Genomic DNA, 69349 nt, shown 5'->3' on the forward strand with positions numbered 1-69349 from the left:
AACAAAATATCATTGCATTTTTGTTTTTGTTTTTTTTTCTTTGCATCAAATAAACGTAGCGAACAAAAGTGAGAACAGGTAACACCTTTTTTCTCCAGTGCATCTTTCGTAAAACTAGCTATATATTTTAGCCTCTCTTTTTTTGGCTAGCTCTCGATGGCCAAATGTTATGCGCCAAATATTAACACCTAATTTGGCAAACAAACAGAAACAAACAACAAAAATTTACTGAATGAAATGGCAATAAATGAATAATGAATGTCATTTTCTTTGAAAATATTGATGATTTTGACGATTTTGTTGATGCAATCCAATTAGGAAATTTTCTTTTTTTTTCATTGAATTTTTTGTCTTTCGTTTCGATTAAATTTCGGCTATTATCTGTTGGAATAGCCATGCCTGCATAAATATTGTAATGACGAAAAATCAAATTTCAACAATGTAATAAAATTTAAATTATTGAATGGCAAAAACAAAACAAAATGAGAGAAACGATTGGAACCCAAATGATTGAGAATAATGAATGGAAACGAAACAAAATAATAATGGCACAATAAACATTCACAAAGAAGAAATCCCATTGAATTTTTTTTCTCAACTTTTTTTATATCATTCATTCATTTATCTAGAGAATTTTTCACAATAAGTGCTTAATTCAATGATTTTTTTGTTTTTGCTGTTTGTTGCAAATTAATCGAAATGTTTATACGAAAAACAAATACCGAAAAATTCAGGAGAAATGAATGAATGAATAAAGTTTATATATTTAAATGTTATTATTTAAATATTATCAATCGACGATGGTGTAATAGTGTGGGTGCTGGTAAATTTTAGGTGTGGCTATCACTACCGCCACAGCCATTATCATCATCATTATCAATAAAAACAAAAAACAAAAATTTCGAAATGGATGAATGAACGAATAAACATCGATATAAATCATCGAATGAAAAAAACGAAACGAAACAAATAAAAACGCGCACCCAGAGATAAAGAAAGAAACCCTCGAATGGTGCTAAAAAGGCGAAACTTCCGCACTCTGAATGAATGAATAAATGATTATGATGATTAAATGAATGAAATGAAATTTTTATTGTTTGAAAAAACAACAAAAATTTTAGAGAATTTTTAGCAGAAATCATCAAAAATTAAAAGGTAAAAGGTTCCGCGAACAATTCATTAAAATTCTCAACTCACTAAATTTAGATTCTTTGTTTTTTTCAAATTAAAAGAGAAAAATATTGATGAATTTATCTATTTATGAAATGTTTGTTTTTATTTCATCAATTTTATATTTAAATCTTTTGTTTTCGGTTTTTCTTTATTAAAAACAAAAACAAAACAAAAAATCTTCTATGGAGGCCATGGATTCACCATGTAATATAATCGCAATTGTGCGTGTCTTGTCTTTTAATGTTGAATTGTTGATTGAATCAATGAATGTGAATATGAATTTATATTAGTGTGAATGTAGTGTATAGCAACAACAACTACAACGGAACCATTTGAAACAAACAAATGATATAAATAGGCAAATAGATAGGGATAGAGATTGTTAGTTACTTAAATTTAAGTTTGCAAGAAAAAAAATAAAGAAAAAACAAAGAAATGATGCCCGAAGACGACAACGATGATTATGATGGAAATAAAAGACGACGACGACGACGAAGACTACGATGGCGACGACGATGAGAATGCTGATTTTTTTGTTGATGATGATGATGATGAGTTACCGACAAAGTTTCCATTACTATTAAAGAATATTTATTTAGACTATGATGATGATGATTATATGATGATCAAAATGAACCAAATTATGATTTTGATTACAATGATCATCATCATCATTGACATTAGAGACTATTGGGCGCCATTTTCTTCTCTTTCTTCTTCTAGTTTGTCGGTTGTTCGACATTTATACAATCAAAAGAAAGAAACCAACCATCAACCAACCAACCATTCAATCAAATGTGATATAACTTTCATAATTGTCAAATGAACAACAAACAAGTCATAATTCGATTGACACACACACACACACACTTTAATAATAATGATGATGATCCATATTATTCAATTATAATGATAATCATTACAATTGTCCATTTACAATCATCCAAAAGAGAGAAAACCTGTCTTTTCAAAAAAAAATTTAAATTTCTTTTCTAATCTAATGGAATGATGAATGATTTAAGATTATTATCATAATAATAATAATAATAATCATCATCATCAACATTATAATAAGATAAAAAACAAAATGAAATAACAAATTGTGAATCAATTATGTAATGAGCAAATGATAATGACATGATGATGAATTTTTTTCATTTGACAATCTGATTTATGTGTGTGTGTACCTGGAAACATATTTTTTCATTTGTAAAAAAAAATGAAAATTGAAATAGATTTGATGATAATATAATTAATAATGAGTGAGAAATTTCTCTCCCATAAATATATAATGATGATGACAAATTCTTTATCTTATGTAATGGGTGTAGGTGGTTGGTTGGTTAGTTGATATTCATTATGAATTAATATTGTTTTTAGCCATATAGTTTTGTGTATGATTAAGCTGATGGCTGATAAAACCAAAAAAAATGTAATCATTTTTTCTTTCTATCTTTTTTTTCCTGTCCATCATGACCATGTAATGATTATGGCCATCAACATCGTCGTCATTATCATCATTATCATTATCATCATTGTTTTGCATGAAAAGATTTTTCTTTAATTCTTCAGTTTTTTTTCGTTGCAACAACAACTGTCATTAATATACAATTATATGACTAATTGAATTCAACTATGATTATGATATGTACATTTTGTTGGCCAAAAAATCTTGATGTGTTTGTTGAAAGTTATCATATCGTATACGTTTTTTTCTTTTATTGCTCACTAAAATAACCTTTAACAAAACAAAAATCTCAAAAATATTTGTTTTTTTTGTTGTTTTATTCGTACAATAATAATGAACAAGGATAGAGAGAGAGAAAAAGAATTAATAAATATTTATAGCGGAAGAACATGTGTCGTAAATGCCATAATGTTGTAAAACAAATTTGTTTCGTTTTTTTTTGAATAATGATTGACACTAATCAAACTACAAAGAAAATTGGGCAAGTAAGAAAAAATTGTTATTAAAAAAAAGGAGATTCGGACAATTGAAGAAAATGGGGAAAAAAATTTAATACCAAAAATGTCAGACAAAAAAATCTATTGCCAAAACAACTCCGTTAACTATTTTATTTATTTATTATAAAACATTCATATAGAAATGAACAATGAAATAAAATAAAGAATAGGAAATAAAGATGAAAAATTTGTAATGAATATCATCAAGTAGCTTGTTAGTAATGTGTAGATAACTCATCAAGTTATCATCAGGAAAGAAGAAATTTTTCGTTTTCTTTTCAAGATGATTTTCTCATTATAAATTCGAATGGAATAATGTTTTCAACAACAACAACAACAATTTGATGATGATAATTCGTGTGTCCATATGAATATATTAACTATCAATATGTATATCATCAAGACCATTTACTATTACAGAAGTCTAGAGATTTGAAAAATAAACCGACAACAACAAAAATTAATGACATGAATGAATGAATTTTAAGATGATTATGGTGATGATGGCCATTGTTATTGTTTGGTCATCATCATCATCATAATAAGAAAAAAATACAAAGATTTTCAATGAAATAAATATGAACAAATGACCATTTCAAAAACTAAATTTGATTGCTTGTTATTATTTATTCATTGTTGTCTTCTTTTTACGGAAAACAAGAAGAAAAAAAGGTGTTAATCGTTTTTTTTTCATTAGGCTACCTGGAAACATGGTGCCCACCACCACCTTTGACACCAAAAATAAATGATGATGATGATAATGGAGGTGAAACGAATGAATTTTGACTACTTTTATTGTGTTTATAATGTATGGTATGTATGTACTCATTAAAATCCGATCAAATTAATTTCATTCACCCAAAACGAGTAGGATAACAACAACAACAACAAACCTATATTATTATTATTATTATTAGAAAATACTAAATGAATTACTTCTGTGAACTATTTTGAAGAAAAGAATGAAGAGAAAATATTTTTTTCCATCACTCAATGGTTTTAAAAAAGGCTATTTAGTCTTGTTAATGCTGATTTTTTTCATTGAATTTATTTTTTTTTTCGTAAATTACGCCTGATTAACTTTTCGAAATTCCTTCGAAAAATAAATAAATTTAAATGAGAAAAAAATTGATAAATTGATTGATTGATTGATTATTGATTTTTGGATAATAAACAAAGAATTAAATTCCGATCAAAAGTGATAATTTTAACCATCACTAACGATTATTTTTGAAAATCTTAAGGATAAAATGATGAAAAAACGAAATGATGAATATAAATTGTAATAAATCGAATCAAATTATGGACAGGAGAACAAAATGGAAAAATTTAAAATTATTATTTTTAAAAAATCAAATTATTTGATGTAAAATAATAGCTAAGAACAAGTTTTCTTTGAGAATCAAATTGAACACAGAAAAAAAGAGAAAAATTTAAAACAACATATGGATGATATGTATAATATAATATTTCCTAACCACCATAATTATTTATGATGGACAATAATGATGATGATGATAGTGAGAATGAATATATCTGATATATATTTTGTTTCTGGATAATTTTTTCTTCTGTTTTTTTTTCGTCAAAATTTTGTCACGCAATATTTTTAAAATGTTATTTTCCAATTTTCTAAATTTTATTCGATCATTAACCCAAAAGAAAAGACAATGAATAACGAAGAAGCGAAAACAAAAACAAAAAATCGATCAAATGATGATACCGACTTTTACCTATTTATGTTTGTTTTGTTTGTTCTATTACGTTTGTGTGTGTGTGTGATGATACGTGTAAGATCAAATATCCGATCAACGAAATGGACGTGATTTGTCGTTAAACAAAACAAAACAAAGAAATTCAATGTGTGTGTGTATCGATTATTTTATGTTGTTGTTATTGTTATCTATCAAATATGTATTATAATAATTTATCTTTATTTGACACACACACACACACATACATGATCATCATCTTAATAATATGATCGATACATCATCATTATCTTTTGATATGATACATATAATTCGTGTAAAATACTTTTTTTCCCTGATATAACTAAGTTATAGTTTCAAATTTACTTTTTATTATCAGATATCGGTGGAAATTTATTTTCTATTTTGTTATTAGAAACTCGAAACAATAACAATCAAGGCCGCCGCCGTCGTCGATGATGATGATGAAGATGAAAATCACTTTTCAATTTCAATTTCATTTTTTCAATTTACATTAAAGAATTTAAAAACGAGAATCATTCGTGTTAAGTGAGAAATGAATTGTGTATGAGGGAAGAAAGTTTTTCAATACAAAAGTTAATGATTATTATTATTGATCAATAATCACACACAAACATTGACAAAGTAATTAACACTTGTGTATGTTCGCTTTCCAAAAAGTTTCAAGACACTTTGTGTTATTCTCTTTTATTTGATAATGTGTCAAACAAAAAAAAACGAGAAATGATCGATTAATTTCAATTTTCTTTCATGTTACAATTAATGAAGAAAAAACTAAGTAGCGAACACACAAGTGTTAAGGAAGATCCAAATGATTTTGATGAATGTTTAGATTTTCTTTTTTAAATTTTTAATGAAAATGAATTGTTAATTGTTTCACACATACAAACATAGGCTGACAACACTTAAAAAAATGAAAACAAAAAGATCAATTTCTAAAATGAAAATGCAATACATTGTAGAAAAGAATAACGTTGAAAGAATTGATTTCATTTGAAAATATCACGATTCTAAATTTGAAAATTTTGTGTTTCTTCATTCAACACTAATTAGATAGGGGATGAAAATGAAATCAATAGAAAATCATCATCATTATGATGATAATGATAATGATAACTATGGTATTTTGGAGGTAAATTTCTCTTGTTGATCACGCAAATAGCTGAATGATAAATTTTCCAAGTAAATTATTACAATGGTTTTTTTCTGGGACAGATTTTTTTAAAACCAACTGAGTGATTTGTTGTTGAGATTATTACCTATCAAGATTATTAAAGAGATAATAATTGACAAAAAAACATTTAACATTATTGACCATTTTTGTTCAAAAAAAGAAAGAAAAGGTAGATTGTAAAAAAAAACATATTTTTCATATTTTAGATAATAAATCGATCCATTTATCATAAAAAAATATATATTGACCTCGAACCTGACAACAACATAAATAAAAACCAAAATAAACAAACAACGATGAAATCATCATCATCATCATTTGGGGTCTAGACATAGATCATAGACATAGATGATATATGTAGGAGAAATTGTTTTTTGGATATATCATCAATAACAACAACAACAGTTAAAAAACCGGTGTAACCAACAAAATAAAATATTTTCATTTTTTTGCTGCGAAAATTCCATTCAACATCATAATCATCATCATTTCAGCTATGCTGACCATGAATCCAAAAAAAAATTATTATTCAATTAAAATATATCAATCGAAAATCAAATATTGAAAAAAATCAATTTTTTCTTTATTTCATCATCGATCAATGAATGATCAATGAATTGCCAACAACAAAAAAAATTGATTAGTAAATTATTTGCTTCAATAATTAATTGTTGTTCGTGTCGGTCTTTGTGTGTGTGATTGTCGTTCGAGAATGATTAATAATGATAATAATAATAGACAACAGTGTTATAATCAGTCAGTCAGTCAATCAATCAATCAATCGATCAATTTTTTTTATATTTCATTTTTTTCCAGTCAAATGTTTGTGTGTTTTCACATTTAAAAACATTGATTTCTTTGTTTTTCTTTTCTTTCTTATTCTTCAAAGCCAAATTCAATTCAATTCAATTCAATTTGATTTGTTTTGATTTAATTTAATTTTGATTCCAAACATTCATAAACATAATCATCATCATCATCATCATCAATAAACACAAAGATCTAATTAGATTGTTTATAATAATATTGATGTGTTTTTTTATGATGATGATTATGATTACAATTATGATTATGATGATCAATAATCGATAATTTTGATTCGGTTCTGATGTTGATGAATACATATTGTATTTATGTATGTAGTTAAAAAAAATCCGTGGTTAAATGAGCATAACCAAGAAACAAAGCAAAATAAAACAAAACAAAAAATCGATTGTATATTTAGTATCTTTAGTCGTCGTCTTCATCATCATCATCAATCGATGTCGAACGATCAATCGACATCGATTGATCGTCATCGTCGTCGTCGTTGTCGTCTTGTTGTGGTCCTTTTGTTTTTGGACACCGACACAAAACACCGAAAAGAAACGATTACTAGCCCTGAAGCAAGGTCAAGTCAATCAAATGTCAACATACAGAAAGAAATTATCTATTTTTCGAATGAAAAAAAAATAGTAATCAAGTTAGTCGTAATTTGGAAAAAAAGGTTAAAAAACCTGATTGTGTGAAGGTAAATCTTTTCGAATGAATCAATTAAGAATATACATAGTGATGATCAATAATGTTTCCGGGAATATTCTGTAGAATCGATAGAAATTTTGTTGCGTCGTCGTTGTTTTGTAAAACAAAATTCTTTCATTTTGGCCAAACGATTTCAAATTCTTTTTGTTTTGTGGTAAAAAAATCAATCAGTCAGAATGTAAAGATTCTTATTATCATTTATTTCTAGTGAATTCAATGGAAAAAAATAATGTGAGAATAGTGGGAGTGTAATACAAAAACAAAAACAAAAATTACCAAATCGAGACTAATGGATATTTGGATATCATCATTTGCCCAAATCTCTTACAATAAAAATGTTATTTTCTCTCACTCACTCACTCACTCTCTCATGAATAACAACGGAAATAAATGTGTTTAAGGGGAATGCTTTAAGATTTTTTGCTCACAACATTTTCATAAGAAACTCAAACAGGGCAATCAATGATGATGATGATGATATTTTACCGATGAAAATGACTTATGCTCTAAATAGCCATTTTGTCACCTTTAGAATATTGTTATAATGGTGTATGGAAAATGTGCAAGAAAAAAAATTATTTCATCGGCAGCATTGACCAAACACTATTCTCAATCATCATCATCTTGATGGTTTTTAATGATGTTCGATGGCCCTCTTTCTTTCTTGCCAATGGTAAAGGTAATCATCGTTATAGTCAATGAAAATTTTTTTCCACCAAAAAAATAAATCCAAGTTTGTTTCCAGTATACAATAAACGTTTGTATTTTTAACTTTCGCAATTGCAGGCGCGAGCGGTTATTATCATTATTATTTTTTGTTGTTGTTGTTGTTCACATGAAGTTGATCATCATTATCATCAAGACTGAATATAAAAATATTATTCAGATATCATCATCACTCAACCAATAATAATAATCATTCATTAATGGATTTTTTTGTGTGTTGAGCCAATAATAGGAACAGCTTAAAGGTTTTTTTGTTGTTGTGTTTTCCTCTTAAAATCTTTGCGAGGGATGAAAAAAAGTCAGGTAGCTTCACTGATGATGATGATGATTATCTCACTATTCAATCGAATAAGAGTTATAATATATGGAAAGATAGAGTGTCACATTTCTTGCCTATATTGTAAGATTTGACAAATATCATTCATGCAATCGATTCTAGAGATAATCAATAACAGCCAAAAAAACAATGATGATGATGATTTCAAATTTGTATTTTTTTCGTTTTTTATCAATCGATAGATCGATTCTTTACAACAACAAAATTCATATCATCAACTTCATATTAATTTTTCATCATCTTATTTTTTTCCACTATTTTCATCAATTTTTTTTTTGTTTGAGCAATGTGAATCATATAAAATTATTGTTTATTGTCGGTGAAACGAATAAAAATCAAAACCCATCTCTCTCACTCTCTATCCTCACCGAAAAAAACATAATGTGAATACAATGCCAATGATGATGACAAAAAAAATAAAAATAAAAATTTTGGTGGGAAAATTCTATATAGATAATGGTGATCTTCATCATCATCATAATCAACAATGATAAGGATGATGATGATGATGATTTTTGATTGATAGCTATCCAACAACAACAACAACAATCCAATGTATAATATAAATATGACCAGAAAAAAAATTGGTTGAATCAATAGCAAAATGAATGAATATAAATAATATAAAGCGAAACGCCAAAAATTGATAGTTTTTGTTGAACAATTACCTAACAGTTGCGAATTGTTGTTGTTGTTGTTGATCATTTTTGATTCAATCAGATTTTTTTTTCACATCAAATTTCAATCATTATTTATCCACACACACACACACACACATACAATCAAATCCACAAAAACACACACACAAATAGTTGTTGAAATAATAATAATATTTTTTTTGAAGAATAAAGAAAAAAAAAGAAATGAAATATATTGTTTGTCTCCCACAAATAACCAATAGTAATAATAATAATGGTTCTGTTTCTGTTTTCTTTAAATAAAAAAGTTTTCTTGATGAATTCACAGGTGTGATGATGATTCGTTTGTTTCTTGATTTATTCTTTTTTCCACCCTGTTTATTTATTTATTTGTATGGATTTTAATCAACGGCAACAACAAATTTCTGAACAAATTTTCTTTCGAAACACAATTCGATTGGTCATCAATTTGTTGTTATTCTCACCGTTATTATCATCATCATCATAATTTTGATAGTTTTAAAATTTTGTGTGATGTATGATGATTTGATGCCATTGTTGTATTTATTCTCATCAATCGATTGTAAAAGAGTTCAATTTTATTGGATTTTGTGTTTGTTTGGCAAGATTTTCAGCTATTAATTATCGTGTTTCTAGACGAAAACAAACTTTCAATAAAGATTAAATTATTGGATGCCAATGAAAATTTATTATTATGACAAAATTAATATGTTTTTTATTGAAAAAAAATGTTTGACATTATAATTACAATAAAATATGTTCAATTGATTGATTGATTGATTATTTGAATATGAAATTTGGGTGAACATGTATTTTAAATTTCAAGATTTTTTGGAATTTTTATCATTCTATACGAAATTTAGAAATCCATACGAAATTTTCGCAAACTTCATCATCGTCGTTAATCATTCATTAGGTTGTTGTCATCATTCGTTGTTTAATTGGCGTAAATTGATTCTAATTAGTTTTTTTGGTTGTTTAAGTAATATATTTACATAATGGATAACAACAACAAAAAAAATTATCATTTTCACACGAATGTTAAACAACATTTTAGGAAAAAAAATTCAATTTTTTTCTTATCTACAATATTCGTTTTTCATGTCATTCGTTTATTCGTTGTTCAACTATGATGATGATTATGATCAGTTTTAAAAATAAATGCGGGGTGATGGTGGTGGTTTATCGCGCAAATGAGCTTCCCCCAAAAAAAACATTTGCAAATTAATTGCCTCGTTTTTACCGTATCTTTCTATTTATAATTGAAAAAATATATCTATATGTTGTTTTACCTATGCATAAAAATGTATGACCTTTTTCAATGTATTTCAATTTTCCCTTGTCCACTTTTCTATCTTAATTTATTGGATGAGTTTGACCTATGACCGGTAGTTGTTGGTGGTTGTTGTTGTACCATTCTATCCAATCAACATATCTACTTTACTACTCAATAAAGAAAAATACACACACACACACGCATTTACTGAAAACAAAATAAAAACAAACGAATATTTACTTTTCCTATTTCCTATCTAATTTATCTTTCTATCAATCTATCCATCAAACAAACAAACAAAAAAATGTTTTAATAAAACAGGTAAAAACCGTCTCTCATTTCATAAATTTATTATATCTTTATGTGAAAAAGGAGAAAGAAAAAAAGCAAGAGATAGAGAATTTTAGCATAATTTTTTCATCATCATTTTTGATACTCATCATCATAATCATAATCATGATTGGAGGGGGGTGAAAGGTCAAAGTTTATGAAACAAACGTCAAATTTTTTCTTCTCCTACTGATAGAATAACAGAAACAGAAGCAAAATTAAATATTGTTGATGATATAATTAGTGAACACTAAACAAGATATACAAACAAACAAACAAACAGACAACATGGCAATAATTTTCAATAGTCACATGGATAACTAGATATTCTACAATTTTTTTTTGTTTTGATGATTTTGACAACTGTTTTTTGTTTCTCGTGGTTATCAATTAAATGATTATCGTATACGGAATATGATTGGTTTAAATTTTGTTTTTATATTGTTTTTGACCAAGATGATAATGATGATAACTAACGAAATTAAGGTAAAATAAAAATAATTTGATCATCATCATCATCCGTTTTTCATTTTCTCGATAAAAACAAACTTTATGACTTGACTACCTGATATGGTTCATCATAATCATGTCATAATAATAATAATAAAATGGTCGATGATTTTCAAATGATGATATTCCAAATGATAATCATCATCATCATATGCATATTAGGTTATGAGAAACGGAACATTTGATTGTTCATAATCATTATATTTAGTTTTTTTACAACTTGAATTTTTTTCCCGTCTTCTTCCTACCAGAATAAAAATTTACAAAAAACAACGGCAACAACAACAAACCAACCAATTGAATAATAACAGATGTGACCTACGTATTTTGTTCACCTGAATATCAATTATTTATTGACATATTTAGTTGATGATGATTATGATATGGAAAATCAGAAATTCTACCCAGAAAAAGAAAAAGAAATGAACACATTAAGATCAAACGAATGTCTTCTTCTTCTTCTTGTTCTGGTGCAATGATCAAAAATGACACACCACAAATACATTGAGTGACTTTTTTCCAAAACAAAAATTTTAATCATTATCACATACATCGACCCGACTATTATAATGAAACCAAGACTAACTGAAACACACACACACACGTTTTGCAGCTGTTGTAAAGTCATTAGACAATAAAACAAATTTACAAGTTTCTGGTCAAATGTGTCGTGATAATCACACAGGAAAATATGACCTGAAAAAAAACTAGATTAAAATTCATACATAAGTGTGCGTGTGTGTCTGAATACGGATTTTTTGAATGAAAAATCAAAATCCAATCTGAGAATCACATCAAAGGTGACAAAAGAAAAAATGGATGGACAACATCTCTGATTTATACATGCATGTATATTCATTGTCACGAAATGAAATCATCATTATGGAAAAAAAATTCTCATATAATTATAATTATTATTAAAAGATGTTTGATATAATGAACAGTATTATTATTGAAAATGACATACAAAATAATAAGAAACGAGACTAAAGTGTTAAATTAAATCACATCATTCAAAGAAAACATAAATCGAAAGAAAAGAAAAAACGTTAGATGTGTGAAAACAAAAATTCTGTTCAAGATTCAATGAACAAAACAAAAATTCACACAATTGTCATTTTGAAATGAAATAATAATGATGTGATTTCTTTTTTGTTTTCTTGTCGGAATAATTTTTATTAATCTAAAAATAATGATTCTTTATCAAACTAATTTTCTGTTCTGTTTTGGACTTTACTTGACGAATAATTTTTTTTCAATGATCACAAAAAAAAATTTTATAAAATGCTGTACCAATATTACACAACTATATCTTCATCATTCATGTTTAACTTTGAAAAGTAATTCTTATGTTGTTTTTTTTCGTAACTAAGAAAAAAATGAAAAATTCATATATAATTAAATTGGAAAAGATTTCAATCAATGGTATTATCTTAAAATGAATGAAATACGTTAAGCATCATCATCGTCATCATCATGCGAATAAATTACCTAATAATAATCATAACCATAAACTTAACCTCTAATTAGATTTTGCATGGCAAAAATCATCATTTTTACTGTGAATATTTTGATATAACATTGATCAGACAATGAAGGGAAAAAATTGCCAATCGCAATTTGTGTATATAAAGATGCTAATAATAATAATTTCTACATTTGTATTTTCCATTTTTTTCGAATATAATCTATACAAGAATTTTCCCATTTTCGAATGTAATTGCATAAGATGTGAACTAAAAGCAGCAAGAAAGATATTATATTACGCATCACTCACATCACCATCACACACACACACATAAAGATGCCAACCAGTTAGGCGTCTCATACATCTCGAAAACATTTATATTCGATGTTTATATATTCCTACTATAACCATATTTAGTTAGGATATATAGGATGCAAAAAAAGAAAATAAAATGTACTGATTGAACATAAACGTTCAAAGTTTTTGTGTTTGTGTATTTCGAGTTGCGCCAAATGAATTTCAACTATTCACTTTAATAAAACGTTTTGTTAAACTAAATTCATAAGAGTTTTTGTTGTCTCTACCTATATTGCTTAATAATAGTATGTTTAAGGATTGTAACCGGATTTAGAATTGATTAAAATTTTTGTTTTGTTTTCGGTTGGTTGGCTAGTTTCTTTTTTTGGCAATTTTTCTTGCTTGAGATTTTGAGAAATGAAAACGGAAATGAGAAAAAGAAGGAAAGAAACATTATGACAAAAAAAAATTTAAATTGATGAAAAAATGTATTTATCATTTTATTTGATTATCACCAAAACAATAAAGAAAAAAAAGCGAAGCATATTTTAAAATTAAGCATTTTCCTTCCACTGTTTTTGTTTACGGATAAAAAGAAAATTGAAAATGTCTCGAATTGAAAGAATTGAAGAGAAAGCGAGCGACAGCGAATGAGAAAACAAAAATAAAAAACGAAATTCATAAATTGTATTTTCACACTTGAAATGATCTTGATCTTTGATCTGATTGATATTTTATATTTAACGTAATTATTATACCATTGATCGAATTTTAATTCAATTTTATTTTATTTTCAAAATTTGATTTAGATACTTATTTTCATCATCATTCATTCTTTCATTCAAGACAAATTACATACACAAACACACATTGTATTATATAATGACAAAAGTTTAATTGTTCAATTTAAAGAATGAAAATTACAAAAGTAAAAATAAAAATTTATTGATTTTCAAAATGTTTGAACATCGATTGATTATTATTCATTCATCATTGTCGATAATTTTTTTATTATTATAAAGTTATAATCAAATTTCAAATGAATCATAATTTGTTATTACAGCCATTATTATCACCATCATCATCATCATCATCATCATGGCAATCTAACTTCGTACGTTTTTCTACACATGAATGATTTTGATTATTACCATTCGTTTTTTCCATACCGATATTGTCATCATCATCGTTTTTGAATTCTTTTTGATTGTCACAACCATCATCATCATCATCATCAATATCTAATGATCGTTTATTTTCACCTAAATTAATATAAATCTCATTCAAATATAAATTTTTTTTCTTATTTAAATTGAATTTTTTTTTATAAATGTTACCTTTGACTATTGTTGTTTCAGCCGAAATCGGTTCATATCCACAAAGTCTAAGTAAATGTGAACGATCATTTTTGGCAACATATGCACGAAGTAAACTTTTACCACGCCAAACACACATAGGCAATATAAATTTCGGTGATTTTTCACTATTCCAATCTTGACGTATTCTTACATACATAATAAAACAACCTGAAGGTATTTCGGATAACATTGTCTGTGTTGGTTGATCTAATTGTTCGACTTTTATATCTTGACGTTTCAATAATTCTATGAAAAAATCTAACTCAACTTCAACAATGGTAAAAGATTTTTCATCATTATTTGGCAAAAAGCTTTCAAGATTAGCTATAAAATAAGGAAATATTGATGGTATTCCTTCCTGTGTAATACGGTATGGACAAACATGATTCACGTCGGTACGATTAAACACACGTACACCGCCACTGATGATCTGATGAAAAAAAACCATAAATTCAATAAATTAGTTTTACACATTTTATCGATGATCAAAAGATCACAAACAAAAATATCCTTACTTTCATGTCTTTATTCATACGAATAAAATCGGCAGCCTTTTCAGTCATATAATAAATGTTACGTCGTTTACCTTGTACACATCGGTGCGCCAATTGATTGGCCGTGAATTCCACAGGAAATTTAAAATACGATCTAAATGAATATTAATGAATGAAAAAAAACGGATACATTGAAACTAAAACAAATAATACACACTTTAATGCTATCCAATCTTCATCGTTTTCGTCAAGAAAATAAAATGGTTCTTCACGAAAACCTGTATATTTATTCTTTTTGTCCAGATTATTTTTCTTATTATTATTATTATTGTTATCATCATCAGTAGTATTTGTTTGTTGTTCATCATTTTTATTTTCACTGCTGCCTTCAGATTCTTTTTCCCAACATAATATATCCGTTTTCTTTCGGATTAATGCAATAAAAAATCCTCCAGTATTCTGATAATGTGGCATAATACGCATACAATATTTCAAATTTAATTCCGGCTGCATTTGATGGTGGAAAATGTGTTTTACGAATTTGTGGTAAATATTTTTCCGGAACTTCTTTAGGACTGGCAACAATATGATTGTCCTTATCCATCACAATCCAATTATCGATACCAGGATAACATTTTAGTTCGGGTAGAAAAGATGATGCATCGACTAACTCTAAATCTCCTTCGGCCATGTTCAATAATGCAGCGACAATAGCTTCATTTTCTACTGGATTTAGACTACATGTCGAATAAGCCATGATACCATCTTTTGCCAAAAGCTCTAAACCACGTTTAGCAATTTTTATCTGAATATTGTGCAAATTGTTAGCATTTCCTGCGCTCCATTTAGTCCAAACATCATAATTTTTTCGGAATGTTCCATCTCCTGAACAAAGTACATCAGCTAAAACTCGATCAAATTTAAGGACAGTTTTTCCCTTTACCTGTAAAAAAAGAAATAATGAATTAGCATGTTAAACGTAAATTAAATGATTACCAACCGGATCATTTTTATAAAAATTAGGCAAATTAGCTGCATCATGATTCGTGATGACCACACAAGAACTGGATAAACGTTTTGACTGATGAGCCAACATATAACAACGTCGATTATCCACATCATTAGCGACAACTAATCCATCCAAATATTTGACATCATTCTGTTTACAATCACCTGAAATGAAAGTAGATCCAGATTCTTGATGTAACATTTCAATTATTTGGGCCGTTTTTGAACCAGGAGCAGCACACATATCCAAAACAGCTTGACCAGGCTTGATATCTAACAATAGTGGTGGAATCATCGATACAGCTTCTTGTCGACTAATATCTCCCTGAAATAAGATTGTTTTTTCACATGAATTGAAAACAATAAAAATTAAACATACGGTTTCAGTTTCACAAATTAAAAATTTATGAAGCAAATTAATTGTACGAGATTTTCGTATCTCTGTTTTGGTAAGATTTATGGTCCATGCAAGTTTATTCGGATACCATGGAATAGGAGAAATGTCCAATTTTTTACCATCAATCAGTTCAGTATTTCCAGATTGAAAATCTTTAATATAATCACTTTGAATTATATCACGCATTCGTTGGGCTTGTCCCTGACAAAATGATGATATTCGAAATGTTGTTGGTAATGGCTCGGCTAGAACTTTCAGAAATTCAGCAAATTCTTCATCAGATTCAATGATTTTTTGGTTTCGATAATAATCTTCAAAATTTTCATTCTTTTTAATAATTTCAGAATAATTTTTACGTGGATTAGTATCACGATCATCGGTACGATTTACACGTTCCAATTTTTTTTGCTATATTAAAACATCATTCAAATAAAAACAAATAAACGAATTTTCCCTTTTAGAAACAAACCTTTTTAGTTTTAAATTTTCTACGTTTATGTTTTTTGTCATTATTTGCACTTGTATCCATTTTTTTACGAAAATAATTTTAAAAAAATCAAAACGTGGAATGAATATTTTTTTTTGATTCTGAATCCAACACGTGAGTTTTGTACTATTCAAATATATCAGGATTCTCTTTTTTTTGGTATCCATGGTGATCATCGTTTTTAGTTGTTTCAAAGAATTAACCGTAAATTTTTCAAACAAAAAAATCATAATGACATTTGAAACATGGAATTTCTGTACCGGTCAACGATTGCTGTTTATGAAATTGGATCATGGATTTTATTCTGTCGAAAAAATCAAATCAAAAAGAAACATCCAATATGCCGTTGTTTACTCGTCGCGAAGAAGAACTTCAAAAATTGTTGGCCGAAGAACGGAAAAGAAGTGAACAACGTAGAAATAATTATAATAGTTTAAAAGGTGAACATCTTAAACTACAAGATCAATATCTAAATCTTCAGGCCGAAATGAAACAAATATTAGAAGAAACGGTCTATTTTAAGGAAAAGAAAAAAGAAGAACTTGAAGAACTGTTGAAAATAAATGAAACGAAATCTAAACAAATTGAAAAACTAGAAAAAAATATTCGTGAAAATGATCCAGAGATATTAAGGTTTGTTATTACAATTATTAATTAATACTAATTATATTATTTTTTCAGGATAAAACTAATTGATGAATTAGATGAACCATTGAAAAAAGCTGAAAAAGAAAAAGATAAACTAAATAAAGATAGAGAACGTTTATGCAATGAATTGAAACTATATAAACAACAAATTGAACATATGGAAAAAGAACATTTAGATGCTATCGAAAAAATTAAATTATCATATGAAGTCGAATTGAATTTGATCAAACGAGAAAAGGAAGAGATTCGAATTCGTTTGGTTGAAGCAAGTCAAGTGCCCGATGTTAAAAAGTTGATTGATTTAAGTGAAGAAAATTCTCGATTAAATCGTCGATTACAATCAGCACAAGATATAATTGAACAAGTAGAACAAAAATATAAACAGATACAGCAACAAATACAAGATTTAGTTTTGGAAAATGAACAAAAAGAAAAAATTCATGAATCGAAAATCGTTCATTTACAGGAACAAATTAACGAATATAAACAAGAAATTAAAAATCTCAAGATTGAGTTGAATGTTCGAAATTCTGAGATTGAAGAACATCTAAAAGAGATTGGCCATCTGAAACGGATGTTGGAAAAATATAAATTTGATATTGAGCAACAACGTATATTGTTTGATGGAGAAAAAGAAACGATCGTTTCAAAAATGAACAATGAAATAAAATTATTAAATCAGACTAAAGATTCATTCAAAGAAGAGATCAAAAGTATATTGATAAAAATTTTAATTTATTGAATGTTTAATAACTTTTTTTTGTTATTGTTTCAGAACAGAAAGAGCTTTTAGCCCGCAAAGATGAGTCAATAGCAGAATTAGAAAAAATCATCGAGTCTAAAGATAAGGAATGTGTTGAGAAAATAAATTCATCCATCAATGAAGAGCTAGAAAAGTTAACACGATTAGAACATGAAAAGTAATTATTTAATTTAAAAAAAAACAAACGAAACTCATTTTTTAAAAATTGTTTCAATAGGAAATCATTGGAATTGTCATTGGAAGATTGTCTCAATGAAAAAAGAACGTTTTCATTAGAAATGGAAAAACAACGACGACATATTGAACAATTGAATGAAATAAAAAATGGTCAAGAAAGAGAAACAATGTTGTTACGAGCCAAATTAGAAACACAAGCATCCGCTATTGAAGAATTGGAAAAAATTCGCAAACAACATATTGCATTACATGAAGAAGTTAATCGACTTAAATTAGAATCCTATGACAATGTTGTCAACAACAAAGAATTAACACGAATGAATCAAAATATGAAAGAGGAAATTGTTCGTCTGAAAGAACAATTGGAAGAAGAACGTCGTCATCTAGAAGAGGTAAATATTTCGAATGAGAAACAGATATCGAAAATTTCCAATCGTTTTGATGAAGAGCGAAACGAATTACGTGAAAGAATTAATCGATTGGAAAAGGAAAATTATAGATTAAGAACAACAATCCCTGCTACAAAACCACAGGATGTTTATAGGATAAAAGCAAGTGATTATTCACGTTTAAAAGCTCGACAATATGCCAAAATTGCCGATCGTCTTAATTCATTATTAGAGCATCTTCAGGTCAACAATGATCCAAAGGAAAACAATGTCGACATAAAATCGTCTTGTCAAAACAACCATACATCAAGTCACGATCCTAAGAAAAATGATCCCGAGCAAGTTGCAGGTTCTTCATCAAATTCTACGAAGCCAAAATCATGAAACACTGCCATAATTTTGCGCCTTATAATTTCAATTTTGTTACGTACTCTAATGATGGGATGACTATCCATTTAATATTAACGCGTGTTTTTCAATTTTTGTTTTCATCAAGAATTTTTCTATTTATTCTTTGCTGAAATTGAATAAAATTATTTTTAACAAAAATGTCCGATTCTTTTATGCTGGGAAATCTTAATTTTGGCGATTCTAAGTCTAAGAATCCTGTTCCGCCAAAACCGCCTAATAAACAAGCTAATAAATTTTCAGATAAATCAAGTAAGATTTTCTACTTTTGATTAAAAGTTTTTTTTAATCATAATTCTTTTCAAAGATTTTACTTCATTTAAACAATCTCATACACAAGATCATGCAAAAAATCAACAAGCCAAAAATACGTTTCCCACATTCAAAAGTTCAAAATTATTCGATGATTCAACGATGAACATACCGGAATTGTCCATGTGAGTAGTCATTCCTTTTGTTATTAAAATTATTCAATATCATTCGTAATAATCTAGGATTTCTAAAACAGCCAAACATGAAGAAGTATTTTCCGATAAAAATTTTGGTGATTTCAATATCGACAAAATGCTCATTGCATGTCTACAGCAAAGATTCGATCTAACCAGAGCGACAAAAGTTCAATCATTATCAATACCACCATTGTTGAATGGTGATGATGCACTTATCAAATCTGTTACAGGATCTGGTAAGACGCTTGCATATGCAATACCATTAGTTCATTCGTTACAATTGATTCAACCAAAAATAACAAGATCGGATGGTCTTTTCGCCTTGATCATATTACCTACAAGAGAATTGGCCATACAGACCTATGACTGTATAGATCGTTTATTGAATCCATTTAGGCGGATGGTTGTTGGCATTCTGATTGGTGGCGAGAAAAAGAAATCGGAAAAAGCACGAATTCGTAAAGGTCTCAATATTCTAGTGACCACTCCTGGTCGCTTATTAGATCATATAAATCGTACGAAAAATTTGAATATTGAAAAATTAAAATGGCTCGTCATTGATGAAGCTGACCGACTTTATGAACAAGGATTTTCAGCCATTATCACACAAATTATTGAATGTATTCATAGTTCTTGCAAAAATAAAATCCAAACCGTACTATTATCAGCAACATTATCTGAAGGAGTGAAAGAATTGGCTGGTCTTAGTCTGAAAAATTCACAACTAATCGATGTTGGTGATGACGAGCATCATTTGAAAGAAATAACCTTACCAAGTTCACTAACGAATAGTTTTATGGTTGTTCCATCGAAATTACGTTTAGTCACATTATCCTGTATTATAATGGATTTGTTAAGAAAAAACGGTGAAAATTCTAAGATAATTGTTTTTACTTCATGTCAAGATGTTGTCGATTTTTATTCAACATTATTAACGGAAATATTCAATCAATATTTGGAGTCAAATGTTCGAATATTTAAACTTCATGGTAATATGGATCAGAATAGTCGCACCGAAGTGTTCAAACAATTTCATTCGACAATTGGTGGAATATTATTCTGTACCGACGTTGCATCCCGAGGGCTTGATCTGCCAAATGTTGATCTAATTATTCAAATGAGTTCGCCTGCAATTGTTGAAGATTTTGTTCATCGAGTCGGCCGAACAGCTCGTTTAGGCAAGCCAGGACAATCGATTCTAATATTACTACCAAGCGAAATAAAATTCATTGAATATCTTCGTGAACAACTTTCGATCAATTTTGAATCACTAAAAATGGAAACCTATTTCACTTCAATCAATAGTCTAAAATTACCGGACCCGGAAAATTTTCATACCGAACAAGAACGTTTAGCAAATCTTCAGGTAAATTATTATATTATCTCTCTGTCACTAGAGGTCAGGCTTTTATTATTTAAAAATATTTTTTTCCCTAAAATAGCATTTATTCGAAAAATTGGTTTGGAAAGAAACCGAAATAAATCAATTGGCATGTAAAGCTTATCTTTCGTTTATACGTGCTTATGCATCTTATCCACGACAACTATCATCATACTTACCATTTCGACAAATACATTTTGGCCATTTAGCCAAAAGTTTTGCCCTTCTTGAACCACCCAAAGAATTGGCATCCAAATTAAGAATGAATAGAAAAGTGAAAAAAACTGTCGATATTGGTGCAATGAAACGAAAATCTGTACCGATGGAGGAAAGAGTATCTGAATTCAGTGGATTCGGCACGGAAATCAAAAAGATTCGTAGGAAAAAATCGAACGTAACTTGAGATTTGTTTTTTTTTTCGTTTGTTTAAAAATTTATTTTATTTAAATTTTTTATTTGTCATTTTTTATAATAATAATATAATACTGATGATTGAGCTATATGATGGCCTGAGATTTTTTTTTTTCTTTTGATTGATATAAAAAAATAAAATGTTGATTTTTTTAGTTTTTTTTTGTTATAATTTATTCATTCATGTATAATATTTCCAAATTGTCATTGATTGTTTATTTAGAACACCAGTGATACAATCTTCTTTACCACCGAATACATACATACAGAAAATTGGATGTTGTCGATCTAAATCGATGATTGTTCTTTTTCTTCTCTTAATGATCGTTCTCGTTCTCGATATGTCAAAAATGTTTCATCATTCAGATTTTGAACATTATCATGATCTAAAATTTTTAGATTATTATTATTATCATTATCAGGATCGTGTAAAAATGATAAATCCAAATTCAAAGCTGATGGTGAACCGGGAATATTAACTTCTTCGATCACTTCCTTAATATTTGGTTCCCAATTCGATAAACGATTCATATGATTTGATCTTGATTTCCCGTTTTCTTGTATTTTCATCATAATTCGATTATCGTCTTTATTTGATTTTTCTATCTGTTTTAATTCAATAGATTCATTTTTGAATTGATCCTCATGAAACGAATCATTAAGTTTGGAGACTAATTTTTGTGCAGTTAAATTATCAAAATCATTAACTTTCTTTTCATTTTGTTCACCAAATGACGATGAATTGGAAATAGATGGAATGGAATTTATATCAAAACTATTCACATTTGAATCGGCAGAAATTAATGATTGATATCCTGATGAGGAATTCGAAACCGATGTAGCGGATGATTGATGTTGAACTTTTACTTTGTTTGAATTGTCATTGGAAGAACTTTTTTCATTATTTTTATTATTGTTATTATAATTTTTTCGTCGAATGGCTGGAGTTTTTTTGATTGTCTTGATATTGAGTGAAGGGCTTATCTCTTCACCGCTAGTCGATTCGGTAACTATTTCTAACATTTCTTCGGGTTCTAAATAATCCTCTAACATATCTAGATGAGTCATTTCCATACATTCATATTCGGAATGTTCAGTAGAAATACTATTTGGTTCATTTGAAGGCGATGAATTTGAACTGAATTTTAATTCTTTTTCATAATCTGGTGATATGTCAAGTGTAAGTGAATATGCTGTACTATAGCCTAAATCTTTTGGAGGAATACGCATCTCTAAGGAAGATAAATCTAAAAGTCCGAGATCATTTTTTCTTAAACGTCGTTTCGAAATAAAATTCTCTCTTCTTTTGATTGTAATCTGATTGGTTGCATTAATGTTTGAATCGGGTTCATCCGATTTCGAATCAAACTTATCCATTAAAGCTTCGGGTGGTGTTACATCTTTAATCATTGCATTAATTGTTTGAATTGGTGCTGCTGCTATACTTAGTGCAAATGAAGGCGATGGTTTTTGTCTCAAATGAGATGGAGGCGTAGAGAAACATAAACTATAATAAGACATTGATTCTTGGACGGAACGGCGTTTAAATTGAGTTTCATTAAGCTCGTTAAAATCGAAATCATCTTTTTGTGATGAAATTGCCGTACCATAAAAATCGGAATAAGGCCTTTGTTTCTGTAGTAGTGGTCTACGTGGTCGCATTTTTACAGCCGTAGTTTTTGTCACAAAATTTGTTTCATCTTGTTTGACTAGAATATTATTCAAAATATTTGGATTGTTTTCCTGATTCAAAATTTCGGTATTATTCGCATTTTGCTGATTAGTTGAAAAGTTAAGTTGTTTTTCCAACATATTATCATCTAAAATATATGAATCAATGTTAACTTCGGTTTTTATTTCATTACTATCTATAAAAGGAAAATTTGACGGAGATTTTTCAGCTGAACTAAAACACATTGATATTGATTTTACATTATCAACCGATTCTGTCGATTCGGCAAAAGTGGTTTCAACGATTGTTGACTCGTTTTGTCTATGTTTTTGTTGTTGTTGTTGTTGATGCTGTTTGCGACAATTTCGTAGTCTTTTTGTTTTATTTTCGGTTTTGTCATTTACATTGTTCTGTTTTTTACAAGTCCAATGTTGCCATTGATCACCATGATGAACATTATTTTCTAATTCTTTAAGAAATGGATTTGCTATTGCTACATGTCTAGTACGACAACTTGGTGCTATTCCTTTGATTTCAATATGTTCCCAAGTTTGATTAGCTATATTATTCATTTATGGTGTATCAAAATCAGGCAATCAATAAATCAAATTTAATATGGAAAAAATATTTTTTTCAAAAAAACAAACAAAACCAAATAAAAAACATACCAAATCGATATCTCCAAAGTTCATTTGTATGATTTCCATTTGAACGTTCACCACCATATATAAACATTGAATCTAATACAACGATTGCGCTATGAAATGATCGTACGCCTGGATTCGTACGATTCGTTTTTACTCTATTCCATTCTTTTGTTTCTAAAAAGATCATTATTATTATTATTGTTATTTTTTATTGGGAAATCTTATCATGATTATAATAAAAGATATATGACTGATACATACTAAAATTCCAGCTCCAAAAATCATTTCGAACGTTTAAATTGCTCATACCACCATAGATATACATTGATTCTTTATAAACAATTGCCGAATGACCATGTCTTGGTAATGGTGCAGAATCTTTTTTAAAATTAGTTCCCTCTAAATACCATTCTTCCGTATCTTTTGGAAAAAATGAAACAGAAAAAAAATATTGACAATTAATGGATGATTAATGAATGAATTAATATGATAAAGATTATATATATGAAATAGAAAAATAAATAATAATATTAAAAAAAAATGAAACGAACCTAGATTAAAAGTCCATATCTCTGAAGTGGATCCCTTAATATCTTGATAACCACCATAGATACACATAATATTTTGATATACAACAGCCGAATGGCCTCTTCGTCCTAATGGTCTTGCTATAGCTATATTCATTATATGATGACCAGAATTGATAGAAAATTTTTTCCAAACATATGTTTCAAGATCAAAAATCCACAATGGTGTTTCATCGCAAGAATATCCAATTTCGCCACCAAATACATAAAGTTTGTCCTGATAAAATATGTGCAAAACAAAAAAAAAGAATTTTTTTTGTGTTTCAATAAGAGACAAAATGGGAAATACAATTAACGTGGAGAAAATATAAAGAAGACTTACTTGATAATTTAGAATAGTATGTTCTTGAAGAGGAGGTGGAAAATCGTTAATAGCATCCCAACAAGATGATTGATGATTTTTGTTTGGCCATTCGGTAGACCGACACATCTGACTTGCAGATACGACTGTCGTCGATAATGATGATGATGTTGTTGATGAACAACCATTAGTTGATTTACACATTTCATCATTACGAATGATTGTATTAAGTTGTTGCCAATGATTTGTATCAGGATCGAAACGCCACAAGTCACGTAATGTTTGATTTAATAATGATTTACCACCATATAGATAAATACGGCCATCATTTGCAGAACACATTGCATGTTTACTTCGTACCAATGGACAACCATGACCACTGATGGCCGATGTAGCTTGAACCTGACACCACATTATTTATATTATATATTTCAATCTTCTAAATCTTATGGATGAAAAAAAGATGCTAAAACAGTTGCAATCTAATTTAATGAAAAAAACGAGATTCAACGACAAAAAAGTAATTAGATTCATGTTTGGTGATGTGAATGATGATGTTAATATTAATGATAACGATAAAAGAGTTGAAAAAAAGAGATAAAAATCAATCAATTAACATAACGTATCTAATGTTTTAGATTCAGAAATGTAGACACAACAACAACAACATAATAATCGTATGTGTTAACGGATCTAATTGAATAGTGAAAATAAAAGTGATGAAAATGAAAATGAATAAAAAAAAACAACAGATTCACAGCTGTTGAAAAGTTGTTTCAATTTTTTTTTCTATCCATCGGATACAATTTCTTCTTAATTCTATATCCTGAATTTCTTGTGTGTGTATGTTTTTTTAGCCATCATTAACAACAGAGAGTGAGAAACACACTGCAAATGACGTTCAGAATCGTTTGTTACATTATCATTATATGAAACCTATTTTTTGATTTCTACAAACATTGCTACTGTACAAACATCATTTATCTTGTCAGTTTTTTTTTCTGTTAGCTTATAATTCATTTGAGGTATTAATTAATTGAACAACAAAAAACAATTACTTAGGCCAACACTGTGTCCGGGTATTTTTTGTTTTGTTTTTTTAAATAATAAATAGGCCATGTGTGTATGTTGTGTATAATTTGTTCAAACAAAATGATAAGAAAAATCAACTTTTTTTTGGCTTCCTTCACAGAATTGACATGAAAAACCATATAGGCGCTGAACTTGATTTTCACCCCAGAAAAAAAGAAAAGAAACAAATCTTTTTTCCAAACGAACAGCAATAATACACAACCAAGAAATGATAGAAAAGTTATTCTATCAACCATGTTTTCCTCTTTTGGGTAAACAGAATTCTTAAATAGAATTTCAAATTCTAACCAAAACAAAAAAAAAAAGTTTTGCTTTTTTCATATTTACTATAGGTATACACGACTGATGAGTTTAAGTTAGTTACAGTGAAAAAGAGAAAGAGCGAAAAAAACTCATTTGTAACACAGATTTTTTTTTGCTTGATTCTGATGATGTCTTACTTTTTTTTACTTGTTCATTATATACCTAGTACATAAATAAAAAAGGTAGAAATGATATAAGCAGGAGAGAGAGAGAGAGAGAGAGAGAAATGAAAATAAATGAAAAAATGATGGTTTTCTCTCAATGGATGGAATTAATCGGGAAGGAAACACTGTTGAAAGAAGATGAAAAAAATGAAACAATTTCAACGACCGTCATATATTTTCTCTTTGATAATAAAAATTAATTTACAACGAAAAAAAAACCTGGAATTTTCACATTCACATCACATTGTTTGAGCATAAAATATTAATGAAAACGAAAAAAAAAACAAAAAATTTTGTGTTCAAAGATTAAAAAAAAGTTTCGGGAAGTTTTTTGTATAGTTTCTTCTTCCTATACATTGGCTACAACGGTATTTTGTTCATAAATTGAATGTTTTTTTTTGTTGTTGTTATATCTGCTGTCAATGGATAAAGCAAAAAAAAAATCAACTTTCCCACTTTTCTTACCATCACCATTCCTCAATGATAAATGATAATATTAAAAATTTTTTTACTTTTTTTCATCTTTTTTTACGTTTCACAATAGTTTTTGGTTGTGTTGTTTATTGTCGTTCGACCAAATCGATCATTCTTGTTTGTCATCATTTTCGTTTGACTTTATTTCTATTTTTTTTAAGATGACGACGACGACAATAACAAAGATATGGCGACAATTATTTTCATTCAACTTTCATTTTTTATAGCTACCATTATTATTAATATTAAAAAAGCCATTTTTTTTTGTTGGTAGAAAAGCTTTCAATAAGAAATTAAATGTAGAATGAAAACAACAACAACAACAAATAAGAAGCCAAAATAAACAACGTATATATAAAATCGATGAATAGAATATTCTGTTTTTGTTAGTCGAATTCTCTATTTTGTTTTTGTTTAATACTGTATTTTTGAAAAAAAATATTCTTGAAACATGGACATCATTTTAGTTTTTTTTCAGTGCAAAGATTATATTTAAAAATGAAATTTTCATGTTCAAATACCAATTTATTTTTCTTCATGTCCATGGAATCGGATTTCCTCCTGGTACATTGGATATGATGAAAAAAAACTAATGAACCATGTGTGTGCGTACAAAAAAAACGAAGAGAGATGAAAAAAAACGTAGTTTTCAATCGTTTTCATTGATATAACGATAATGACGATGATGATAAAAACCGGATAACAACAACAACAACAAAAAAAAAGCTTAACAAGCATTAATGATAATAAATTCAATTCAAAATCAACCATAATAATACATGAAAACCGAACAACAACAACAACAACAAAAGAGATAGAGAAAATCAGCAAAAAATAAAAAAAAACGTTTCAATATTCAAATCGAATATTATGATAATCTTTTGTATATTTTGTCATTAATAAATCGGTAGGAAGAAAAATTGTTCAAATCAATTTCAATATATACGAATAATAACGAAAATCTCGTTGAAACAAAATACAATACAATAAGAAACTATAATGCAAACAAGTGAAGAATATTCAATATGAAAAAGATATCGTTGTTCAAAACGATATAATAATAATAATAACAATAGAATATCTTTGATAAAAAATGATATTAGATGATATATTGTATATCATTATCATGAGAAATGTCAAAAGGAAAAAAAGTTAAAGATAATTTTGTAACAATATATATTGTTCTCTAATGAAAATCATGATCATCATCATTCGAATAATAATATAATACTTAATCACTTTTGAGAAACTTTTTTGTTATTATGAATATAAAGAAATCAAGAATGTTTGTATGTGGTATAAGACAAATATCAAAAATTCTCTATACAATGTTCAAATTCTTTCAAGTTAAAAGCAATTTGATTTTGATTGGATTTTTTTTGTTGAAAATCAATTGATTGACGTTTGTTGCGTTTTAGATGTACATTGAGTTTTGATTATAGTCAACTGATGATTTAGCCTTTAGCGTATTCTGTTTTTTTTCTGGTTGTTGTCATAATCAAACGTTGTTTCATTTCACTATTCGCTAATAATAATGAAACATTCAGAGTTACCACAAACATTTGGTTCACATGTACTACAGGAATTTCATTAATTTGCCTTGACTTTAAAATTGATCCAGAAGAAAAATCAATTAAATTTGATAAAAAGTTTCTCCAAAAAACCTGTCCTGAAAACCTGAACAAGTATTCAATATAGATGAGTTTTATTTCCACCGAAAACACATTCATTTGGTGACCAAAAAAAAAAAAACAAATATTGAGCGTCTCCTACAGCATTTTTATTTTTGTGGTAAATATAAATAGAATAATGAAATTAGTACCAACCAAATAATAATATTCCATTTTTGTTGTTGTTGTTGTTGTTGAAAAAGAATATTTCGATACATAACATTTCTACATGGCTAAATTAATAACTATCTGGATTGTAACAATATATAGAGAAAATGAAAAAAAAGGAATATAAAATTAATGAAATAAAATCCCATAGAATATATTGTAGGAATGATGGTATACACGAAAAAAGAACTACAGAAATGAATTTCGTTTTTTTATTACGAAATTCAACATTTTTTTATGATGATGATGATGATCGACCAAAACCAAATAATATAAAGATATTCGAAATATTCAATAATAGCAAAAGAGACATTATGAAATGTACTATTTTCATTCGAAATAATTATAATATTGTCAGGTGGAGTTTTTGTTGAGGAGAAAATGAAAACGGTATAAAATCGATCCAGAAACCAAGATTTTTATTTTTTTTTTTTTTTTGACTGGAAAAAATTATATTACCTGGTTTTTTGGGCGGTATATCTATTAAATATTGGTTTTATTCAAATAAAATAAAATCTTTTGGGCAGAAAAAAAAACAACTTCGTGATTTCATCTTTTCCTATTATTACATTTAAATTCGTGATCACAAAAATTTATTCATATTTAACCAATCAAAAAGACAATAATAATTAGACATTGAACATGAAGAAAAATGTCAATCATTCAAATAATGAAAATATAGTGAAGGTAGAGACCCAAAAAAAGTCAATACCAAAGAGTTAATCTTTTTGGCTATATACAACATACAACAACAAAGCCACAAAATAAAAACGAAAAAATTATTCAATAAGAAATGCTATTACGTAAATGTAAATGCAATTTTTTTTCTCCTCATCGATTAAATTGACCAGAATAGTAGGAAAATTGGATTCTACGAATGAAAATTTCTTTTTTTTCCACTTTCAATCTATCAAATCGTTTATATTGAATCGGTTTTCTTTAAGGAATAAACGAAAATAGAAATAGGAAAAAAAATGCTAGAATCCCGTTTTTTCATCATTTCTTCTTCACTTCAATTTATTCGAAAAATAACAACAACTGCCATGTATCTGTTTTTCTTTGATAACACATTGAAAAAAACAAACATCATCATACATTTATATATGGAAAAACTAAATTCACAACCAAAAAAATATTGTAATTGACAGGAATTTCTCTATTTTTCCATTTCTACTTTTAGCCATTAGTATCATTGGTATGAATATTAGGAATAAAACAAAACAAAATAGAAAGAATGTCAGTTTAATATAAAATATGAAATTAAAAAATGAAATGTAGAAGAAGAAGAAGAAGAAGAGAAAAAAGATCAACATTTTTATGAATTCTTAAATAGAAATGAATGAAATGAATTGAAAATTTTCATAAAAATGATGAAAAACAACAAAATGGTAAATAAAGCTAATGTGTTTGTTGTTGTTTTTGGGAATTTATGTAAATTATTCATTTTTATCGTATCGTATTCTTCACTACATAAAATAATGATAATCGGGTTTTTTGTTTTGGAATTTGATGATGCTCGACAATGAAACATCAAGATAATGGGAATCTTTTTGAATATTTTTTTCGCTGACCATTGTTTTCTCTTCATATGAATGAGTGTGTTGACTGTCAAGATAAAATTGATTTTTGTTTTTTTTTCTATTTCCACCATAATGTATCCGGATATTCAAAATAGAAAAGAATATTAATTGAAAACTTACTCTTTTTGCTGTTGTTGCTATGAATGTACGTTTACTTCTTTCATATATGTATTTTACATTCGAAATATTCTTTTTTTTCGATCGACAATCAAATATGACCAACAACAGTAAGAACAAAAAGTGTGACAGGATTTTGAGATTAAACAGAGGATTTTTTTTGTTGTTGCTGTTTTTGTTTTGTTTTTAAATTCGTATCGAAGAATGTTTGTCAATTATAATAATAACAACCAGGAAAGATAGAAACGTTCATCGATAGAAATATGATATAAGCCGATTGATGTTGAATAATCTTGCCTGTCGTTTTTGATTTTCAATTTAATCATTTATTTATTAGAATGTGAACAAGAAAACCAATGAATGAATATGAATTCGTGCGTATACAACATCATTATGTGTGTGTATGAAAAATTTTAATGTATTTCGTATAAGTTCAAATCCAGAAACAAACTGATTAAATAATTCGTTGGTTCAAATTGATTTCATGCTAAATTCCGGAGCATCGAAAAAAATGAAACAGTACAATAGAAAAGTTACAGAACAAATTGAATTTTTGCTGTTTGTTGATCATGTCTATTGTTGTATGAATGTGAAATATAAAATAATCATTTATCCAATCCATACACACACATAAAAACATGAAATAATTTGTTGTTATTTCGATATAATGATGGAATCACAATGTATTTCACAATGATATGATTGAATTATTGATAAGTTTCAATCATCATTATAATTGGTTATAAGAAAAAAAAACGAAACGATTATTTTCTCGATGATCATCGGATGTGTTGTTTTTTCTTATAAATAACCCAAAATACAATATTGAAAATGATTTTTTTCTCTCTCTCTCGATATTCACATTTATTTTGAACATGGTTCAAAGAACATAATAATGATAATAGAGTTAAACCACCAATATAAAACAGTAGATCAATCGAATTTATAAAGAATAAAAAAAATTAATGATTGATTAGTCTATGAATGAAACAATGGCAGAAGTATCGATGATATTTGCTGTTGGATAATTGTTTGATAGTTGTTGTTGTGGTCAACAATTCATGTCATTATCATTGACAAAAACACCGAACAAAACAAAAACTTGAACTTGATGATTTTTAAAAAAAATTGAAAAAAAGTTTTATTCGGTTGCCACACAACACACCATTACTGAATATATCTTTCATAATTCTTTTCCTTGAATGTCATGAAAGAATATTTGTTTTGTTTGTCATAAAAATATGACATACAACACGCACATGCTGTGTTGTTGATTCGATTCCAAAATAATAATAATAACACACAATATGATCCATAAAACAACTAAACTATTCACTGGATACCAATAAAAATATTGGAGAAACCCGCCGCTAGCGCATACACGTTAAACTTGGACCAAACTGATTGTGTGCGTGTATGTTGTATTATTTTTGGAACACTGAAACCAAATTTGAATGGTATATTGTTGTGGGGTATACAATATGTGTCTGACTCACATTTTTTTTTGTTTTCCTTTTAAATGTCTAAATGGAATAGTTCCAGCAGCCGTATAATGTTGTTGTTGTTGTTGTTATACTGAACCACACAGACGCATATACGAAAGCGACAATGACGTTGAAGATGGTTTGAAATGAAAAAAAACAACATTTAGAATCGCGCGTGAATTTTTAACTTAAATATCAAACAGTCTCAATTCGAATGTTTTGTAAGTGCGCGTAGTTTACCTACTCTATTTTTGCCTGCTTCTGCTGTGCAATGATGATGATGAGGATTTTGGAACATTGGAATATTTTGCGCAAATGCATAGGGTAGAATGGTAATAAAAATTTTTGTTTTGTTTTTGTTCCATAATAATAGTTGATATGTGTGGTGAATTGGCGTCCTTTTCTCTCACTCATTCACTAACACACTACGTTTTATTTTTTTTCGTGATTCGATTGAATATATTTTTTTTCTGGTTCTGGTTTTTATATGAGGTCGTCGTCATCGTCATCATCAGGAGAATGAGTCATACTTTCTTTCTTTTTTTTTGGTTCCACATTCACATAACCAAAGATTCTTAATACGATGATGATGATGATGATAATGGATCATTGTGCGCTTGAATTGATTGACAAGTTTTTTGTTTTATTTTCATTTCTGAATATTTTTGCAGAGATTCGAATGTTGCTGACATTGTTATCATCATCATTCATTCGAATTTTTATTAAGTTTAAGTAATAAAGAAAAAAATTTGGTAATGATTGCCCAAGCGAAAGTGATTATGTCATTTCATTTCTTTTCTTTTTTGTCATATAATCATCATAATAATTATATTTATCATCAAATACAATGAAAGAATGAAAGAAAAAGAATCCATTGTTTTTATTTATTTTTTTTGTTACAAGTTTTCCGGTTGTTGTCGTTGTTTTTTGTTTTTGTTTTTGGGTCCATAATTTGTCTCTCGCTCTCCCTCCAAAACATTAATCATTGAATCATTATTATCATTTTTTATGATTTATTCCATTCATATTGTGATAGATCATAATTGAAAATATGAATCAAAATCGGTATGAATATCATACGTAATGTTGAAATGATATAAATAATAAGACCAGGCCAAATAAAAATACTGCCTTTAAAGGGGGATTAATATATTAATATATTGATGGTGTACAATTGTTTTATTATAATTGGCTTACTTGGATGTATTTTGATTTTGATTGGAAATTCAACAAAAAATAAATAACTTAAAAATAGACAATCAATGATGCATAAAATGGATAAACATGTACCAACATCTGAATATGATGATATAAATTCATTATCACAATATAAATGATACAATGACCATAATGTTATAGTAAAATAAATAAATGAAAAATAAAAATAAAGCAAATAAAAATGACGATTTTCGATAAACAATTCATTTGAATTCTTGAATGATGTCAATAAACTTATAAAAATTGACATAATATTCAATATGTTTACAGTAAGTAGAAGTAATATTTGCCAATAGATGATGAACATTTAATTTTGAAAAAAAAACAGAAAAAAAACTGAAGAAAAATTCACTGACATCTATTCGTATGGAATCGAAGTCATACCGAAATCGATCCAACAATTTTGCAAATAAAGTTTGAAAATTTCGTTAAATACCATAATTTCAGTATTGTTTGTAGGGTTTTAGTTTTTTTTTGAATTTCGAATTTTTTGGAAAAAAACAAATTTGAATTTAATGAGGAAAGTTTAATTTTTTTTTAAATTATATTTTTCTTTTTGGAACATGAAACGATTATGGATCATTACGTTCATTGAATTGTTGACCAACAGATGCCGCCATATTTATTAAAACAATATTTATTGTTTGTTTTGTTGTTTTCCATCAAATTGTCAATTGATAATCCAAGAAAAGGAGTTATTTTTACATTCGAGTTTATTTACATTAATATTTTTATCTTAATGTTGTTGATTAGGTAATTTATTGATAAACCAATCATTTAGGGTCCAATCTTACTATGATCGTCAGACTTACAATAGTAATTCGTTTTCTTTTTTTTTTTTTTGCAAAATCAATCTGATTGAAAATCTTTAATGTTTTCTTTGTGTTTGTTAATTTTTAGGATATGGCTGCTCTATAATTCAATAAATAATATTGATTGGTCATCAAACTTCAATCAGGGATAAAATGAATGGGAAAAATGATGCAAATAAATCACCGGTGAATGAATCACAAGTCAAAAATAAGCAAACGACCAGCTTAATCGAAAGTGTACGACGCAAATTCCGAAGCAAAGATATTGGACGACAATTTTGGATGCCCGATTCAACATCCATAAATTGTTTTGATTGTGCTACCAAATTCACGACCATAAGACGTCGTCACCATTGTAGAATATGCGGACAAATTTTTTGCAGCAATTGCTGTAATGAAATGATCGATTCTAGATTGATCATTTCACAAGATTCCACCAGCAATACCATCACCACTAGTGGCCTTTTACGTGTTTGTAAATATTGTTCAAACAGACTACAAAATGTAGTTGCAGATAAATTTAAAGGCGATAATATTTCGAATTCTGAGTTGAATGATCAAATTCGATCGCCTAATCATCAACTTTCAAATTCCAGTGAAAATCGAAAATTTTCAACTTCTTCGATCGGTGATATTGTTCGATTTGCTAAAGCTAGTTTGGATACTAGTGATTCTGTGATGATTGATCAGAAAAAAGATCATAATTATCTACATCAATCAACACCAAAAAGTTATCGTCCATCATCGGCTGCATCAGCAAGTCATGATAATCGATTCATTTTTTATGATGAAATTCTAAGCGATAATAATTCATTATTGTCTTGTTCATTCGATAATTTTCAATCAATGTTGGATGAACTTGATGAAACAATAAATGCGCGAGAACCTTTTTGGGTTAAAGAAATTGTTGAAGAAGCTCGGATAAAACAGGCGAATAAATCTTCATTACTGATTGAAGATAAGGAAAACAATAATTCAATCCATAATGATCAAATTTCCGAAGATATAACTGGTCCGTCATATAATCGATCCAATGATAATACAGATATTGGTGAATTTACTCGAACCTCTTTGAATGATCCATCTTGCGACAAAATTGATGCACAATTGGATATTGAAAAAAGTTCGGATAAACCATCGAATCAAACTTTGTTTAATGATACTTTAATCTATTTGGATAGATTTTTTGATAGAAATCTTTTTTTCACTAATCAAGAATCGAAACCAGAAAAGGATATTAATGAAAATGACCTGAATGCAAAGAAAATATCAATCGAAAAAATTGATAAATCTGAATTACCCATTCTTTTGATTAATAATATCTATGATAATCATATGGAAAAAATTTTAAATCAAATTTTAAAAGATGAAAAAATGTCTTTAGAATGGCATCCAATTTTGAACAAAATAGCCAAACAGATTGCTGATACGATAAAATTACCACAATTTTCTTATTTATATTCAATTGATAACTATTATCAAATAAATAGCGAATCATCAATGCAATCAAATGAGATCAATCCATATCCGATGGATATACGAAAACGAGTAAAAATCAAAAGCATTTTGAATGGTTCAAAAAATGATTGTACTATTGTGCAAGGATTAGTTTTCACTAAAAACGTTGCACATAGAAAAATGCGAACCTGTATTGATCAACCAAGAATATTGTTGTTTGCCTGTTCGATTGGTTATGATGAACGACGACGATCACAAACAAATTTATCTACATCACAATTCAAATTAACATTATTTGATTCTATGCGTCTTCAAGAATCTGATTACATTTCAAATCTAGTGGCTAAGATTGGATTATTAAAACCGGATGTTATTTTTGTTCAAGGTACTGTTTCACAAACAGCATTAGAATTACTTCGACAAAAAGATATAACTGTTGTATTGAATGTTAAAAGTACAATATTAGAACGAATCTCTTTTTTCACCAATGCCGAACTTATTCATTCACCAGAAATGATTCTGAATACAACTAGAGTCGGTGCTTGTCAAAAATTTCTATTAAAAAACTATCAAATGTCAAATGATTCTACTTTACCGAAGCGTAGAATTTATTTTGGAAATAAAAAGACATTAATGTTTTTGGAAGGATGTATCGAAAATATCGGTTGTTCAGTAATACTACGTGGTAGTTCACGGTTTCAAGATTTTAAAAAATTGAAAAAAATTTTACACTATATGATGTTTGTACATTTCAATTGTCGTTTGGAAAAAGCATTCCATCAGAGTTTCAATTGCCTGCCGATCAGTGAAAAAATAGCCATCGATAATGGCCCTGTTACATTAGCTAAATATTATCAAGCTATTGTTTCTGATCAAAGAATTGGAACAAACAGCAATAATAATAGTACAATTTCCTATTGCAATGACAACTCAAAGATAATTAATGAAAATATGTTGCAATCGTCATCATTATCATCATCAACTACAACAAAAACAATAGAAAAAATTTCTCGACTAACCACTATTGAAGATTTTTCTGATCCTCTTAGATCAGCAGCATTAAACTTTCAAGACAATAATATTATTGATTATTATCAAAATAATAATAATAATAATAGTGATAAAATCAATGAACTGAAAAAACCTTTAATTCAAATGCAATTAAATTCGAAAAAATTGGAAACAATTTTAAACGAAATTCCATTATCCTGTTCACCATTGATTCGATTTAATGTTCCTTTTTTAATGTCCGAAAATATTCATCGAATTTCAAGTTTACGTTTCTATTATCCCATACAAATTCTTCCATCTAAACGTTTGTTTCGTGAAGTATCAATCGAGCTTGGTCATAAAAGTATTGATAATATTGTCGATTCAAACATAGAAAATGATGATTTTGCCAACTATTCATATTTATTTGATGGAAAACAATCAAATAATTCTAATAAAAATGAATCGTCAAAATTATTGTTTTTAAATTTACTCACTAGTCGATATATGATTGTTAAACCACATCCATTTTTCAACAATGATGATTATGATTTTAATCAAAAAAATCAACAATTCATTTCAGATTTTCGTGCATGTGGCCCATACTTACGTTATGCGCCAGATTTTTTCTTTCGAAACAATGAACAACAATCTAATAGTTTAATGCAAAAAAATGCAAATGAATCATTCCATAATCAGACAATGATTGAATGTCTGAGTAATCCAGAACATCAAAATATTTCGGTATTATTTTCAGTGTTTTCATTACAAACTGAAACTGCATTCAATTATTGTCTAAAACCAAAAATATTAGCTATCGATTATTATGGTAATAATGATATGTCATTGGGTTCATTTTTAATTCGACATTTTTTTTATCGTCAATCTCGTTTTAATCAATCATCAACAACGGTTAATAATTTCGGTTTTAGTCAAGCACAGGAAATTTTTGAAAACACTACATTCACTACGAATAATGGAAGGAAAATATTTTGTCCAAATGAAAATTGTCATATATCAATGTTTAAACATTTGATGAGATTCACACACCATAATGGAACAATTACAGTATATCTGAACAAATTGAATGAATCTCGCAATGTTACAATGCCACATAAAATTCTTACCTGGACCTATTGCACGAAATGTCAATCGATATCCGAATATACTGAAATGTCTGCTGATTCTTTAGCAATTTCATTTGGAAAATTTTTAGAACTAAAATTTTACGGTAATCAACATTTCAATTATCAAAAGTTTTTTGATGACGATAATGATAATGACGATGATCATGAAAATGATGATGATGATGATGATGGAAATATGAAACAAAAAAAGAAAAATTTATGCCGTCATTCATTACATAAGGAAAGTTATCAATTTTTCTCATACGATCAACTTGTAGTTATTTTCAAATATGAACCGATAGTAATCTATGAAATTGTTACACCATCGCCTGTCATTCCTATAACACGAAATCATTTTTCTAAAAGTAAAATGATTGATGATCTTAAACAACTGACGGAACAATGTCATGAAGTATTTGCAAAGGTCAAAAATGAGATCGAAAAAATTCGTTCAATGATCAATGGACAATGTATACCACCTAATAATAATGCTAATGTTGAAACAATAAATTTAACAAAATTGGATGAATTTTTACAAACACAACAAAAAGAAGAAATTGATTTCAATAAAAAAATCAAAGAAATGCATTTCAAACTTTCTACACCCGAATTGGACAATGCAAATGTATTGGATTTATTTCATCTGGAAAATAATGTTGCATTTATTAAGAAATTGATTGCCGAAATAGTTTTATCTTGGAATGATCGAATCAAAGAATTTTTTCATGAAGATAAAAAACGTAATAATCTGGATAATAAATTTATAACATCGATTGTTAATCGTTTTCTATCGAATGATTCAGAATCAAAATCTAATGATAATGTTAAGAACTTAGTAGAAAATAATAATAATAATACTAATGAAAATAATAATGTAGATAATATCAAAGAGGATAACATTTCATATTTTAGTGATCTAAATGAAATTGATGATAATAATTTTATCGAATCTTCATCCACTGATAATCAGGAAAAATCGCCAAATAAATTGAGTGCACTTAAAAATAAAATGCTTTCAAAAGTTGCACCAAAATCTTCATCATCATTGGCAGCAACATCGGACACTATTGATTCATCATCATTTACATCGAAAATATTCAGTAGAAATATTGATGATAGTGTCATTATTGAGATGCCATTCGATAATAATAATAACATTAATAATAAAATTGCTAACAAATCCAATCAAATGTTTGAACATTATCAGTTACCAACATATAAAGATATTTCTATTATTGTACGTGATCGTGATCCAGGTTCAATAATCTCTTATTCATTGACGACACCAGAGTATGAACAAAAACTGTCAGCGCTTAAATCTGAAATTGTAGCTAAATTATCTACAAACGAATCGATCCAAACACAGGAAAATAAAATAAATGAATCAGTGAACAGCGCTACAATTTTAATGGCAACTGCAACAATAACAACAACTGCTTCGACGACGACGACGAACAAGGTATTTATCATCAATTTTTTTTATCATAAATGTTTTTTTTTCAAAACTTGCTTACTATTAATATTATTATTTTTTTCGTAGAATGAACAAACTGAATTGGCTAGTAACAACAAAACACCTACAAAAATCGCATCCATAGATCAAGAAGAACTAAATCAACATATCGATATTCAATTTAATGATGTGAATGCAAAATTTTATTGTTGTATATATTTTGCCGAACTATTTAGAAAATTTCGATCATTAATCTTAGTTGATGGAGACGATTCGGCTCGTTACACTGTGCGAGATAATGTTGTTCATACTCCTTGTTCATTTTCCGAAGAACTTTATATTTATTCATTGGCAAATTGTATGCCATGGAATGCTGTTGGTGGAAAATCGGGTTCAACATTCCTGAAAACTCGTGATGAACGTTTTATTTTGAAAAGAAGTAACCAAAGGAGAATTGAAACATTTTCTTACATTTGTTCGTGATTATATTGATTATTGTGAAAGTTCATTATTGAAAAAATGTCCATCCGCTTTTGTCAAAGTTGTAGGTGTTTATCAGATTAGCTACAAAAATACATTGAACAACAAAGGTTATATACATTATATATTGGTCATGGAAAATCTATTCTATGAATGTAATGTTTCATATATTTATGATCTTAAAGGTTCGATGCGTAATAGAAAAATAGATATCTCATCGACCTATTCGAATAATAAAAATGATGATCTTAATGATATGACCAAAATAATAGATGCCGATTCATCATTAAATAGTACTTTGAATAGTGATCGATCCAATAATACAAATGCAAATAATAATAATAATCAAACGATTAAAAACACAGCCACATCAACAGTATTATTGGATGAAAATCTTCGACAGATAAGCATTGCATATCCATTATATGTTCATGTACATTCGAAAATATTTTTAATGGAAGCTATAAATCGTGATTCAGAATTTCTTAAAAAACATTGTGTTATGGATTATTCATTATTGGTCGGTTTTGATGAAGAACATAATGAATTTGTTGTCGGCATTATTGATTATGTTCGTCTTTTTAATTGGGAAAAAGTACTTGAAAATCGTGTAAAAAAACTTGCCAATGCAATTGATCCTACTGTTGTACATCCATCGGCATATCAGAAACGTTTTCTTGATGCAATCAATGACTATTTTACACAAGTACCGGATAAATGGTATACATTTATGCAATTGATACCATTGGCTGGAAAATTTACACCTGATAATCCTGATGCAGATAATAATAATAATAATAAGTCACAACAGCAATCTAATTGTGATATTATTAATGATAATAATCAAACGAATACAATTATAAATTCATTAACATAAATTGTAATTAATAATAATAAATGTGATGTAATAATCTCAATGCTTAATGATTGAAATAAATTTTGATAATTTTTTTTACAAATAAAGTTTTTATTTATGAACGATATGTATGAATGACTTTCTATAGAATGAATAAAATGAAATGAATCGGATATATATTATAAATTATCATATTTGATGATATAAATGGAAACCTTAATATTATACATCCGTCAATCCTAATCCATCATCATCATCATCATCATCATCATTGCGTGCATGGAATTTATTCTCGTTTCTCGTTCTGATCTTTATACAAACAATTTTTTGATCAAATATAAAAATTCAAAAAAAAAAAAAAAATTCTTTGTTTAACAAAAAAAAAAAAAATCCAAAAAGATCATTGAAATGAAATACGACTTTTTTATTTTTTTTTTTTTTTTTTTTGGGGGGGTAATCAAATCGTGGTTTTTCTATTCATTGATGGATGATAATGATGAATCTAGTTAGTATTATTTTAAATGTGATGGATAGAAAAAATACATCATAAGAATACAGAATACAAAATAATGTCATAGAAAGTAATAATGATAATGACAACAACATCTATGAAATTCTGTATGTAAAATAGAAATTATTATATTATAATGACAATGGTCGTATAACACAATTTTAGTTTTGGGTAAAAGACCACACTAAATATAGTATAGTGGCCAATCAAACATTGTTTATCATTATCCGTGTATTCGTATATTTTACATACATACACAGGATTTATATCTTTTTTCCCCTCTTAACTCCATATAGATCTATATATAGATTTTTTTCTGGTTCATTCATTCCATTCCGTTCCTTTACGTAAACAGTTTGTAGTTTAAAAGTTGAACGGTTGCGTAACACAAATCAACTTTTCATCATTATTTGGAGTGATATTTTTTTTGGTTAACAAATAAACGTCGAGTTCGTATGATCGTCATCAATGAAATAAAGAGAATAAGAAGTAGAAAAGATAGTGAAAAAGATGTTAAATGAATATAAAATATTCTGTATTGCCTCATCCTCATTCAATTTTTTCTTCTTTTTTTCTTCGTTGACAAATACAAGCTTATTTTACTGTTGTTTTGTTTTTTTATCAACCACCTTCTCTATGTTATCATTGCTACTATCGATAGTGATAATGTATGAGATGAAACAAACCCCTTTTTTTCTAGGGCAAAAATAAAATTTTTATCTAACATCTTCATTATTATTAACGGCAGAAAAAAAACCCAAAGAATAAAGGCAGTGAAGCTAACATTCACATCATCATAGGCATTGTTATGATGTATTTCATGTGTATTATAAAAATACCGAAATCGTATGTGTTACCAACATTTTTATATTTTTTTCCTTGTTTTCTTCGTAAAAAATTGATTCAAAAAAGAGAGAAAAAACATTACGTTCGAAGCGAAACAAGCTAGCCATCATCATCATCAAAAGACAAGGAATCAGGAAAAAAAATAACGATTGAAAGCAAAAATTAACTCAAGAATAAATGTTGTTGTTGATGTTGTAGACGCATAAAATGAATATATGAATGATTTCAACAACAACAACAAAATGTGCTAAAAAAAAGAGAAAAAATATATTTCAAAGCAAAGCAGAACATAAAAACATGAAAAACTAACGGAATCTTGAGGAAAAGGTTCCAAAAAACAACAAAGATAAATAGTAGCAAGTTCATATAAACAACAACATCAACAACAATAATAAACAAGACATTTCTCTTTTTTTTGGCCACAAATCTAAAAACTATAGTTTTTTCTTTTTCTATTTTTTTCGGACAAAACAATAAAAAAAAATTCCGACATTATTTCATATTCGTTGGTTATATGTTATAGATCTGTTATGCATAACAAATAAAATGACTGAATGAGAATTTGTAAGAATTTTTTTTTTTTTTGATATATATTATGTGTCTGTATGTGTGTGCGTGTGTGTGGTTATATATTGGTCATAGAATTTTTAAATGAACAATGTACACAGAACTATGATTGGGGGATTCCTACTAGAATTCTTGCGCGCCAAATAATTTTTTTTCCTATACATTTTATCAGAAAAAATTGGCTATTTGCGCATGATTTTATTTCTCACCGAAAAAAAAATTTATTATCGATTTGAAATAGATGATCCAAAAAACATGATGATGATGATGATGACGTCGACAAACGAATCTGGAGCATAGGAGAAAACATTTATAAAACATAACCAGGACCCGAATGTATCTGCGTGTGTGTATAAGACACAAGAAAAAAAACCAAAGAAGGAAGAAGAACAAACGAATACAAACACTACCGAGTCACGGGTATGTTGTTGTTGTATGAACTGAATTCCTTATTATTATTATCCACTGTAAAACACAATACAAAAAGATCGGGAAAAAAACGTACCAAGTGATTTGAAAAGCAAAGAATTATGAATATATTTTTTTTTTTGCTTTTGTTTGTCTGTGTATGATGATGATGATGATGAGTGAATGTGTTGATGAAAATAAAATATGAGATTCTAGAGAAAAATTTGATTTTTCATTTTTTCTTTTGTTCACCAATTTGTTGTTTTTTAGCGATAAAATATCGTACATCAAATGGAAATAAAATGTCCATAGAATGAATGAGAAGAAAAAAAAACTTAATAATAATAAACTAAACGAACAAACATTTCTGCATGCAAAAATCTCATTCATTTTACCTAGATTTTTTATTTTTTGGTTTTGGTTTTGGTTTTAGTTTTTTTTATCCTATTGTTTAGTTGCTTTCTTTTTTTCCTGATCTTCTATTTTATATAGATGAATAGATTTTGTTGTTGTTGTTGTTATTGTATTTTACTTTTTGTTTCACATGAAAATTGATCACACAATAATGATTGACGCCTCAATGTCCAGAATCCGACCATAAAAATTCATACCTATTATTATTATTATTCTTATTATACATTATTCTTTTTCTGATTTCATTCATTTTTATTATCGTTTACAAATAATGTGTTTCAATAATTATTGTGTGTATGTGTGTCTGTTATTTCTTTTTTTTCATATTCATTATTATTAAATGTCAAAGTTAATCATCATTATCATTATCATCATTTGCTCAAACAAATCAGTTTTGATTCTGATTTATTTCGAAACGATATGATTAAAAATTATCTTCGTCTTTCTTTTTTTGGGAAATTTGAAAATTTATCATGTGTTACAATTAATCAATTGATCAATCAATTAAATGTTTTTTTTCCTTGTTATTATTGTGAAAGACAATTATACAATGAACATTGTGTTTTTATTTTGTTCGGGAAAAAATGTGAAAAATTAATTTTGTTAATTAATTTTTATCATTAATTATAATAATTTCAAATTGTTTTGATTGATTGTCGACGGAAAAAAGAAAGATATGGCTCATAGGCAGAATATACAACAACATAGTGCAACTGTACATCATAGTGATCATGATTCAAAATCGGCTACATATAAATTAAAGCCAAATTCTCAACAACAGCCACAAAATTCTCGATTTTATCAACAACAACAACAGCAGCAGCAGCAACAACAACAACAACAACGACAATTACAACCAATTCAACATTATCAACAATATGCTGCTCAACAATTTCAACAGAATCGTTCGACACAGGCAAAAAGTTTTGATGATAGTACATTATATCAATCGACAAGAGATCCACAAAATATATCTTATGCACAACATCATTATCCACAGACAGAACCTAAACAACATAGTAGTAGCAGTGGTCATCATCATCATCATCATCAAAGACATCGACGACATTCGTCTACTTCGAGAATTAAAGCCGATCGTGGAACATCATCAACAATAACCGGTGCTGGTGTTAGTAATGTGAAGAATAGTAATTTTATAACAAGTATAACGAATAATTTTATGAGTTTTGGTGCTCCATTTTTATTCGATTGGAGATTATTCTGTGAAAGAGGTTAATAATCATTATTTTGTAATGAATTTAAATCGAATAAATTAATTTACTTTTTTTGTACAAATTTCAGGACAACCTCGTTATGTTCATAAACATGAAGGCGATGGTCTAAGAGTAGATGAATGTGAAGCTCGATTTCTTAACAAGATTGCTCAAGAAGAAAGGGCCTCATTAAATGCCATTTCGGATGAAGATGATCAATCAACATCGTTGCGTCATCAACAGCGTAAAAATAAATCAGGCTCAGCAGCTGCAAATGTTGAATGTTTAGGTTCGGTTAGGAAATCGGGGTTTCTTTCCGTTAAAAAATGGCTAATAAGAAAAAAGAATTCACTTGAATTGGCAAGAAAAAGAGGCTGGAAAGGGTAAGAAAATGTCTAACGATGCTGATTGCAAAATTTTAATTTTTTTACACAATTTTCTACAATTTAGCTATTGGGTTTGTCTTAAAGGAACAACATTATTATTTTATCGTTGTGATTGCGATGATAATAAATCTGGTGGCCATGTGATAGAAGCTCGGCCACGACATTTGATATTTGTCGATGCTTGTCTTGTACAGGCAATACCTGAACATCCAAAACGAGATTTCGTTTTCTGTTTATCAACAGCATTTGGTGATGCATATTTACTCGATGCTCCTTGTCTTGTTGAACGTGATTTTTGGATAGCAGCAATCCATTGTGCCTGTGCCGCTCAACTTGCAAGAAGTTCCGGTCGTGCAACGGTTTCCCATGTTCTTCATAAAGAAATCAAACGTTTAGAAGAAGCTATCGAATTAGATACTCGTGCCAAAACTGAAGCTGAACAAATCATTTCAACCGCTTTGGCGACTGGTTCATTAAGTGCAAATGAAGCAAAATCTAAACAACAACAATTAATGAATCAAATTCATAATCTTGAAGAAAAGATTGAAAAGAATCGTATCGAAATATTTCGTTTTCGAGCATATTTAGCTGCGTAAGTTTTCAAATTTATTTTGCATTATTTGTTTCGAATTTTATTGAATTTTTTTCTACTGTTCTAGTATTACCAATGAAGAAGATCCTAATCCAAAAACCTTACTATCTCAAACAACAAAACGTTCAAAGATTCAGCTCAATCGCTTAGGCGTTTTTTCCGTCTCTTCATTACATGGTAAGCCAGAATCGTTATAAAAGAATTCACAACAACAATACTAAACATCTTAAAATTGTTTCCTTTTGATAAGCTTTCAATTGTGCCAAAAATCCGACAATCATTGGAAATCTTAATAGATCTACTTCTGAAGATAACTTATGTGCACAAAACTCACTTTCTACTTACGAACATTATGTACAAATGAAATCAAATCTTTCATCTGTACATAAAGAAGTTCGTGTAACTGTTGTTGTGAAAATGCTCAATGGCGAATTAAATAAATTTGAATTTAATGCCGCACTTTCGGCTGATCAAGTTCTAAGTAAATTATTACCATCATCAATTGCTCGTGATTATTATCTACGTCATGCGGATGATCCGAATATCATTTTCAAACGTCATGAAACAATTTTAAATCATTCAACTATAACATTAGAAATTGTGCCAAAAGTATGTTGATAAATAAATAATTATTTTATTAATTTTATCAATATATTTTTCAAAACAAGATTATGTTCACATGTGAAATGACTCGTGAATCGAATGACACACTTTTTGGATTCTCGGTTGAATCCGAATTATGTCAAGATGATTTGCGTGTTTATGTATCTCGTGTTGAACTAGGTTCATTGGCTGCTCAACAATCATTACGACGTGGCGATGAAATTGTTGTCATCAATGGTGCATTCGTTCAAGATCTTGATATGATGTATGTTGAATCGATTCTTCAAGAAGAATTGGCTCTTTGTCTTACAATAAGGTAATTATTATCAAATAATAATAAGACCATTACTAGTTTTTAACATTAAATACGAATAAAAGGGCTGCACGAGATGAAATGACTACAAATAGTCGTCCAAGTAGTAGTCAATGTAATTTTGGCAACACTAATTCCTGGAATCAAAATACAAATGTGAATACGGCCGGCAGTTTTAGTGCTGTAGATTTGACCCAAATGCCTATTCAACAATCACAACAACAGCAACAGCCAAACACTGATGATTTAATTGAATCATTAGTATGTCCACCACCGCCTCCAATTGATGTGTCACAAATGATTCTTTCCGAAAAACAACTTAGTAAATATATAGTGCCCAAAGTGGATAGTTATCTTATATCACCACCAGACAATGATAAGTTACACTGCCATCATAAAAAGAGCTTCATTGACGGTCACCATTACCATCATCATCATAAATCAACTAGTCGTTCGTTTTCGTCAAAGTCAGCCAAATGTTCAGCAAGTGCCAAATGCACCGTCAATGATCAAATACCGATTCGGCCACATTCAGCCGCAGCTATAAGTTATCCCCGATCCGGCCATCATCATCGTCATCATCATCATGGCCATCATAGTCGATCATCAAATGCCGTCACAAATCCGAATCTTCATCATCATCATCACCACCATCACCATCATAGCAGTACAAAACATATTTACCATATTAATGATCCTCATCAAGCTAATCTATATGGACTTTTAGAACAACAATTAGCTATAAGCGGAAATTACGATGCTCAACAGCAACAACCACCAATCGTTCAAAATCAACCTGTAGATCAATCAACATTATTAACGACTAATCCAAATGAACAGCAACATGTTCAACCAACAATGATACCTTCATCATCATCTATTGGTAGTGGTATTCATCCAGAATTTGCTCAAATTTCGGAAACTGAACTTGCAACATTGAATGAATCAGTAATATCTAGAAGTGATGATAATAATCAACAACAAAATGAAAAATCTATGGACACAGCAAAAAATCCAATGGTAGGACTTGTTACAACACCATCAATGCACGTGGAAGAATTATCATCAACTAAAAATCTTTATGGCGGTGAAATTACTAATGAAAAATTACGTAAGGTTGTGCATGAATTATTGGATACTGAAATTACATATTGTCAAGCATTAGATCAATTGATGACACTTTATCTTGATCCATTATTAAAAAGTTCAGCATTAAAAAATCTTGATGCACGTATATTAATCGGTTCAATACCATCGGTCATTATAACACAGAATCAATTCCGTGAAGATTTAACAACAATCATTAATAATGATGATTTAAATATTGAAGGAATAGCAAAATGTTTCCTAAACTATAGTAATGATTTTAAAAACTATTCGGTAAGTGTTTTTTTAGTTTTTATTTCTTACTCAACAACATTCTTGAATCTCGAATAATGAATAATAATGAATAATTCTTGGTAAAACTGTTTCACAGACATTTTGTGCATCACATGCAAAAGCAATTAAATTACTTGCAGATGAAAAATCTATTCTACATGAATGGCTGACAAAACAATCAAAATTATTAAAACATCCTAACATGTATTCATTAGAATCCTATTTAATTCGACCAATACAACGGATATTGAAATATCCGCTTCTATTGTCACAATTGAAAACTTTATGCCTAAAAGATTCACAACCATATTTTAAAATTAATGAAGCACTTCGTGCCATCGAAAATGGTAAGAATAATAACTTTATAGTTTATCATTTTATGAGTGTTTTTGTGTGTGTAGCTAATCAATTTTTGCTTGTAACTTGAATTCACAGTGGCTGAACATATAAACGAGATGCAAAGAATTAATGAAGAATATGGTACAATATTTGAGAATCTTCTTACAAGTACAAAAACTGGATCGAAGAAAACAATCTGTCCTTATGATCTGACGCCGACATCTTTGTTACATGTAATTAGATATTATTAATTTTTTATTTTTCTTTCGTATTCAATTTCTAATTCTATTGAATTTTGAATTTCTAATCTATGTGGTTGTCTCTAGTATGGCGGTGTTGAATGGATGAATTCATTAGAATTTTTGGGTAAAAGTTTTCGAAAAAGTACATCAAGTAGTGGAGGATTGAATCTACATTCAATGTGTTTTGTATTCAAACAATGTGTTGTATTTTTATGTAAAGAAACGGTAAGGCATGGAAAATCTAAAAAACAAAGTGCTACCGATATGGAAATTATTCGACATCAAGTATTAATACCTGTATCAGAGGTACAAGTTCGTGCTTGTCCACAAACTGAACAGGAGTTGGATTTTAAATGGGAATTAATTCAATTGAAAACTAATGCACAAGCAAAACGTTCGGAGAAAATATTTAGGCTTGCAAATAGGTAATTATTATTAATTAAATAATTTGAATTTTTTTTCAAAGTTTCTTTTTCTATTTATCTATCTATATCTCACTACAGTACGAATGAATATAGAAATCTATTTCTTCGAACAATTCGTCAGATAATCAGAGAAGATGTTCGACGTATGAACATAATGGGTTCAAAACAAATATCGGCCAAATCAGAGACAAGTCCAACAACGAAAAAAAATGATAAAAAACATATTGTTTCATTTGCATCTACACAGAATCTAACACGATGTGGTTATTGTGGTGAAGATTTTACAAAAATGTTTAAAAAAGTTAATTGATGAATTCAAGTGAGATATCATCATCATCATCATTCCATTCATAAATTCTTCATCAATAATCATCATTATCATTTCCAATCAATTAATAGGTTCAATAAGACTTTGATGTGAGATAAACATCCACCAATATTATACACTTACACGCACACAACAATCATAATGATGAATATTTTCCACACAAAAAAACAAACACACACACACACAAATAATGAATCCGAACAAACAGAAAAAATACTTGATTTTTTGTGATTTTTATTTTCATCTTATGGATGTGATCATTATTCTACAAATACACAAAAACACTTACGTAAAAACGAAATACTATACATTATGACTATAGTGAAAATTAACTTACAAACAAACAAACAAAAAAAGACATAATAATATAATAATATTTCACAAAAGTGAATTATATACAATGTATAGTTTTTGTCCATTTTAATTATTCATTTTATTTATTTATTACACAAAACCAATTCCAATTCTATGTTATAAATGACAATTCAATGATGTTTTCCATTCATTCAATATTAATTGAAACAAATGCTGCTATTTATTCTCATTTTTTGGTTGTTGTTGTTGTCGTTGTACAATGGATAATAATATTATGTTTGGTCAAAAGTCAGAAAAAAATCACCCGTCCATTCGAATTATTATTTACATTTTTTTCTTCGTTATTTTTTTCTGATTGATCTTGATTTGAATTAATATTTGTTATTCGGATCTATTATTTTGAGAACGTCATTTTCTTTGGTCTTTCTTTTTTTTTTTGCCAAACACCTATAAACATTTACAAAGTACAATTACTTTATACTAATAATTAATTGAAATAATCAATAAATAGCTCATCGAAAAAAAAACATAATGACAATATTTGTTAACAATAATAATAACGAATGGCAATCTTTTTACGACCACAACAACAACAACAAAAAGCATAATGTTTCATTTGAATTTTTAATCAAAAAAAAACCACCCCAAACAAAAAACAAACAAAAAATGTCTTTCATTTTTGATTTCAAATAAACCGAAAAAAAAATTTCAATCACAAAATGTTATGAAATAGTAACCGATATATTGTATCCATACAAATACGCAATTTGATATTTGTTTCTTTCATATACAAAGAAATTATTCAATTTTTTCGAAACACACATTTATGATCAAGACAAGATAAAGTCAGCAAAATATTAGATTTGGTTTTTTTTTTGTTGTTATTGTTATTGTTGTTGTTCTTATTTCTTTTTATCATCAAATTTCATTATTACAAATAATAATTTTCTGAAATGATGATGATGGAAATGAAATATTTTAATTATAAAAACTAAAAATTCAAATTTCAATTTTTTGTTCCAGTTTTTCGTTATGTTGTTTTCGGAAATCAGCACACCAGGTTATATCATACAACAAAACAAAAAACAAAATTACTTTTGGAAATTATTTGTTAGTCAAAAAAAATTGTGAGATAAATTTTTTGTTCATCTTCACATTCATTAAATGTAATAGAAAAAAAAGTCGTTTTAAAACGAAAACAAAACGAATTAAATAAAAAAAAATTTTAAAATTTTATTCAATCCGGTTTCCTATCCATTTACTTGAATACGATTTGTGTATGAAAAGAATATTTTTTTTTTAATGTGAAAAAATGGAATGTGATGATTGTTGCAACTATACCACCACCATCTTCATCGCCCAGTCAGACTAAACACATGATCAACATACAGACAGAAAGAGGGATACACATGTTTGGTGCTCGTAAAGAAAGAGAACGAAGAACGTATATGGTCGTTTCATCATATTTCTGATGATACGTATAAGATTAACACAAAATTTGATATCAGTATTTCATTTTTTTTCAATATTCAAACTAAACATGTTCAAATTATCATTTTCTTATCGAAATGTGTTTCTCATAGAAAAATTTTTTTAGTAAATGGCAATGGAAAATACTGTCGTTAGGTCATTGTATAATAGTAGTCATCATTATAATATTGATTTTACCTAATTTTTTTTGGAAATCAAAATGAAAACTTTAGAAATTCAACAGCCACCATTAAATCCATTTATTAATGGAACAATTGATCTATTGGCTGGATCAGCCGGTGGTACGGCTACTGTTCTTGTTGGACAACCATTGGATACGATCAAAGTGAAGATGCAAACATTTCCACATCTATATCAAAATACATTGATTTGTTTTAGACAAACATTGTTGAAAGTATGTGTTTGTTATTATTATTTTTTTTTTTGAACCATGATAAAGCTCTGAAATTATTAAGGAAGGTGTACGAAAAGGATTATATGCTGGAACATTACCTGCTTTATTGGCAAATGTAGCCGAAAATTCTGTTCTATTCTGTGCTTATGGTTTTTGTCAGAAAATTGTACAGTTTACAATGAATAAAGATTCTTGTAATACGTTGGAAAATGCTACAGCTGGTTTTTTAGCAGCATTTTTCTCTTCATTCACATTATGTCCAACCGAATTAATCAAATGTAAATTACAAGCATTACGTGAAACGGGTAAAGGTTCGATTGGTGCATTCGAATTGACCCGTAACATTCTTAAATCTGAAGGTTTGTTTTTTTTGAAATTATTTTCAATTCTTAACAATATTTGTTTTTGAGATAGGAATTCCCGGATTATTTCGAGGATTAACGTCAACCATGGCCCGTGAAATGCCTGGATATTTTTTCTTTTTTGGTGGTTATGAATATACGAAAAAATTGATGATTAAACATGGCGGACAAAGTGAAGAATTAGGTTTATTGAAAACAACAATAGCTGGCGGTATTGGTGGTGTTTGTCTTTGGACATCAATATTTCCATTCGATGTGGTTAAATCACGTATACAAATTCAATCAAGCAAAGAATCGATGAATAAAGTACTAATTACAATATTACGACAAGAAGGCATAAAAGGTCTTTATAATGGTCTTACACCAACATTGTTACGAACATTTCCATCGACTGGTGCATTGTTTGTTGCTTATGAATATAGTAAACTTTATATGACAAAAGCTTTACAAGATTAATCCATGTCTGAATTTTAACTCTGTCATTAAAAAAAAAGTTTATTTAGGTTTATGTAATTAATGATTATTTAAATTTGGAAAATATTTATTTTAAATAAATCTTTATCTAAAATGAATGTTTAACAATAATAAGGCTATTCAACTGTGTGTGTGCTATGTGTTCAACATTAACATCAATTACAACAACAAAAATGGCTGGAATATCGAAATGTAAAAAAAAATCCTGACAAACATCATTATAGAGTATGAAAGAACCCGAATGAATAACCTTTGCAACTGTTATTTACCGTTTGGTCGTCACTGTTCGTTAACCTCATTCAGTTTTTTCTTTTCTTTTGATGCTAGTTGAAAAGGAGGGAACGGACAATCACGGAATGGTAAACTTGAACTTCGACCAATTTAATTCGCCTTGCCAGAAGAGTCATCGGACAGTTATTTGCTTTTTTTCTTTTGCAATTTTTATTGTTATTCTTTTCTCTTTACGAATGTTTGCACCGAACTTGTTTGTCGGGTCTTGAATTTATCTATTTTTTTCTATTCTCCTAAAAAAAATCAAATATCAAGTTTTTGTACAATATTCATCTATTATTTAGGATCTTGACTTCAATTCGAAAACTTCAAATTGGATTGCACAAAAACAAAACAAAAAAATAATGAAATACTTGATCATTTTATCGATTATTTTGTTGAATTTAATTAACCTGAATGAAATAGTTGATTGTTATGTTCATACGCCCGTTTCACGGATTAAAATACCCAAAAGTAAGTACTAATTGAAATAGATTTCTGCTAACGATTCTCCAATAATTTATTAAACACTTCAGGAATCAATGATGTTTCTTACAAAGGTTTGTTTCAAATAAGATATTATTATTGATTTGAATTGTAACGAATTTAACCTACCGCAATCATAGGATCAATATTTTCCTATTCCGTAAATGGTCGTGATCCGATAAAAACCATAAGAGATTTTGCCCTAGAAACAGATGAAGTTAAAATACTTGAAGAACGATTTATTGATCATTTCACTGAGACGATCTTATCAAAATTGGCTAATGAAATGAAATCAGGTATTCCATCCATGAGCATTCCTCCATTAGATCCATTACGTTTAGATGAGATACGAGTAGAACCACATATCGGAAATGAAATTTTCACTATAAAATTGAACAATATTCAAATCGAAGGATTATCTGATCTGGATATTCAGGATATAAGACCAAGATTGAATGTTCTCAAAGTTCGATTTGCATTACTTTTTCCAAAAATTACGGCTGGCTGCCATTTTAAGGTGAACGGTACTATTTATAATGTTATTGATGTGAATGGTGAAGGTCATGGTAAATTGGAATATGATGATGTTCTTGTTCGTACACAATTGAATTTAGTTCATGAAAATAAAACTTTCCGAATAGCTAGCTGTGATCCCCCATTGATTGATTTTAATACGGCAAAAATTGTTCTAACAAATCAAAATAATACTGGTATTGCAAGCGAACTTGGATCATTATTATTCTGGGTTTTTGCCGATCATGTTGTACAGGAAATTGATCAATATCTACTTAAATACGTCAATAATAACATGTTATTATTCAAAGTTCCAGAAACTTTTAGTCCAGCAGTAACTTGGCTATTGAATCGAAGTTCATCACAACCATCATTATCATCATCGTCGTCTCAACAGATTCCACCAATATTGAATCCATTTCCAATTCTAAATCATTTTATCAATTCTTTATCAAATAATCTTAATCGACCACACATTCATACCAAATTTTTCAAAAAATAATACCGATTATTTTCATTTTTACTCATTTTAATCGATAAAAATTATTTTATCGATCATTTTCATTGAAAAAAATAAAAATGATTCACTCGTATCCCAGACGACCACCAAAAAGAAACATTTCTTATCAAAATAAAAATAATGAAATATTGTTTCAATTGATTTGTGATAAAATTATTCAATTTTTTTTTTGAAAAATTAAATTTTAATCTTTCAGGTAAGATGCTAAATAAGCAATATAATTGCAAAGATTGGACACCTCAATAATTTTTATGCTAAAGTTTATACATGAAAAGTGTTTGAATGATGTGTATGAATTGGGCTTTAAATTTTGTTGATGAAGAAATAGAAGGCAAACCCTTCGCAATAATATAAGCCCAAATGTATCCAACAAATTGATTGGTAAATTTTTTTTCTATTATTTACGGTGCGGATTACATCCCTCAATTCCGTATTTACATCGTAAAATTTTCTTTTTCATTAATTTTCGAGTTTTGGAATTGATTTTGTTGTAATTGAAAAAAATAAATTGAGTGACCAAGATGTTGGAAAGTATTTTTGGTAAAAGTAAAAAATCTCGTAACCAACAAAAATCGAACAATGATGATTCGCCTAATGATGATAATGGCTATGTTATGGTCGGTAATAATGATCCGAATCGACCTCCATATCCTCAAACATTGATGCTCAACGATGAGGTAAAATGTCCCAATGATGAATAATGATTTCCAAGAATTATTTATCGTTTTATATAATAATCGAATTTGCTTTTTTGAAGAAATTTTTAATTTCTCTTTTTTTTTGTTTGTCTTTTTTGTTCTCAATAAAAATGTTTATTTTTAGCTCATAAGAATGGGTTCATCATCATCCGTTATGCCACAACCATCGAATTCATTGTATCCTAGTTTGGATCCTTCGATGCCATATTCAAGTGGAAGTTCTGGAAATCATTTACATATTAAACAAGGAACATGTCGAACTTGTTCACCGATTGATAATGTGCCATTTTCAATTAATACCAATTATAATGGTAATAATAATGATTCGTTTGATGATGATGAACTAGAAATCTTGAACATATTGAATCGTGTGGAAAATTTTATGCATACAACAAAATACGAATTTAATCTGGAAAATTCTATCTTACGTGAAACTATATGAAGAAAATTATTGGCCACAATTCATTGTTTTTTTTTGCGATTTTTTACTATTAATTAATTTTCAAATCGTTGTTTATCTGCAATGTGATATTTGTAAAAAAAATCTTATACTCTATAACTATTACTTTTTAATTGATTGATCATAACAAACAATTCTCTTTTAAATTAGTTCATTAGTTAATATGTTTGAATCACGAAAAAAAAATAATGAAAAAACACACAAAAAAATGATCAATATTATTCTTATCCCTATAAAATCTATGACAAACTTTTGATTTGATTGTCAGTTTTGATCCATTCAACAATTTTAAGATTCAATCATTTCTTACGTACAACGAAATGGTATGATTTTTTTTCCTACAGATTTTCAATTTTTTATTTTTTGCCCATCTTATTTGAAATAATCAGTTTGGTCTCATCCATGATTGCCTTGAAGATTTTGTCATCAAACTTTTTGGTGAAGAAAAATGGTTAAATATTTTGTATGTAATCATAAATTAAATTATGTTTTATGAATAAAATTCAAAAATAAAAACATTTTTTTTTCATTAATTTGTTGGGAAAAAAATATAGAGAAAATTCGGAAATCAATTTGAAAGGTGCATCATTTTTGATGAACAAAATGTATGATGATCGTATTACATTGAAATTGATTTCGATCACCAGCAAAGAATTGAGTTGAGTTGAATTTAATAAAAAATATTTGTTTTGATAACAAAAAAAGTTTAACAACATTCAATCGTATAGAATTAGATTTTGAAACTGTCATCGAAGCATTGGGTAATCATTTGATTAAATTTCTCTCATTTAATGGTTATGAAACAATTCTCAAAAGTCTTGGTACAAATCTTCATGATTTTCTTGCACATACCGATGCATTACATGAACATTTAAGTTATTTTTTTGTCGGAATGAAAGCACCAAGTTTTCGTGTGACACACAGTAAAGAAGGTTCAATGAGATTATTTTATTACAGTCAACGAAAAGGTGAGTGATAATTTCGATAAAATTGTTGGCCACTTTTGTTATATGTGTAAAAAATTAACAGGACTTGCTGCATTTGTAAAAGGTATGATCACAACTGCTAGCCAGGAAATATTTCGTACCGAAGTTATTGTGAACATTATATCTATCGAAAATGACGTCGTAGAATTTGAAATAATTAATAAATCAATTGATCCGGATTCCGATGCATTCGAAAAGATTAAAACACCATTCACCGACAATACGCTTAGTACATCACCGAAAAGTCTTTTTTTCAGTGTCGAAACACTTTGCGAAGCATTACCATTTCATTTTGTTTTTCGAAGAAATTTCCGTATCGTTCAAATGGGTAATTCTTTAAAACGTTATGTCAAAAAAGATTTACTTACTAAAAACAAAACCAACAAAATAATGTTCAGCGATCTGTTTATCATATCTCGACCAATTATTGAATTAGATTTTGAGACAATTCTTTCATTTTCTAATCATCTTTTCAGTTTGATTAGTCGTGAGGAATATGTTAAGGAAAATCTTCGAAAAAGTTCATATGTACCAAGAAAATTTTCATTATCAGAATCAGTTCAGAAACAACATCCAAGGCTTGAACTTAAAGGACAAATGATCTCATTACCAGCATATGATTCGATTCTTTTTGTAGGATCACCGAAAATTCCCTACATACAAGATATGGCTAATCTAGATCTAACCATGTCCGATTTTCCTATTTCCGATGCTACCGGACGTTGTATCTTGATTCGTTCACTTCATAAAGATGATATTGAACTTATCAAAAAATATGATGTGGCTGCTAATCATTTGAAAATTGTTGAGAAAAAATTAAGGTTTGTAATTGAAATGATAATGATTTTGTTTCATTTCTTTTAAAATTCAAATCGATCAGGTTGGAGATAAGTAAAAATCATAAAATATTACATGAAATATTTCCAGCCAAAATTGCTCGAATACTTTGTCAGAGTATAAAAGTGGATGCGGAATATTTTGAACATGTTACCTGTCTATATTCCGATATTGTCGATTTCACAGCAATGTGTAGCTGTTCAAGTTTAAAAGCTATCGACATTGTTAAACTACTTAACAAGTATTAATTCATTTGTGTTTTCGGAATGAATTTGATTTTCATGAAATTTTCCCACTTAATAGATTATACATTCAATTTGATAATCAAACCAATTATTATGGTACCTTTAAAGTAGAAACTGTTGGTGATGCTTATGTTGTCATTAGTGGAGTACCGGAATCGGTTGAAGATCATGCAGATCGAGTAGTGGAAATGGGTTTAGCAATGGTGCATGTAACTCGTACAATCATATCGCCTAAAGATGGAAAACATATCGAGATGCGAATCGGTATACATTCAGGACCATGTATGGCCGGAATTGTTGGTAATAATAATTCAATATATTTTTTCGATTAATTGCTGTAATTTTTTTCGATTTGACCAATTTTCAGGATTATCAATGCCTCGTTATGCTGTTTTTGGTAGAACAATTACATTGGCTAATAAAATGGAATTTGCTGGTCCACATGGAATGGTACATATTAGCGAAGCTACTAAAAAGTAAGTTTTATCATTTTTTTGATAGAAAAACTAAGTAATTTTATTCAATTTTGATAGTTATCTAAAAAAAGATAAATACTATTTTGTTGAAGCCAATGTTCAACATTTATTTGATTTTCCAACTTATATTGTTACGAAATTGTATGAAGAATATCATGAAGATTATTTAGTAGTTGAAAATAATCTTAATATGACTGGTGGCCTATTCAAATCTCCATCCAATCACCGGTAGCGAAAACCAAAAACATGCCGGCAAATTCGAACATGAATTTTTCAAATATCGATTTTCGTCGTGGTAAACAGCCTAAAACTTTCGAAAATGATTCAATCATTCCGTCCATATGGATCAATCCTTCTGAATCTCAAATAAATGATAAATATCTTAAAATCTGAGATATCGATTCTTTTAAAAATCAATCAATTTTATTCAACATTTTTAAAAAATATATTCACTGATTTTAGATTAAATTATAGACAATATTCATTAAATAAATAAGATATTTTAACAAATCACCATCGTTTGTGTATTAAAAAATGCCAAGTTTTTCTCCATTTGAGTTTCATGATTTCATTTGTGCTAAATTCTTTAAGCCCATAACTAAATGGCAAAAATTGAAAAAAAGTATAGGCTGTTATTACAGTTATAGCAATAAAAATGGGAAATATAAATCGATTTGGCACGAATAGATTCAGGTGGCCTATAATCATAGGTATAAGTATTATTTTCAACATTAATGCTGGTAAATAATGATGAAGAAATAATGTTTGTTCAGAGAAAAAATAAGGAAAAAAATGAATCAGATATCCGATGGCAATTATCCGTCCAACCAATAAAAATTGATCCCAATCATCTTTATTTAGGAAAAAACAATAATTAAATAAGAACACAATGAAATGAATGTAACCAACCTTCAGAAATGTCATAAATAAGACGTTTTCGCCGTAATTGATAAAATAAAAATAAAGACCAATAGGCTACCATGGCAAATATTCCAAGATACCAAAGGAAAATATTTCCAATCAAATATATTTGAGCCTATTCATATGAGTAATTAGATTGGATTTAAATCAAAAAAATAATCATATACGTACATTACTCTTAGGACTAAGCCAATAAGCAATTCCTTTGGTTAGAAAAGGCCAATCCAAAGGTGAATCAGTACTGTAGATATGATTCTGAATATTTTCTGTATTGATTAACATTTTATATTGCAATTCAAACATTTTATCCCAGAAAGAAAGATATGTAGGGCTTAACGGAACAAATTCAGCCCTTCCAAGTTCACGTTCGATTTCTTTTTCATCTGAATTTTTTGTATAACGATGTTCTTCAACATTCCATATTGCATTGGGATGATTTACTTGTTTATCGGTCACTATTTCATGTTGATGGTGACCCCAAGCTGGTAATTGTAAACCGCTCAACTATTACAGAAAAATCATAATTTTCGGTTATTGTGGTATTCAATTATTGACAAACCTTCAACGCCTGACTTGAATTGATATGAATCAATTGTACACGAGATTTAATCGCATGCCAATAGTCACCAGTGTCATCTGAATTTAATAGTTTTACGCGCCATAGATTTTGTGCTGGCATTGATATGTTATAATCAATATAACAGGAAACTTCTTGATTATACGGTGACATTGGTGAAGCAATATCATGACTATTTAGTGTACGACCAGTTAATCCATGAACGATTTGAATAATATCACCATTCTTGATTTTATCAAGTGGTTCATGTGTGATTAAGTCATTACTAGAGAAAACAAAGAGAATTAAATTGACTTAAATAAATCATTGATATTGAAACTTACACATTAGGCCTTTTAACAATCCACCAATTATTGACATCTTTAAACGAATAACAAGTCACCTGTTGCTGATGCGAACTGCCCCGTTTATCTGGATATCGAATCGGATAAACAGCTTGATGTGAATGTAACCAACATGTTCGCCCATGAGTATTTCTTAAAGTTATCTGTGATCCATGAGCTATTTCTCTTGGCTGACCACGAATAATTGATGCTAATCCACCTTCAAGACTTGCCTGAAAAGCACTAGTCATAATATTATCATGAGGACCGGCTTTGATCAAAACGGAAAGATGAATATAAAATATAAAGCAATAGAATAAAATAGGCAAGAAGATAAATATACAAGATTTGTACACGAGTAATAGCCATAGATGAATCTAATAGGAAGAAAAAAATCTGATTAATTGAATATCAAAAATTAACATAAAGATATCGTACAGTTTTAATGGTTTTATCCGAAAGTTTATCAAAAATAGTCCAAAAAGAAAGTATTTGCACTTGTAATAAAGTAAATATGCCAATATATTTGACACAAACACCACATGTCAAACTTAAAGCTGCAATTATATTCCAAAAAAGCCATGATTTCGAAAATAATAGTTTCTTCCTTCCAATCAAATAGGATAATAAGCCAAAAAATGAAAAAAACAATAATATTGTATCGAGAAGAATGAATCGAGATTGAGTAAGGAGAGAATTTTCTATAAAATATTTTTTTCGAGATTAATCAAATGAATTCAACAACAAAAATGTCATGAAAAAAACATACCAAAAATAAGTAAGAATGATGCAAAAAATGCAACAATATGATGGAAACCGATTTCAATGACAAATTGATAAATGACCGGTACCAATAAACTGCCGCAAAGAGCCGGAACAAAACGAAATGCACGTACGGGAAAATTTGCATCGTAGTCTATTTTTGTATTCATGTCATTTTAATCTGGTGTTATCAATTAAGTGAAATTTTTACATACCTTGTCCAATACTGGTAAAATTATTAAATTCACCTTTATAGCCGGAAAGATAGGCACTTAAGGCGATCAATTGTTTTCCAAGTGGAGGTTGTGAATCGAAGAAAAATGTTCGCCGTAGATATAATGAAACAAATCGACCATAATGTAGTTCATCAAAACTAATCATTAAAAATAAAATTCAATCAATTAATTAACACTAATTATTTTGAAATGATACCAACACTATGCTTGACGGCTGATCTAATTCATAGATTCGAAAACCAAATGCTATAAGAAAAAGTATTATTACTACAATGTTGATTCGAAAAGTAATGGCCAATGGAAAATCGATTTCATTTTTGGAAGTTTTTGTCATCAAATCTATTTCATCATTTGTGATATTTTTATGGGCAATACCGTTGTTTTTACAAAACCAATGTCTTAAAGAACCGAGACCATTTATTGGATTCGAATTATCGGATTTTTGAACAGAATTAAGCTCTTTTTGACTTTTGCAATCATTATCAATATCTTCATCATATTCATTCGATGATGATGTTATTTTATTTGAATTTGAATTCTGGCTGTCATCGGTTCGTTTTTTACGATTTTTGATCTGAACAGCCATATTTTTTTGTTTTGCTGAAAAATGAGAATCAATCAAATTGATACATACAGTAGATTTTCAAAATTAAATGTGAAAAAGTCAAAATAACATTAATCAATTAGCAACATTAATTGGCCAAAACGACGAATCCATTGTTGTTGTTGACGATGATCAGATCTAAAATGTTGATCCTATTTCACTGATGTTTATATTTTGCTTGCGTGTTCATCCATTCATGTTTACTATTTGACAGATATAATATGCCGGACAGGTCATCCTTCTTGTTTTAATACAATGGATAGAACCGATATGTTAGATCCAGATATATCAACCATAGTCAGTTCAACTTTTTCAAAGTGGCAGAGAATCATCATCAACCAGTTTTTTTCTCTCATCATTTTTATTATTATCAAAAAAAATGATAATTCTTTTAACTTTACAGTGTAAATTAAAAGTAGAAGGAGGAGCTAAGATGTTTTTGTTTGGGAAATGGAATGCCAATTGATACATTAAAAGTATATTGGCCATAAACTTGCCATTTATAAACGACAATTTGTTTTCATTCTTGAAATATATATCCGGTTACACACAAAAAAAAAGAAAGATTTTTATTCATTGGAAAAAAAATCCATCATGATCCATTGTGGAACAAAAATGCAATAAAGATAGAGAAATGAATGATTAAATAATAGCAAAATAAGTTAACAATGTATTAAGAAGAAAAAAAAACAAATAAAACAATTTCGTGTATGGATTCAAAATAAATTTTTCTTTTCCTTCACTTTTTTTGTTGCTGCTGTTGTTGTAATTTCTCAGTCATCACTGTCGCTTTCACTGAGTTGCAAATCTTGACCTAAATTTAAAATTGTATAGAAAAAAATTCAATAGATCAGTAATCAATTAAAACAATCAATGTACCTATATGAATACTTACTTAATTGACTCAATTTAGGCATTGAATTAAAAACTGAATTATTATTGGCTTTTGAATTATCGACTAATAAAATATCATTGTTCGATGACGTTGCTGTCCTTTTCATTGATATTTTTTTGAATGACTTTTTATTTTTACCACCATCATTATCATTATCGTCGGATGATGAATCAGAATCTTCAGAAAGTGTTAATGCCTTACTACCACTGGTAGCCGTAGCAGTATTTTTCTTCGTATCATTAATCACATCTATGGAACAACCATTAAATATTGGAGTAGATAATGTAGCAACAAATGAAGGCATGGAAGGTGCGGCTGGTGCTGCTGTGGAACGTTGTTGTTGGCCAACAGAATTTATCGAAAGTGATGATGACGATGATGATGACGAAAGACCAGATTTTGTTGATGATAATGTATTAACTTTTTTATTTGTTTTACCATCATCATTATCACTAAAATGATCACTTGAGCTTTCACCATCAGAATCGCTTGATTCGCTGAAAGATAACTCCGAAAGACAATTATTTGTTGCCTTTTTATTTGTAGAATAGTTGGATTTAGATTTAATTACATCAGGTGGATCGGGCATCTTAATTTTCCAATCGAGATTATTATTATCATTTTGATGATGAGAATTCTTATTGACCAATTTTGTATTATTATTTGTATTAAACACTGGCATTGATGGCGGGCTGATTGTGCTATTATTGATTTTATTATTATTGGCTGATATTCCATTGGACCTAACAGATGAACTAGTAGAGTTGGAACTTCCATTTGATAATGATGGCGATGTTTTTTTGGCTGAATTTTGCTGATGACCATTCGCAATAGAATTTTTGTGCATTAGTTTTTTATCCGAATTCATCATATTATTACTTTTGTTGACCTGAGTAATATTCGATGACGATGAATTCCCATTCATATTATTGTTCACCGTTGATAACGTTCCAGTCGTTTGTTTACTGTTAAGAACCAAAGATTTTCCAATCCTATCTTCCTGACGAAGACGTGCCTTTTTAACAATCATACTTTGGTTGAGTCTTTCAAGAGTTATATCACCAGTTTCATTATTTATAATGAGGACACATTCTTTTTGATGAGGTTTTCTTTGGCCTTGATATACAGATTCAGTCGTACCGGATCCTTCCACATTTGGCATCGAAATTGTTACTTTTCCATTTTCGCCAAAATCCATTGACGATGTTTTATTCGGATCGATCGATGCTGGAACAAAGTCATCTGCCAAATCATCAACCATAAATGAATTATTATAATTAAAAAAACTCATCATAACTTACATCTAATTGTATGAAACACTGTATTAGCATCGTCGGTAAAAAACGATTGTCCAATCTTCAATTCCCGAGGTTGTGAGCCAAATTTATGAGAAAAATCTGCTAGCGCACTCATAGTCAAGCCCGAAGGCTCCGTTATTTATTATTATTTATAAACAAAAGATAACCAACAACAATATAAATCCAATAATGAACTGATTGAGGAATGAATGATAATCGTTTTATTTCAGGGTATGAATGGAATGAAAAACAAAACAAAAAAATTATAAATTTTATAAACAATAAATCGATCAATAAATATAAAATATGATGACAAATATTTTGAAACAATGTTTTCATAGAAAACTGTGTCTAAAGTGTAGTGCGTGCATTTTTGTCTCAAAAAAACAAAAAAAAAAAAAGTCCGTGGCCAATATGAAAGCAATTTGAATTTCTATCTTTCTCTTTCTCTTGAAAATTCTCTTTCATTTATGCAAAAAAAAATTGATTCAACATTTTGTATTCAAGAGATATTTAAAAATTATAAAGAAAGAGAAACCAAGAGAGCAAGAAAGTTGGAAAAAATTTCCAACAAACTCGTGCACGTCTATATTATCAGTGTTGGACGCGTGTTGAACTAGATTTTGTTTGTCGTAAATTTTTCTTTCCCTCCCCCTAAACTTTATATATGAAAAAATTACATGAAAGTTTGATCGAGAAAAAAACTATGAGGAAGAAAAAACTTTCTTTAATAATGATTGCCGATATTTGAAAGAAAAGAGGATAAAAATTGAACAATAACTTATCAGAAAAACAACTAAAAGAGATTATAGAAAGACAAAAGGATTTGAATTTTAAAAAAGTGCAAAATGTGATCCAATTAAAATGATGATGATTAGAACAAAATATTTTTTTTCGTAAAAAGCTTTGTATGAGATGTAATTAAAATTGTCATTTTCAATTCTTTTTTGAAAAATTTTTGAGCTAAAATGTCCTAGGATTTTCATTCGAATAGGAATCTTTTTTCAATTATAATAAAAAATTCATGTAATTTGAAATCAAATAAAAAGAGAACAGAAACAAAAACCTGTTACAAATTTACAAAAAAAAATGCGGAAAAACGATATTCAAGAATGGAATTTTTTTTATACTTCTCATCACCCGCATTTCAATCATCATCATCATTATAATAATCATCAACGATGATTGTCGTTTGTCGAAAAACGAGAAAAATAAAATCTCAATTTTCGTTGGAGAGAAAAATTATTATCTGTTTGACTTATTTATTGCATGCAATGAATCTTTACAACAAAAATTTGTGATTGAATAAGAGAGAAAAAGAAAGAAATAATAAGAAAAGAAACAAGATTTAGCTATGGATTTTGTTGTTGTTCTTCTCTTCTTTTTGACGACAAAAAAAGACAACCATGATGTTTGATTGAAAGTGAAATTGGCACAATACATACACACAGAGAAAGAGAGACATGCTGTTTGGTTTCGGAAAAACACACAAAAACAACAACAGACAAAATATGCAACAAAATTAAATATAAAATGGATAAAATGAAATTATATTGAAAATATTGAAAAAAATAAACCGGAGAAAACCAGACCATAGGAATGATAGTGATTGGTGTTAATGATGGTAAAAAACTGATTTGTATGTGTGTGTGGCAAAAATGACATTCGAGACATTGTCGAAAAAAAACATATGATGATGATGATTAGATGAGAAAGATCATCGTTGATTAATTATAAAAATATAAATTTAATTATGATAACAGAAAAGAAAATCCATGATACTTAATAAAAGTTGGTAAATATAAAAAATGGGAGTTTAAAAAAGTATAGTCACCCTATAACAAAAAAATGTTCGAAAATTCTGAACAATTCGAATGATTTTTTTTCGAACGTTTTTGAACGTGAAAAAAAGATTCGAAATATTTTTCATTTGAAAAACCTACCTTTTTTTGTTTTCTTGGATTTTTTCTCCTTCTTCTTGAATTGACTTCGAATAGCAAATCAAAAAAAAAAAAAAATCGTAATAAAAACAAACACAAATATTGACCAAGAACAAGAAAAAAAAGAATGGATAAACGAATCAACAGAACAAATAAACAATCAATAATCGTTTCCAATCACAAGTTTTCAAATGTAGCAAACAAATAAATAAATAATAATTTGAAGAAAACAAAATTATAAAAAAATTAATTATGATATTTAATATTATATTGTTTTAACTTGTTTCACTTGGTGTTATATTGATTATTATTACGTATTGTCGTTTAAATGATGGATGGCGTAATAAAATTGATTGACATATTTTATAGTTATTGGTTTAAATGTTTTTGAAACAAAAAACCGATAAAAAGAGCCAGAGAGGAGAAAAAAGTAAACAAATGAATATTTTTGTCTATTTTTTCATTAAGTAATGATGTTTTTAAGATTCTTTTCGAATGTTTTTTTGTTAAAATTGTCGGATTTTAAAAAATGGATTATTTTACACGCCGTATGTCTGGGAAATTACAAATACAAATCATCAAAAAAATATCTTTTTTTTTACATGGCAATTTAGCAAATGTGTTTGTGTGTTTGTGTTATCATTTCATCATGACCATGGTGTATGTGTGGAAATATACAAAGTCGAAACAAGAGACATCATCAATGTATATGTAATTTTCATGCATGCATGTTATTTAAATGCGCACGCTTAACTTTGATCAAACTTTGATATCGCCATCTATTGTCATTTCGATTGAAAATTTTAGAAAAATTATTTCCTTTATGAATGAACCATATGGATGCCATGAATTTGCAAATTTTTTTTTATTATTTGTCATAAACTGTTCAGTTGGTGAACGCTTTTTTTTGTTGTTGTTAATTTCGTTGAACTTATTTGATTTATAATTTGTTTGATATAGATATTGACAATAAACAATCATGGTTATTAAACCGATGGATATTGATGAAAGATCTGGTGATGGTCTTCATCAATATTATATAACAAAGATTGAAGAATTACAATTGATTGTCAATGAAAAGACACAAAATTTGCGACGTTTGCAAGCACAACGAAATGAACTCAATGCCAAAGGTTTGCTTAATTTTGTCTGAGTTTTTTCTTGATATTTTGGATTGATTATTTTTTAATTTTTAATTTTCCAAAAATAGTACGTATGCTTCGTGAAGAATTGCAATTATTACAGGAACAAGGTTCCTATGTTGGTGAGGTTGTCAAACCGATGGATAAGAAAAAAGTTTTGGTAAAAGTTCATCCTGAAGGCAAATTCGTTGTCGATATTGATAAAAATATTGATATTAAAGATGTGACCCCAAATAGTCGTGTTGCATTACGAAATGATTCGTATACATTGCATAAAATATTGCCCAATAAAGTTGATCCACTTGTTTCACTTATGATGGTCGAAAAGGTACCCGATTCAACATATGAAATGGTCGGTGGATTGGATAAACAAATTAAAGAGATCAAAGAAGTTATAGAATTGCCCGTAAAACATCCGGAATTGTTTGAAGCTCTTGGTATCGCTCAGCCAAAAGGTGTGCTACTTTATGGACCACCTGGAACCGGTAAAACTTTATTGGCACGTGCTGTTGCTCATCACACCGATTGTACATTCATTCGAGTAAGTGGTTCTGAATTGGTCCAAAAATTCATCGGTGAAGGTTCACGTATGGTTCGTGAATTGTTCGTCATGGCTCGCGAACATGCACCATCAATCATTTTTATGGATGAAATAGATTCGATTGGCTCTTCACGTATCGAATCGGGTTCTGGCGGTGATTCCGAAGTACAACGTACAATGTTGGAATTATTGAATCAACTTGATGGTTTCGAAGCAACCAAAAATATCAAAGTAATTATGGCCACTAATCGTATCGATATCCTTGATCCGGCATTGTTACGTCCAGGTCGTATCGATCGTAAAATTGAATTTCCACCACCGAATGAAGATGCTCGATTAGATATTCTTAAAATTCATTCACGCAAAATGAATCTTACACGTGGCATTAATTTGAGAAAAATTGCTGAAGTTATGCCCGGTGCAAGTGGTGCCGAAGTTAAAGGCGTATGTACCGAAGCTGGAATGTATGCGCTTCGCGAACGACGTGTTCACGTAACTCAAGAAGATTTTGAAATGGCCGTTGCTAAAGTGATGCAAAAAGATGCCGAAAAAAATATGTCTATAAAAAAATTGTGGAAATAGATTTTTTCATTAAAACAAAAAAATTTTTCATTTACTTGAAATTTTTTTCCAATTTACAGTATATAACAGAAAAAACAAATAAAATAAATATATCAGATTCATAATCTATTTCAATTTTTGGCGTTTGTTCATTGATTTATTCTGTTTGATATTTGGATAACGATTCGATTCTTGTTCTTCTTGGTCGATACGTATTTCTGCCTCTTTTATTGCTATAGCTGTTTGTTTAATAATTTGTGTAACATTTTTTTCATCCACTTCTTGTGCTTCCATTTTAATACCGATATATGATTCAATTGCTTTGAATAATTCTAAATCATATTGTGTTATCAAGGTAATTGATTTACCCAAATAGATCGATGTCTGACATTTGGACATTTTCTGTTTTCTTGGCTTTAAAGAATTTGGATTTTTTTTGTTGTATATTTTACGTTTACGGTTTTGTTCATCATCATTATCATCTTCATTATTGTCATCATCATCATCATCAACTGTTTGTAGAATGATCGGTTGCTCATATCTGAAATCTGGTTTACGACATGTTCGACCAACACGATGAATATAAACGATTGGAGATTTTGGACAATTAAAATTGATTACTAAATCAACTTGAGGTAAATCAAGACCACGATTAGCTATATCGGTTGTTACTAATATTTTCGATTTTAACGAACGAAATGTTTCTAACGCAGCAAATCGAAGATGTTGTTTCAAATTTGAATTCAATAATACAGGATTCAAATTAAATTCAGGACCATCGAATCCAAGTGAAAGTAATACTTTATGAATGAGATTGGCTTCTTTTTTAGTCTGACAAAATATAATCAATTGTTTGAATTTTATATCGAGAATACATTCGACAAGATATACGACTTTAATCGCTTCTGGACATAAAAGATAACGTTGATCTAGGCTAGAATTTGTTGCCAATTCTGTTTTAACTTCATCTATTGTAGGCAATTGATTAATGATAACTGGTTTTACATCATTATCTTTTTTGGTTATAATTTCTTGCAATTTTTCCAATGCATGAGTCAATGTTGCACTGAACAATAATGTTTGACGTCGATGCTTTGTTTCTTCGGCAATATTGTCAAAAAATTTTAATATATCTTTTAATTGGTGACAAAACCCAGGACTAATCAATTGATCGGCTTCATCCAATATGAGCATATCAAATTTAATCATCGAAATGTTTCCACAAATATCTAAAAAATTACGATTTGTTAAATGATCTAATAAACGGCCTGGTGTGGCAACAACAATATTTGGCTTTCCAAACCAAAGCCCTTGAGCTTCTTCATGATTTTGACCACCAATAATTAATAAGGTTTTCACGGAAAATGTATTCACAGTTAATGCTTTGATCATCTGATATATTTGATTAGCTAATTCACGTGTAGGTGATAAAATTAATGAATAATATGGTCGAGGATCACGGACTAATGTTTCGATAATTGGCAATACAAATGCCAATGTTTTACCGCTACCAGTACGGCTACAGGCAAAAACATTTGGTCGTTTTGATGATAAAATTATAGGTATTGCTTCACGTTGAATATTTGATGGACCAGTTATTCCCAATGATTTTAAGGCCTTACAAAGCCAATTACTAAGACCAAGTTGTTTAAAATCATCCATTGTTTATTTACTTAATTTTGTATCTTTCTTGAAATTCTTGAGAAAAATAAAAACAATAATCCAAAATTTACAAACGGCACACGTGTTCAATAAAGAATTTTTCTAATTATTCTAACATTATTCATAAATGACGTTTGTTCCATTCTGACAGAAATTCAAAAAAAAATAAAATTCGATTTAAAAATAGCATTCGTTTGGTTATTAATCAATGCAAAATTTGACATCTTTTTACGAAGAGCAAATATGGGAAAGTAAGTTTTTCTTTCTTTTTTTTCTGGTTGCCGACTCTATTAAATTGGTTTTAAAAGTTAAAAATAAAAACCAACCATTCATATTAACACTTCTATATAATATGGATTCGATATTTTCAATTTCAATATGATATACATTTTAATCGCTGTCATTATCTTAATAATAAGTGCAAATTCATTATTATTTTTATCATCATTATATCAATTCGATGTATTTGTGTGTGTGTTCATGTGACATTCAGGATTTTATTCAAAAGTCAAAGACCTTATGGTGAAAAGATTTTTTTTTCCAAAAAAGAGAATATATGAGAAAGCGAGAAAAAGATGAACGATATTTGTGTCAATTTTT

General features: G+C 28.5%; 16 protein-coding genes across 16 annotated transcripts in view; 10 read left to right on the forward strand and 6 right to left on the reverse strand.

Annotated features, from left to right (window-relative positions):
* Positions 1 to 14089: 14089 nt before the first annotated feature.
* Positions 14090 to 17044, reverse strand: Nsun2 (tRNA (cytosine(34)-C(5))-methyltransferase Nsun2). The gene is given in 8 exon segments (XM_027342018.2): positions 14090 to 14431; positions 14507 to 14957; positions 15043 to 15175; positions 15239 to 15525; positions 15527 to 15964; positions 16022 to 16354; positions 16409 to 16834; positions 16896 to 17044. Coding segments are annotated over 8 exon segments (2346 nt in total). The 5' UTR covers positions 16956 to 17044; the 3' UTR covers positions 14090 to 14213.
* Positions 17045 to 17068: 24 nt separating this feature from the next.
* LOC113792126 (uncharacterized) lies at positions 17069 to 19454 on the forward strand. Its single transcript, XM_027342021.2, has 4 exons — positions 17069 to 17546; positions 17595 to 18274; positions 18337 to 18481; positions 18542 to 19454. Exons 1-4 carry the CDS (start codon positions 17206 to 17208, stop codon positions 19272 to 19274), a joined length of 1899 nt encoding a protein of 632 aa, XP_027197822.2. The 5' UTR covers positions 17069 to 17205; the 3' UTR covers positions 19275 to 19454.
* Positions 19408 to 21693, forward strand: LOC113792125 (ATP-dependent DNA helicase DDX31). The gene is made up of 4 exons (XM_027342020.2): positions 19408 to 19550; positions 19606 to 19735; positions 19793 to 21113; positions 21190 to 21693. The coding sequence occupies exons 1-4, from the start codon at positions 19439 to 19441 to the stop codon at positions 21529 to 21531; spliced, it is 1905 nt and encodes a 634-aa protein (XP_027197821.2). The 5' UTR covers positions 19408 to 19438; the 3' UTR covers positions 21532 to 21693.
* LOC113792123 (uncharacterized) lies at positions 21571 to 31902 on the reverse strand. The gene is given in 7 exon segments (XM_075823319.1): positions 21571 to 21843; positions 21846 to 23770; positions 23880 to 24032; positions 24120 to 24278; positions 24410 to 24662; positions 24768 to 25228; positions 30318 to 31902. Coding segments are annotated over 6 exon segments (3006 nt in total). The 5' UTR covers positions 25161 to 25228; positions 30318 to 31902; the 3' UTR covers positions 21571 to 21720.
* Positions 31903 to 32654: 752 nt separating this feature from the next.
* On the reverse strand, positions 32655 to 33496 carry LOC113791905 (uncharacterized). The gene is made up of 2 exons (XM_027341756.2): positions 32996 to 33496; positions 32655 to 32929 (listed from the first exon to the last, which is right to left on the reverse strand). The coding sequence occupies exons 1-2, from the start codon at positions 33321 to 33323 to the stop codon at positions 32805 to 32807; spliced, it is 453 nt and encodes a 150-aa protein (XP_027197557.1). The 5' UTR covers positions 33324 to 33496; the 3' UTR covers positions 32655 to 32804.
* A 155-nt stretch (positions 33497 to 33651) lies between these two features.
* On the forward strand, positions 33652 to 40289 carry fab1 (1-phosphatidylinositol 3-phosphate 5-kinase fab1). The gene is given in 4 exon segments (XM_027341587.2): positions 33652 to 33769; positions 33917 to 38862; positions 38944 to 39288; positions 39290 to 40289. Coding segments are annotated over 3 exon segments (6150 nt in total). The 5' UTR covers positions 33652 to 33769; positions 33917 to 33981; the 3' UTR covers positions 40214 to 40289.
* Positions 40290 to 42384: 2095 nt separating this feature from the next.
* On the forward strand, positions 42385 to 50282 carry LOC113791766 (protein still life, isoforms C/SIF type 2-like). Its single transcript, XM_027341588.2, has 11 exons — positions 42385 to 44170; positions 44241 to 44535; positions 44603 to 45130; positions 45198 to 45307; positions 45381 to 45739; positions 45799 to 46049; positions 46112 to 47426; positions 47524 to 47773; positions 47862 to 47998; positions 48092 to 48432; positions 48511 to 50282. Exons 1-11 carry the CDS (start codon positions 43615 to 43617, stop codon positions 48740 to 48742), a joined length of 4374 nt encoding a protein of 1457 aa, XP_027197389.2. The 5' UTR covers positions 42385 to 43614; the 3' UTR covers positions 48743 to 50282.
* Positions 50283 to 50470: 188 nt separating this feature from the next.
* Positions 50471 to 51835, forward strand: LOC142645868 (mitochondrial ornithine transporter 1). Its single transcript, XM_075823327.1, has 3 exons — positions 50471 to 50960; positions 51022 to 51319; positions 51375 to 51835. Exons 1-3 carry the CDS (start codon positions 50766 to 50768, stop codon positions 51776 to 51778), a joined length of 897 nt encoding a protein of 298 aa, XP_075679442.1. The 5' UTR covers positions 50471 to 50765; the 3' UTR covers positions 51779 to 51835.
* Positions 51836 to 52350: 515 nt separating this feature from the next.
* Positions 52351 to 53658, forward strand: LOC142645867 (uncharacterized). The gene is made up of 3 exons (XM_075823326.1): positions 52351 to 52540; positions 52603 to 52626; positions 52693 to 53658. Exons 1-3 carry the CDS (start codon positions 52432 to 52434, stop codon positions 53565 to 53567), a joined length of 1008 nt encoding a protein of 335 aa, XP_075679441.1. The 5' UTR covers positions 52351 to 52431; the 3' UTR covers positions 53568 to 53658.
* A 284-nt stretch (positions 53659 to 53942) lies between these two features.
* On the forward strand, positions 53943 to 55272 carry LOC142645869 (uncharacterized). The gene is made up of 2 exons (XM_075823328.1): positions 53943 to 54262; positions 54408 to 55272. Exons 1-2 carry the CDS (start codon positions 54107 to 54109, stop codon positions 54723 to 54725), a joined length of 474 nt encoding a protein of 157 aa, XP_075679443.1. The 5' UTR covers positions 53943 to 54106; the 3' UTR covers positions 54726 to 55272.
* Positions 54939 to 57573, forward strand: LOC113791767 (guanylate cyclase soluble subunit beta-1-like). The gene is made up of 9 exons (XM_075823325.1): positions 54939 to 55066; positions 55133 to 55206; positions 55298 to 55401; positions 55472 to 55711; positions 55773 to 56550; positions 56610 to 56807; positions 56870 to 57111; positions 57179 to 57287; positions 57345 to 57573. The coding sequence occupies exons 1-9, from the start codon at positions 55064 to 55066 to the stop codon at positions 57517 to 57519; spliced, it is 1923 nt and encodes a 640-aa protein (XP_075679440.1). The 5' UTR covers positions 54939 to 55063; the 3' UTR covers positions 57520 to 57573.
* Positions 57574 to 57677: 104 nt separating this feature from the next.
* rt (Protein O-mannosyltransferase rt) lies at positions 57678 to 61110 on the reverse strand. The gene is made up of 9 exons (XM_027341595.2): positions 60307 to 61110; positions 60086 to 60243; positions 59878 to 60024; positions 59547 to 59809; positions 59109 to 59485; positions 58768 to 59050; positions 58380 to 58712; positions 58197 to 58323; positions 57678 to 58138 (listed from the first exon to the last, which is right to left on the reverse strand). Exons 1-9 carry the CDS (start codon positions 60690 to 60692, stop codon positions 57798 to 57800), a joined length of 2415 nt encoding a protein of 804 aa, XP_027197396.2. The 5' UTR covers positions 60693 to 61110; the 3' UTR covers positions 57678 to 57797.
* Positions 61111 to 61253: 143 nt separating this feature from the next.
* LOC113791772 (uncharacterized) lies at positions 61254 to 65162 on the reverse strand. The gene is made up of 4 exons (XM_027341597.2): positions 64847 to 65162; positions 62907 to 63097; positions 61606 to 62847; positions 61254 to 61524 (listed from the first exon to the last, which is right to left on the reverse strand). The coding sequence occupies exons 2-4, from the start codon at positions 63016 to 63018 to the stop codon at positions 61484 to 61486; spliced, it is 1395 nt and encodes a 464-aa protein (XP_027197398.2). The 5' UTR covers positions 63019 to 63097; positions 64847 to 65162; the 3' UTR covers positions 61254 to 61483.
* Positions 65163 to 65314: 152 nt separating this feature from the next.
* Positions 65315 to 68863, reverse strand: LOC113791771 (putative ATP-dependent RNA helicase DDX49). Its single transcript, XM_027341596.2, has one exon. The coding sequence runs from the start codon at positions 68747 to 68749 to the stop codon at positions 67214 to 67216; it is 1536 nt and encodes a 511-aa protein (XP_027197397.2). The 5' UTR covers positions 68750 to 68863; the 3' UTR covers positions 65315 to 67213.
* Positions 65823 to 67222, forward strand: LOC113791773 (26S proteasome regulatory subunit 8). Its single transcript, XM_027341598.2, has 2 exons — positions 65823 to 65976; positions 66054 to 67222. The coding sequence occupies exons 1-2, from the start codon at positions 65823 to 65825 to the stop codon at positions 67106 to 67108; spliced, it is 1209 nt and encodes a 402-aa protein (XP_027197399.1). The 3' UTR covers positions 67109 to 67222.
* A 56-nt stretch (positions 68864 to 68919) lies between the features above and the next one.
* LOC113791768 (uncharacterized) overlaps positions 68920 to 69349 on the forward strand; it is a 7772-nt gene continuing 7342 nt past the window's right edge. The window contains exon 1 of the mRNA XM_075823322.1: positions 68920 to 69000. Coding sequence (XP_075679437.1) covers positions 68958 to 69000 — 43 coding nt within the window. The 5' untranslated portion in view covers positions 68920 to 68957. The remainder of the gene's footprint in view (positions 69001 to 69349) is intronic.

The sequence above is a fragment of the Dermatophagoides pteronyssinus genome, unplaced genomic scaffold (genome assembly GCF_027571235.1).
Source record: "Dermatophagoides pteronyssinus isolate colony J.1.1.1.1 unplaced genomic scaffold, Derpt_VIB-CSIC_2022.12 sq0026, whole genome shotgun sequence".
NCBI classification, from domain to species: Eukaryota; Metazoa; Arthropoda; class Arachnida; order Sarcoptiformes; family Pyroglyphidae; genus Dermatophagoides; species Dermatophagoides pteronyssinus.

What these genes read in the sequence shown, in the direction of transcription:
- LOC113792126 (XM_027342021.2), top strand. Translation starts at nt 17,206, where the DNA reads ATGGATTTTATTCTGTCGAAAAAATCAAATCAAAAAGAAACATCCAAT. An exon ending in AATGATCCAGAGATATTAAG is followed by an intron (nt 17,547 to 17,594) that starts GTTTGTTATTAC and finishes TTATTTTTTCAG; the next exon opens with GATAAAACTAATTGATGAAT. An exon ending in ACACGATTAGAACATGAAAA is followed by an intron (nt 18,482 to 18,541) that starts GTAATTATTTAA and finishes TTGTTTCAATAG; the next exon opens with GAAATCATTGGAATTGTCAT.
- LOC113792125 (XM_027342020.2), top strand. Translation starts at nt 19,439, where the DNA reads ATGTCCGATTCTTTTATGCTGGGAAATCTTAATTTTGGCGATTCTAAG. An exon ending in TAAATTTTCAGATAAATCAA is followed by an intron (nt 19,551 to 19,605) that starts GTAAGATTTTCT and finishes TTCTTTTCAAAG; the next exon opens with ATTTTACTTCATTTAAACAA. An exon ending in AACATACCGGAATTGTCCAT is followed by an intron (nt 19,736 to 19,792) that starts GTGAGTAGTCAT and finishes GTAATAATCTAG; the next exon opens with GATTTCTAAAACAGCCAAAC.
- LOC113791905 (XM_027341756.2), bottom strand. Translation starts at nt 33,323, where the DNA reads ATGTTCATCATCTATTGGCAAATATTACTTCTACTTACTGTAAACATA. An exon ending in CAAAATCAAAATACATCCAA is followed by an intron (nt 32,930 to 32,995) that starts GTAAGCCAATTA and finishes CCCCCTTTAAAG; the next exon opens with GCAGTATTTTTATTTGGCCT.
- LOC113791766 (XM_027341588.2), top strand. Translation starts at nt 43,615, where the DNA reads ATGGCTCATAGGCAGAATATACAACAACATAGTGCAACTGTACATCAT. An exon ending in AGAAAAAGAGGCTGGAAAGG is followed by an intron (nt 44,536 to 44,602) that starts GTAAGAAAATGT and finishes TCTACAATTTAG; the next exon opens with CTATTGGGTTTGTCTTAAAG. An exon ending in GCTCTTTGTCTTACAATAAG is followed by an intron (nt 46,050 to 46,111) that starts GTAATTATTATC and finishes TACGAATAAAAG; the next exon opens with GGCTGCACGAGATGAAATGA.
- LOC142645868 (XM_075823327.1), top strand. Translation starts at nt 50,766, where the DNA reads ATGAAAACTTTAGAAATTCAACAGCCACCATTAAATCCATTTATTAAT. An exon ending in TTAGACAAACATTGTTGAAA is followed by an intron (nt 50,961 to 51,021) that starts GTATGTGTTTGT and finishes GAAATTATTAAG; the next exon opens with GAAGGTGTACGAAAAGGATT. An exon ending in TAACATTCTTAAATCTGAAG is followed by an intron (nt 51,320 to 51,374) that starts GTTTGTTTTTTT and finishes TTTTTGAGATAG; the next exon opens with GAATTCCCGGATTATTTCGA.
- LOC142645867 (XM_075823326.1), top strand. Translation starts at nt 52,432, where the DNA reads ATGAAATACTTGATCATTTTATCGATTATTTTGTTGAATTTAATTAAC. An exon ending in ACGGATTAAAATACCCAAAA is followed by an intron (nt 52,541 to 52,602) that starts GTAAGTACTAAT and finishes TAAACACTTCAG; the next exon opens with GAATCAATGATGTTTCTTAC. An exon ending in CAATGATGTTTCTTACAAAG is followed by an intron (nt 52,627 to 52,692) that starts GTTTGTTTCAAA and finishes CCGCAATCATAG; the next exon opens with GATCAATATTTTCCTATTCC.
- LOC142645869 (XM_075823328.1), top strand. Translation starts at nt 54,107, where the DNA reads ATGTTGGAAAGTATTTTTGGTAAAAGTAAAAAATCTCGTAACCAACAA. An exon ending in CATTGATGCTCAACGATGAG is followed by an intron (nt 54,263 to 54,407) that starts GTAAAATGTCCC and finishes GTTTATTTTTAG; the next exon opens with CTCATAAGAATGGGTTCATC.
- LOC113791767 (XM_075823325.1), top strand. An exon ending in GATCACCAGCAAAGAATTGA is followed by an intron (nt 55,402 to 55,471) that starts GTTGAGTTGAAT and finishes TCAATCGTATAG; the next exon opens with AATTAGATTTTGAAACTGTC. An exon ending in TTATTACAGTCAACGAAAAG is followed by an intron (nt 55,712 to 55,772) that starts GTGAGTGATAAT and finishes AAAAATTAACAG; the next exon opens with GACTTGCTGCATTTGTAAAA.
- rt (XM_027341595.2), bottom strand. Translation starts at nt 60,692, where the DNA reads ATGGCTGTTCAGATCAAAAATCGTAAAAAACGAACCGATGACAGCCAG. An exon ending in CGGATAAAACCATTAAAACT is followed by an intron (nt 59,486 to 59,546) that starts GTACGATATCTT and finishes TCTTCCTATTAG; the next exon opens with ATTCATCTATGGCTATTACT. An exon ending in ATTGTTAAAAGGCCTAATGT is followed by an intron (nt 59,051 to 59,108) that starts GTAAGTTTCAAT and finishes TGTTTTCTCTAG; the next exon opens with TAATGACTTAATCACACATG.
- LOC113791772 (XM_027341597.2), bottom strand. Translation starts at nt 63,018, where the DNA reads ATGAGTGCGCTAGCAGATTTTTCTCATAAATTTGGCTCACAACCTCGG. An exon ending in AGTGTTTCATACAATTAGAT is followed by an intron (nt 62,848 to 62,906) that starts GTAAGTTATGAT and finishes ATGATTTGGCAG; the next exon opens with ATGACTTTGTTCCAGCATCG. An exon ending in GCCTAAATTGAGTCAATTAA is followed by an intron (nt 61,525 to 61,605) that starts GTAAGTATTCAT and finishes TTTTAAATTTAG; the next exon opens with GTCAAGATTTGCAACTCAGT.
- LOC113791773 (XM_027341598.2), top strand. Translation starts at nt 65,823, where the DNA reads ATGGTTATTAAACCGATGGATATTGATGAAAGATCTGGTGATGGTCTT. An exon ending in AAATGAACTCAATGCCAAAG is followed by an intron (nt 65,977 to 66,053) that starts GTTTGCTTAATT and finishes TTCCAAAAATAG; the next exon opens with TACGTATGCTTCGTGAAGAA.
- LOC113791771 (XM_027341596.2), bottom strand. Translation starts at nt 68,749, where the DNA reads ATGGATGATTTTAAACAACTTGGTCTTAGTAATTGGCTTTGTAAGGCC.